We start from the raw sequence: 61,668 nt of genomic DNA, 5'->3' as shown, positions 1-61,668 counted from the left end.
AGGGTGTGGCAGAAGAAGCCACAAGTATGGTAAGTGGTTCATATCTTAGTAGGAAACATCAGAACCCCTCAAAAATGCCTTTTAGGTTGGTGAACTTGCCATAGCTTTATGATGACTGTTTTTATTCCTTGAGTCAAGATACTCCAATTTAAACGCACACAGAGATTCTGTATCTCAGGAACGGGCTCATGGCGGAACTCAAAGGAAACGGATAGATACAACAAAAGAAATCAAATCATTGCCTCCATTCTTTTCTGATTAAAATCTTGTTAGGAAGATATATCTTAGCCTTAAAGCCACTTACTGAACATAGACTAAAGAAGTGGAGAGGGTATGAGGCTCATTGCTAATGACTCTAGTATGCAGCGTTCTTCTTCATGGTCATTCTGAAGCCAGAGCCAGACCATTAGTGCTCTCCTGTCAGTCTGTCCCTCCCTGCCTGCCCCCCCACTTGCTTCCTGGTCTACTCATTTATTAGAGTTTGCATGTGTGTGTGTGACGGTCTTGATATTTGCACATATTCAGTGTATTTTTCCTGTATGGACCGTGTGTTTTCAGAAACTCTTGAATTACATGATGCATAGCATTCGGTCAGCTCCGATGCTTTCATTTTTTTCCTTGCAAGTTCCTCTTGACCTTTATTTTTGGTTGTGTATTTTTTTTCCCAATTTTGATTAATATTTTTTTGATTTATTATTTTTCTTATTTAACTCAAGGCATTCTGTTTTGTGTTGGGCTTTTTCTTCTGAAACGAGTTTTCTTTTTCATCAACTTCATGAATTTTATTAATTTTCCAAACTTTTCTAACTCTATCGTTCCTTCATGTCCTCTTCATTTTTCTTAAACATGTTTAACGATGAAATAAGTTACAGTGTTTTTCAGCATATTTTTCTGCTCCTTATTCCTCGTGATTTTTGTTGTTGTTTTTGAAGGAAGGTCTCACAATGTAGCCCAGTTTTACCTTGAACTTGTGGCAGTCCTCCTGTCTCAGCCTCTTGAGTGCTGGAATTATAGGCATGAGCCACCATGCCTGACTTTTGAATGGTATTATGTAATTGTTCATGCATCTTTTGTGTGAATGTTTTTGCTTACATGTATGTATATGCACTACATAACCCCAGAGGTCAGACGAGGACATCAGATCCCCTGCAACTGGAGTTACAGATAGCGTGGGTGCTGTGATGGAACCTGGATCTTTTCACAAGAGTAGCAAGTGCTAGTTGCCACTGAACCATTGCTAAACCTCTATACAGATCGCATTTGGGTTTTTTTTTCCTGTGGATGGCCTGCATTTAGCCATGATCAAAGACCGGGAAGTGTTGCATCTCTTCTAATACTAGCTGCCACCTATTCCTACAAATTCTTCTTGGTTACCTTGGATTTTTCCCTATTCCACAGGAACATCAGATGTAGCTCTATTGCTGTCTTTTTTTTTATCATTATTATTTTATAGTCTCTAATGCCAAGAAAATCCCAATTTTTATTGTTTGCCCTTAACTTGTTTAGTGCAAGGTTTTTAGGATAGATTTTACATATTGTTACTGTTTTCCATGTTTTTCTGCTCACTGTCTATTTGGTCTGTCTCTTTGCTATGTTAGCTTTCAAAGAAATTGAAAAGCGTATTGCTATTGCTTCTGTCTTCTTCTGAAAAGTTTTGGCAATTCAATGATACTTTATAAATTAGCAAGTAAAATTCTTTTTGCATTATTAAAGTGGAAATTAGAAAAAAATAGGGTAGGTATTCAAGGCAAATGAGAAAGTCAAAAGAACTAAAAGTTGCCAATTCCCATTGCTTAACTAAATATTTTTCCCCTTCCGTTGAATAAGAAATCGACTGCGATGGAGGAGATTGTCTTGATGAAGCAGCAGCTTCAAGAAAAGGAAGAAGTCGTTAGTACTTTGCAGACTGAGCTCAGGCAGAAACAGGAAGAGCAAGCTGCACAGGTAGGATGATGGCGCCTCCATTAGGATAGAATCCATGGGGTCCAGAATGGTGCAGGTGGCAAGTCAATCCCGGCAGTCACTTGAAAAGCTTGGTAGATGAAAGTATAGTAGCTAGGATATTAAAGCCAAGCCTAGGAGGGTGTGGCAGAAGAAGCCACAAGTATGGTAAGTGGTTCATATCTTAGTAGGAAACATCAGAACCCCTCAAAAATGCCTTTTAGGTTGGTGAACTTGCCATAGCTTTATGATGACTGTTTTTATTCCTTGAGTCAAGATACTCCAATTTAAACGCACACAGAGATTCTGTATCTCAGGAACGGGCTCATGGCGGAACTCAAAGGAAACGGATAGATACAACAAAAGAAATCAAATCATTGCCTCCATTCTTTTCTGATTAAAATCTTGTTAGGAAGATATATCTTAGCCTTAAAGCCACTTACTGAACATAGACTAAAGAAGTGGAGAGGGTATGAGGCTCATTGCTAATGACTCTAGTATGCAGCGTTCTTCTTCATGGTCATTCTGAAGCCAGAGCCAGACCATTAGTGCTCTCCTGTCAGTCTGTCCCTCCCTGCCTGCCCCCCCACTTGCTTCCTGGTCTACTCATTTATTAGAGTTTGCATGTGTGTGTGTGACGGTCTTGATATTTGCACATATTCAGTGTATTTTTCCTGTATGGACCGTGTGTTTTCAGAAACTCTTGAATTACATGATGCATAGCATTCGGTCAGCTCCGATGCTTTCATTTTTTTCCTTGCAAGTTTCTCTTGACCTTTATTTTTGGTTGTGTATTTTTTTTCCCAATTTTGATTAATATTTTTTTGATTTATTATTTTTCTTATTTAACTCAAGGCATTCTGTTTTGTGTTGGGCTTTTTCTTCTGAAACGAGTTTTCTTTTTCATCAACTTCATGAATTTTATTAATTTTCCAAACTTTTCTAACTCTATCGTTCCTTCATGTCCTCTTCATTTTTCTTAAACATGTTTAACGATGAAATAAGTTACAGTGTTTTTCAGCATATTTTTCTGCTCCTTATTCCTCGTGATTTTTGTTGTTGTTTTTGAAGGAAGGTCTCACAATGTAGCCCAGTTTTACCTTGAACTTGTGGCAGTCCTCCTGTCTCAGCCTCTTGAGTGCTGGAATTATAGGCATGAGCCACCATGCCTGACTTTTGAATGGTATTATGTAATTGTTCATGCATCTTTTGTGTGAATGTTTTTGCTTACATGTATGTATATGCACTACATAACCCCAGAGGTCAGACGAGGACATCAGATCCCCTGCAACTGGAGTTACAGATAGCGTGGGTGCTGTGATGGAACCTGGATCTTTTCACAAGAGTAGCAAGTGCTAGTTGCCACTGAACCATTGCTAAACCTCTATACAGATCGCATTTGGGTTTTTTTTTCCTGTGGATGGCCTGCATTTAGCCATGATCAAAGACCGGGAAGTGTTGCATCTCTTCTAATACTAGCTGCCACCTATTCCTACAAATTCTTCTTGGTTACCTTGGATTTTTCCCTATTCCACAGGAACATCAGATGTAGCTCTATTGCTGTCTTTTTTTTTATCATTATTATTTTATAGTCTCTAATGCCAAGAAAATCCCAATTTTTATTGTTTGCCCTTAACTTGTTTAGTGCAAGGTTTTTAGGATAGATTTTACATATTGTTACTGTTTTCCATGTTTTTCTGCTCACTGTCTATTTGGTCTGTCTCTTTGCTATGTTAGCTTTCAAAGAAATTGAAAAGCGTATTGCTATTGCTTCTGTCTTCTTCTGAAAAGTTTTGGCAATTCAATGATACTTTATAAATTAGCAAGTAAAATTCTTTTTGCATTATTAAAGTGGAAATTAGAAAAAAATAGGGTAGGTATTCAAGGCAAATGAGAAAGTCAAAAGAACTAAAAGTTGCCAATCCCATTGCTTAACTAAATATTTTTCCCCTTCCGTTGAATAAGAAATCGACTGCGATGGAGGAGATTGTCTTGATGAAGCAGCAGCTTCAAGAAAAGGAAGAAGTCGTTAGTACTTTGCAGACTGAGCTCAGGCAGAAACAGGAAGAGCAAGCTGCACAGGTAGGATGATGGCGCCTCCATTAGGATAGAATCCATGGGGTCCAGAATGGTGCAGGTGGCAAGTCAATCCCGGCAGTCACTTGAAAAGCTTGGTAGATGAAAGTATAGTAGCTAGGATATTAAAGCCAAGCCTAGGAGGGTGTGGCAGAAGAAGCCACAAGTATGGTAAGTGGTTCATATCTTAGTAGGAAACATCAGAACCCCTCAAAAATGCCTTTTAGGTTGGTGAACTTGCCATAGCTTTATGATGACTGTTTTTATTCCTTGAGTCAAGATACTCCAATTTAAACGCACACAGAGATTCTGTATCTCAGGAACGGGCTCATGGCGGAACTCAAAGGAAACGGATAGATACAACAAAAGAAATCAAATCATTGCCTCCATTCTTTTCTGATTAAAATCTTGTTAGGAAGATATATCTTAGCCTTAAAGCCACTTACTGAACATAGACTAAAGAAGTGGAGAGGGTATGAGGCTCATTGCTAATGACTCTAGTATGCAGCGTTCTTCTTCATGGTCATTCTGAAGCCAGAGCCAGACCATTAGTGCTCTCCTGTCAGTCTGTCCCTCCCTGCCTGCCCCCCCACTTGCTTCCTGGTCTACTCATTTATTAGAGTTTGCATGTGTGTGTGTGACGGTCTTGATATTTGCACATATTCAGTGTATTTTTCCTGTATGGACCGTGTGTTTTCAGAAACTCTTGAATTACATGATGCATAGCATTCGGTCAGCTCCGATGCTTTCATTTTTTTCCTTGCAAGTTCCTCTTGACCTTTATTTTTGGTTGTGTATTTTTTTTCCCAATTTTGATTAATATTTTTTTGATTTATTATTTTTCTTATTTAACTCAAGGCATTCTGTTTTGTGTTGGGCTTTTTCTTCTGAAACGAGTTTTCTTTTTCATCAACTTCATGAATTTTATTAATTTTCCAAACTTTTCTAACTCTATCGTTCCTTCATGTCCTCTTCATTTTTCTTAAACATGTTTAACGATGAAATAAGTTACAGTGTTTTTCAGCATATTTTTCTGCTCCTTATTCCTCGTGATTTTTGTTGTTGTTTTTGAAGGAAGGTCTCACAATGTAGCCCAGTTTTACCTTGAACTTGTGGCAGTCCTCCTGTCTCAGCCTCTTGAGTGCTGGAATTATAGGCATGAGCCACCATGCCTGACTTTTGAATGGTATTATGTAATTGTTCATGCATCTTTTGTGTGAATGTTTTTGCTTACATGTATGTATATGCACTACATAACCCCAGAGGTCAGACGAGGACATCAGATCCCCTGCAACTGGAGTTACAGATAGCGTGGGTGCTGTGATGGAACCTGGATCTTTTCACAAGAGTAGCAAGTGCTAGTTGCCACTGAACCATTGCTAAACCTCTATACAGATCGCATTTGGGTTTTTTTTTCCTGTGGATGGCCTGCATTTAGCCATGATCAAAGACCGGGAAGTGTTGCATCTCTTCTAATACTAGCTGCCACCTATTCCTACAAATTCTTCTTGGTTACCTTGGATTTTTCCCTATTCCACAGGAACATCAGATGTAGCTCTATTGCTGTCTTTTTTTTTATCATTATTATTTTATAGTCTCTAATGCCAAGAAAATCCCAATTTTTATTGTTTGCCCTTAACTTGTTTAGTGCAAGGTTTTTAGGATAGATTTTACATATTGTTACTGTTTTCCATGTTTTTCTGCTCACTGTCTATTTGGTCTGTCTCTTTGCTATGTTAGCTTTCAAAGAAATTGAAAAGCGTATTGCTATTGCTTCTGTCTTCTTCTGAAAAGTTTTGGCAATTCAATGATACTTTATAAATTAGCAAGTAAAATTCTTTTTGCATTATTAAAGTGGAAATTAGAAAAAAATAGGGTAGGTATTCAAGGCAAATGAGAAAGTCAAAAGAACTAAAAGTTGCCAATCCCATTGCTTAACTAAATATTTTTCCCCTTCCGTTGAATAAGAAATCGACTGCGATGGAGGAGATTGTCTTGATGAAGCAGCAGCTTCAAGAAAAGGAAGAAGTCGTTAGTACTTTGCAGACTGAGCTCAGGCAGAAACAGGAAGAGCAAGCTGCACAGGTAGGATGATGGCGCCTCCATTAGGATAGAATCCATGGGGTCCAGAATGGTGCAGGTGGCAAGTCAATCCCGGCAGTCACTTGAAAAGCTTGGTAGATGAAAGTATAGTAGCTAGGATATTAAAGCCAAGCCTAGGAGGGTGTGGCAGAAGAAGCCACAAGTATGGTAAGTGGTTCATATCTTAGTAGGAAACATCAGAACCCCTCAAAAATGCCTTTTAGGTTGGTGAACTTGCCATAGCTTTATGATGACTGTTTTTATTCCTTGAGTCAAGATACTCCAATTTAAACGCACACAGAGATTCTGTATCTCAGGAACGGGCTCATGGCGGAACTCAAAGGAAACGGATAGATACAACAAAAGAAATCAAATCATTGCCTCCATTCTTTTCTGATTAAAATCTTGTTAGGAAGATATATCTTAGCCTTAAAGCCACTTACTGAACATAGACTAAAGAAGTGGAGAGGGTATGAGGCTCATTGCTAATGACTCTAGTATGCAGCGTTCTTCTTCATGGTCATTCTGAAGCCAGAGCCAGACCATTAGTGCTCTCCTGTCAGTCTGTCCCTCCCTGCCTGCCCCCCCCCCCACTTGCTTCCTGGTCTACTCATTTATTAGAGTTTGCATGTGTGTGTGTGACGGTCTTGATATTTGCACATATTCAGTGTATTTTTCCTGTATGGACCGTGTGTTTTCAGAAACTCTTGAATTACATGATGCATAGCATTCGGTCAGCTCCGATGCTTTCATTTTTTTCCTTGCAAGTTTCTCTTGACCTTTATTTTTGGTTGTGTATTTTTTTTCCCAATTTTGATTAATATTTTTTTGATTTATTATTTTTCTTATTTAACTCAAGGCATTCTGTTTTGTGTTGGGCTTTTTCTTCTGAAACGAGTTTTCTTTTTCATCAACTTCATGAATTTTATTAATTTTCCAAACTTTTCTAACTCTATCGTTCCTTCATGTCCTCTTCATTTTTCTTAAACATGTTTAACGATGAAATAAGTTACAGTGTTTTTCAGCATATTTTTCTGCTCCTTATTCCTCGTGATTTTTGTTGTTGTTTTTGAAGGAAGGTCTCACAATGTAGCCCAGTTTTACCTTGAACTTGTGGCAGTCCTCCTGTCTCAGCCTCTTGAGTGCTGGAATTATAGGCATGAGCCACCATGCCTGACTTTTGAATGGTATTATGTAATTGTTCATGCATCTTTTGTGTGAATGTTTTTGCTTACATGTATGTATATGCACTACATAACCCCAGAGGTCAGACGAGGACATCAGATCCCCTGCAACTGGAGTTACAGATAGCGTGGGTGCTGTGATGGAACCTGGATCTTTTCACAAGAGTAGCAAGTGCTAGTTGCCACTGAACCATTGCTAAACCTCTATACAGATCGCATTTGGGTTTTTTTTTCCTGTGGATGGCCTGCATTTAGCCATGATCAAAGACCGGGAAGTGTTGCATCTCTTCTAATACTAGCTGCCACCTATTCCTACAAATTCTTCTTGGTTACCTTGGATTTTTCCCTATTCCACAGGAACATCAGATGTAGCTCTATTGCTGTCTTTTTTTTTATCATTATTATTTTATAGTCTCTAATGCCAAGAAAATCCCAATTTTTATTGTTTGCCCTTAACTTGTTTAGTGCAAGGTTTTTAGGATAGATTTTACATATTGTTACTGTTTTCCATGTTTTTCTGCTCACTGTCTATTTGGTCTGTCTCTTTGCTATGTTAGCTTTCAAAGAAATTGAAAAGCGTATTGCTATTGCTTCTGTCTTCTTCTGAAAAGTTTTGGCAATTCAATGATACTTTATAAATTAGCAAGTAAAATTCTTTTTGCATTATTAAAGTGGAAATTAGAAAAAAATAGGGTAGGTATTCAAGGCAAATGAGAAAGTCAAAAGAACTAAAAGTTGCCAATCCCATTGCTTAACTAAATATTTTTCCCCTTCCGTTGAATAAGAAATCGACTGCGATGGAGGAGATTGTCTTGATGAAGCAGCAGCTTCAAGAAAAGGAAGAAGTCGTTAGTACTTTGCAGACTGAGCTCAGGCAGAAACAGGAAGAGCAAGCTGCACAGGTAGGATGATGGCGCCTCCATTAGGATAGAATCCATGGGGTCCAGAATGGTGCAGGTGGCAAGTCAATCCCGGCAGTCACTTGAAAAGCTTGGTAGATGAAAGTATAGTAGCTAGGATATTAAAGCCAAGCCTAGGAGGGTGTGGCAGAAGAAGCCACAAGTATGGTAAGTGGTTCATATCTTAGTAGGAAACATCAGAACCCCTCAAAAATGCCTTTTAGGTTGGTGAACTTGCCATAGCTTTATGATGACTGTTTTTATTCCTTGAGTCAAGATACTCCAATTTAAACGCACACAGAGATTCTGTATCTCAGGAACGGGCTCATGGCGGAACTCAAAGGAAACGGATAGATACAACAAAAGAAATCAAATCATTGCCTCCATTCTTTTCTGATTAAAATCTTGTTAGGAAGATATATCTTAGCCTTAAAGCCACTTACTGAACATAGACTAAAGAAGTGGAGAGGGTATGAGGCTCATTGCTAATGACTCTAGTATGCAGCGTTCTTCTTCATGGTCATTCTGAAGCCAGAGCCAGACCATTAGTGCTCTCCTGTCAGTCTGTCCCTCCCTGCCTGCCCCCCCCCCCACTTGCTTCCTGGTCTACTCATTTATTAGAGTTTGCATGTGTGTGTGTGACGGTCTTGATATTTGCACATATTCAGTGTATTTTTCCTGTATGGACCGTGTGTTTTCAGAAACTCTTGAATTACATGATGCATAGCATTCGGTCAGCTCCGATGCTTTCATTTTTTTCCTTGCAAGTTCCTCTTGACCTTTATTTTTGGTTGTGTATTTTTTTTCCCAATTTTGATTAATATTTTTTTGATTTATTATTTTTCTTATTTAACTCAAGGCATTCTGTTTTGTGTTGGGCTTTTTCTTCTGAAACGAGTTTTCTTTTTCATCAACTTCATGAATTTTATTAATTTTCCAAACTTTTCTAACTCTATCGTTCCTTCATGTCCTCTTCATTTTTCTTAAACATGTTTAACGATGAAATAAGTTACAGTGTTTTTCAGCATATTTTTCTGCTCCTTATTCCTCGTGATTTTTGTTGTTGTTTTTGAAGGAAGGTCTCACAATGTAGCCCAGTTTTACCTTGAACTTGTGGCAGTCCTCCTGTCTCAGCCTCTTGAGTGCTGGAATTATAGGCATGAGCCACCATGCCTGACTTTTGAATGGTATTATGTAATTGTTCATGCATCTTTTGTGTGAATGTTTTTGCTTACATGTATGTATATGCACTACATAACCGCAGAGGTCAGACGAGGACATCAGATCCCCTGCAACTGGAGTTACAGATAGCGTGGGTGCTGTGATGGAACCTGGATCTTTTCACAAGAGTAGCAAGTGCTAGTTGCCACTGAACCATTGCTAAACCTCTATACAGATCGCATTTGGGTTTTTTTTTCCTGTGGATGGCCTGCATTTAGCCATGATCAAAGACCGGGAAGTGTTGCATCTCTTCTAATACTAGCTGCCACCTATTCCTACAAATTCTTCTTGGTTACCTTGGATTTTTCCCTATTCCACAGGAACATCAGATGTAGCTCTATTGCTGTCTTTTTTTTTATCATTATTATTTTATAGTCTCTAATGCCAAGAAAATCCCAATTTTTATTGTTTGCCCTTAACTTGTTTAGTGCAAGGTTTTTAGGATAGATTTTACATATTGTTACTGTTTTCCATGTTTTTCTGCTCACTGTCTATTTGGTCTGTCTCTTCGCTATGTTAGCTTTCAAAGAAATTGAAAAGCGTATTGCTGTTGCTTCTGTCTTCTTCTGAAAAGTTTTGGCAATTCAATGATACTTTATAAATTAGCAAGTAAAATTCTTTTTGCATTATTAAAGTGGAAATTAGAAAAAAATAGGGTAGGTATTCAAGGCAAATGAGAAAGTCAAAAGAACTAAAAGTTGCCAATCCCATTGCTTAACTAAATATTTTTCCCCTTCCGTTGAATAAGAAATCGACTGCGATGGAGGAGATTGTCTTGATGAAGCAGCAGCTTCAAGAAAAGGAAGAAGTCGTTAGTACTTTGCAGACTGAGCTCAGGCAGAAACAGGAAGAGCAAGCTGCACAGGTAGGATGATGGCGCCTCCATTAGGATAGAATCCATGGGGTCCAGAATGGTGCAGGTGGCAAGTCAATCCCGGCAGTCACTTGAAAAGCTTGGTAGATGAAAGTATAGTAGCTAGGATATTAAAGCCAAGCCTAGGAGGGTGTGGCAGAAGAAGCCACAAGTATGGTAAGTGGTTCATATCTTAGTAGGAAACATCAGAACCCCTCAAAAATGCCTTTTAGGTTGGTGAACTTGCCATAGCTTTATGATGACTGTTTTTATTCCTTGAGTCAAGATACTCCAATTTAAACGCACACAGAGATTCTGTATCTCAGGAACGGGCTCATGGCGGAACTCAAAGGAAACGGATAGATACAACAAAAGAAATCAAATCATTGCCTCCATTCTTTTCTGATTAAAATCTTGTTAGGAAGATATATCTTAGCCTTAAAGCCACTTACTGAACATAGACTAAAGAAGTGGAGAGGGTATGAGGCTCATTGCTAATGACTCTAGTATGCAGCGTTCTTCTTCATGGTCATTCTGAAGCCAGAGCCAGACCATTAGTGCTCTCCTGTCAGTCTGTCCCTCCCTGCCTGCCCCCCCCCCACTTGCTTCCTGGTCTACTCATTTATTAGAGTTTGCATGTGTGTGTGTGACGGTCTTGATATTTGCACATATTCAGTGTATTTTTCCTGTATGGACCGTGTGTTTTCAGAAACTCTTGAATTACATGATGCATAGCATTCGGTCAGCTCCGATGCTTTCATTTTTTTCCTTGCAAGTTCCTCTTGACCTTTATTTTTGGTTGTGTATTTTTTTTCCCAATTTTGATTAATATTTTTTTGATTTATTATTTTTCTTATTTAACTCAAGGCATTCTGTTTTGTGTTGGGCTTTTTCTTCTGAAACGAGTTTTCTTTTTCATCAACTTCATGAATTTTATTAATTTTCCAAACTTTTCTAACTCTATCGTTCCTTCATGTCCTCTTCATTTTTCTTAAACATGTTTAACGATGAAATAAGTTACAGTGTTTTTCAGCATATTTTTCTGCTCCTTATTCCTCGTGATTTTTGTTGTTGTTTTTGAAGGAAGGTCTCACAATGTAGCCCAGTTTTACCTTGAACTTGTGGCAGTCCTCCTGTCTCAGCCTCTTGAGTGCTGGAATTATAGGCATGAGCCACCATGCCTGACTTTTGAATGGTATTATGTAATTGTTCATGCATCTTTTGTGTGAATGTTTTTGCTTACATGTATGTATATGCACTACATAACCCCAGAGGTCAGACGAGGACATCAGATCCCCTGCAACTGGAGTTACAGATAGCGTGGGTGCTGTGATGGAACCTGGATCTTTTCACAAGAGTAGCAAGTGCTAGTTGCCACTGAACCATTGCTAAACCTCTATACAGATCGCATTTGGGTTTTTTTTTCCTGTGGATGGCCTGCATTTAGCCATGATCAAAGACCGGGAAGTGTTGCATCTCTTCTAATACTAGCTGCCACCTATTCCTACAAATTCTTCTTGGTTACCTTGGATTTTTCCCTATTCCACAGGAACATCAGATGTAGCTCTATTGCTGTCTTTTTTTTTATCATTATTATTTTATAGTCTCTAATGCCAAGAAAATCCCAATTTTTATTGTTTGCCCTTAACTTGTTTAGTGCAAGGTTTTTAGGATAGATTTTACATATTGTTACTGTTTTCCATGTTTTTCTGCTCACTGTCTATTTGGTCTGTCTCTTCGCTATGTTAGCTTTCAAAGAAATTGAAAAGCGTATTGCTATTGCTTCTGTCTTCTTCTGAAAAGTTTTGGCAATTCAATGATACTTTATAAATTAGCAAGTAAAATTCTTTTTGCATTATTAAAGTGGAAATTAGAAAAAAATAGGGTAGGTATTCAAGGCAAATGAGAAAGTCAAAAGAACTAAAAGTTGCCAATCCCATTGCTTAACTAAATATTTTTCCCCTTCCGTTGAATAAGAAATCGACTGCGATGGAGGAGATTGTCTTGATGAAGCAGCAGCTTCAAGAAAAGGAAGAAGTCGTTAGTACTTTGCAGACTGAGCTCAGGCAGAAACAGGAAGAGCAAGCTGCACAGGTAGGATGATGGCGCCTCCATTAGGATAGAATCCATGGGGTCCAGAATGGTGCAGGTGGCAAGTCAATCCCGGCAGTCACTTGAAAAGCTTGGTAGATGAAAGTATAGTAGCTAGGATATTAAAGCCAAGCCTAGGAGGGTGTGGCAGAAGAAGCCACAAGTATGGTAAGTGGTTCATATCTTAGTAGGAAACATCAGAACCCCTCAAAAATGCCTTTTAGGTTGGTGAACTTGCCATAGCTTTATGATGACTGTTTTTATTCCTTGAGTCAAGATACTCCAATTTAAACGCACACAGAGATTCTGTATCTCAGGAACGGGCTCATGGCGGAACTCAAAGGAAACGGATAGATACAACAAAAGAAATCAAATCATTGCCTCCATTCTTTTCTGATTAAAATCTTGTTAGGAAGATATATCTTAGCCTTAAAGCCACTTACTGAACATAGACTAAAGAAGTGGAGAGGGTATGAGGCTCATTGCTAATGACTCTAGTATGCAGCGTTCTTCTTCATGGTCATTCTGAAGCCAGAGCCAGACCATTAGTGCTCTCCTGTCAGTCTGTCCCTCCCTGCCTGCCCCCCCCCCACTTGCTTCCTGGTCTACTCATTTATTAGAGTTTGCATGTGTGTGTGTGACGGTCTTGATATTTGCACATATTCAGTGTATTTTTCCTGTATGGACCGTGTGTTTTCAGAAACTCTTGAATTACATGATGCATAGCATTCGGTCAGCTCCGATGCTTTCATTTTTTTCCTTGCAAGTTCCTCTTGACCTTTATTTTTGGTTGTGTATTTTTTTTCCCAATTTTGATTAATATTTTTTTGATTTATTATTTTTCTTATTTAACTCAAGGCATTCTGTTTTGTGTTGGGCTTTTTCTTCTGAAACGAGTTTTCTTTTTCATCAACTTCATGAATTTTATTAATTTTCCAAACTTTTCTAACTCTATCGTTCCTTCATGTCCTCTTCATTTTTCTTAAACATGTTTAACGATGAAATAAGTTACAGTGTTTTTCAGCATATTTTTCTGCTCCTTATTCCTCGTGATTTTTGTTGTTGTTTTTGAAGGAAGGTCTCACAATGTAGCCCAGTTTTACCTTGAACTTGTGGCAGTCCTCCTGTCTCAGCCTCTTGAGTGCTGGAATTATAGGCATGAGCCACCATGCCTGACTTTTGAATGGTATTATGTAATTGTTCATGCATCTTTTGTGTGAATGTTTTTGCTTACATGTATGTATATGCACTACATAACCCCAGAGGTCAGACGAGGACATCAGATCCCCTGCAACTGGAGTTACAGATAGCGTGGGTGCTGTGATGGAACCTGGATCTTTTCACAAGAGTAGCAAGTGCTAGTTGCCACTGAACCATTGCTAAACCTCTATACAGATCGCATTTGGGTTTTTTTTTCCTGTGGATGGCCTGCATTTAGCCATGATCAAAGACCGGGAAGTGTTGCATCTCTTCTAATACTAGCTGCCACCTATTCCTACAAATTCTTCTTGGTTACCTTGGATTTTTCCCTATTCCACAGGAACATCAGATGTAGCTCTATTGCTGTCTTTTTTTTTATCATTATTATTTTATAGTCTCTAATGCCAAGAAAATCCCAATTTTTATTGTTTGCCCTTAACTTGTTTAGTGCAAGGTTTTTAGGATAGATTTTACATATTGTTACTGTTTTCCATGTTTTTCTGCTCACTGTCTATTTGGTCTGTCTCTTCGCTATGTTAGCTTTCAAAGAAATTGAAAAGCGTATTGCTGTTGCTTCTGTCTTCTTCTGAAAAGTTTTGGCAATTCAATGATACTTTATAAATTAGCAAGTAAAATTCTTTTTGCATTATTAAAGTGGAAATTAGAAAAAAATAGGGTAGGTATTCAAGGCAAATGAGAAAGTCAAAAGAACTAAAAGTTGCCAATCCCATTGCTTAACTAAATATTTTCCCCTTCCGTTGAATAAGAAATCGACTGCGATGGAGGAGATTGTCTTGATGAAGCAGCAGCTTCAAGAAAAGGAAGAAGTCGTTAGTACTTTGCAGACTGAGCTCAGGCAGAAACAGGAAGAGCAAGCTGCACAGGTAGGATGATGGCGCCTCCATTAGGATAGAATCCATGGGGTCCAGAATGGTGCAGGTGGCAAGTCAATCCCGGCAGTCACTTGAAAAGCTTGGTAGATGAAAGTATAGTAGCTAGGATATTAAAGCCAAGCCTAGGAGGGTGTGGCAGAAGAAGCCACAAGTATGGTAAGTGGTTCATATCTTAGTAGGAAACATCAGAACCCCTCAAAAATGCCTTTTAGGTTGGTGAACTTGCCATAGCTTTATGATGACTGTTTTTATTCCTTGAGTCAAGATACTCCAATTTAAACGCACACAGAGATTCTGTATCTCAGGAACGGGCTCATGGCGGAACTCAAAGGAAACGGATAGATACAACAAAAGAAATCAAATCATTGCCTCCATTCTTTTCTGATTAAAATCTTGTTAGGAAGATATATCTTAGCCTTAAAGCCACTTACTGAACATAGACTAAAGAAGTGGAGAGGGTATGAGGCTCATTGCTAATGACTCTAGTATGCAGCGTTCTTCTTCATGGTCATTCTGAAGCCAGAGCCAGACCATTAGTGCTCTCCTGTCAGTCTGTCCCTCCCTGCCTGCCCCCCCCCCACTTGCTTCCTGGTCTACTCATTTATTAGAGTTTGCATGTGTGTGTGTGACGGTCTTGATATTTGCACATATTCAGTGTATTTTTCCTGTATGGACCGTGTGTTTTCAGAAACTCTTGAATTACATGATGCATAGCATTCGGTCAGCTCCGATGCTTTCATTTTTTTCCTTGCAAGTTCCTCTTGACCTTTATTTTTGGTTGTGTATTTTTTTTCCCAATTTTGATTAATATTTTTTTGATTTATTATTTTTCTTATTTAACTCAAGGCATTCTGTTTTGTGTTGGGCTTTTTCTTCTGAAACGAGTTTTCTTTTTCATCAACTTCATGAATTTTATTAATTTTCCAAACTTTTCTAACTCTATCGTTCCTTCATGTCCTCTTCATTTTTCTTAAACATGTTTAACGATGAAATAAGTTACAGTGTTTTTCAGCATATTTTTCTGCTCCTTATTCCTCGTGATTTTTGTTGTTGTTTTTGAAGGAAGGTCTCACAATGTAGCCCAGTTTTACCTTGAACTTGTGGCAGTCCTCCTGTCTCAGCCTCTTGAGTGCTGGAATTATAGGCATGAGCCACCATGCCTGACTTTTGAATGGTATTATGTAATTGTTCATGCATCTTTTGTGTGAATGTTTTTGCTTACATGTATGTATATGCACTACATAACCGCAGAGGTCAGACGAGGACATCAGATCCCCTGCAACTGGAGTTACAGATAGCGTGGGTGCTGTGATGGAACCTGGATCTTTTCACAAGAGTAGCAAGTGCTAGTTGCCACTGAACCATTGCTAAACCTCTATACAGATCGCATTTGGGTTTTTTTTTCCTGTGGATGGCCTGCATTTAGCCATGATCAAAGACCGGGAAGTGTTGCATCTCTTCTAATACTAGCTGCCACCTATTCCTACAAATTCTTCTTGGTTACCTTGGATTTTTCCCTATTCCACAGGAACATCAGATGTAGCTCTATTGCTGTCTTTTTTTTTATCATTATTATTTTATAGTCTCTAATGCCAAGAAAATCCCAATTTTTATTGTTTGCCCTTAACTTGTTTAGTGCAAGGTTTTTAGGATAGATTTTACATATTGTTACTGTTTTCCATGTTTTTCTGCTCACTGTCTATTTGGTCTGTCTCTTCGCTATGTTAGCTTTCAAAGAAATTGAAAAGCGTATTGCTGTTGCTTCTGTCTTCTTCTGAAAAGTTTTGGCAATTCAATGATACTTTATAAATTAGCAAGTAAAATTCTTTTTGCATTATTAAAGTGGAAATTAGAAAAAAATAGGGTAGGTATTCAAGGCAAATGAGAAAGTCAAAAGAACTAAAAGTTGCCAATCCCATTGCTTAACTAAATATTTTCCCCTTCCGTTGAATAAGAAATCGACTGCGATGGAGGAGATTGTCTTGATGAAGCAGCAGCTTCAAGAAAAGGAAGAAGTCGTTAGTACTTTGCAGACTGAGCTCAGGCAGAAACAGGAAGAGCAAGCTGCACAGGTAGGATGATGGCGCCTCCATTAGGATAGAATCCATGGGGTCCAGAATGGTGCAGGTGGCAAGTCAATCCCGGCAGTCACTTGAAAAGCTTGGTAGATGAAAGTATAGTAGCTAGGATATTAAAGCCAAGCCTAGGAGGGTGTGGCAGAAGAAGCCACAAGTATGGTAAGTGGTTCATATCTTAGTAGGAAACATCAGAACCCCTCAAAAATGCCTTTCAGGTTGGTGAACTTGCCATAGCTTTATGATGACTGTTTTTATTCCTTGAGTCAAGATACTCCAATTTAAACGCACACAGAGATTCTGTATCTCAGGAACGGGCTCATGGCGGAACTCAAAGGAAACGGATAGATACAACAAAAGAAATCAAATCATTGCCTCCATTCTTTTCTGATTAAAATCTTGTTAGGAAGATATATCTTAGCCTTAAAGCCACTTACTGAACATAGACTAAAGAAGTGGAGAGGGTATGAGGCTCATTGCTAATGACTCTAGTATGCAGCGTTCTTCTTCATGGTCATTCTGAAGCCAGAGCCAGACCATTAGTGCTCTCCTGTCAGTCTGTCCCTCCCTGCCTGCCCCCCCCCCCACTTGCTTCCTGGTCTACTCATTTATTAGAGTTTGCATGTGTGTGTGTGACGGTCTTGATATTTGCACATATTCAGTGTATTTTTCCTGTATGGACCGTGTGTTTTCAGAAACTCTTGAATTACATGATGCATAGCATTCGGTCAGCTCCGATGCTTTCATTTTTTTCCTTGCAAGTTCCTCTTGACCTTTATTTTTGGTTGTGTATTTTTTTTCCCAATTTTGATTAATATTTTTTTGATTTATTATTTTTCTTATTTAACTCAAGGCATTCTGTTTTGTGTTGGGCTTTTTCTTCTGAAACGAGTTTTCTTTTTCATCAACTTCATGAATTTTATTAATTTTCCAAACTTTTCTAACTCTATCGTTCCTTCATGTCCTCTTCATTTTTCTTAAACATGTTTAACGATGAAATAAGTTACAGTGTTTTTCAGCATATTTTTCTGCTCCTTATTCCTCGTGATTTTTGTTGTTGTTTTTGAAGGAAGGTCTCACAATGTAGCCCAGTTTTACCTTGAACTTGTGGCAGTCCTCCTGTCTCAGCCTCTTGAGTGCTGGAATTATAGGCATGAGCCACCATGCCTGACTTTTGAATGGTATTATGTAATTGTTCATGCATCTTTTGTGTGAATGTTTTTGCTTACATGTATGTATATGCACTACATAACCGCAGAGGTCAGACGAGGACATCAGATCCCCTGCAACTGGAGTTACAGATAGCGTGGGTGCTGTGATGGAACCTGGATCTTTTCACAAGAGTAGCAAGTGCTAGTTGCCACTGAACCATTGCTAAACCTCTATACAGATCGCATTTGGGTTTTTTTTTCCTGTGGATGGCCTGCATTTAGCCATGATCAAAGACCGGGAAGTGTTGCATCTCTTCTAATACTAGCTGCCACCTATTCCTACAAATTCTTCTTGGTTACCTTGGATTTTTCCCTATTCCACAGGAACATCAGATGTAGCTCTATTGCTGTCTTTTTTTTTATCATTATTATTTTATAGTCTCTAATGCCAAGAAAATCCCAATTTTTATTGTTTGCCCTTAACTTGTTTAGTGCAAGGTTTTTAGGATAGATTTTACATATTGTTACTGTTTTCCATGTTTTTCTGCTCACTGTCTATTTGGTCTGTCTCTTCGCTATGTTAGCTTTCAAAGAAATTGAAAAGCGTATTGCTGTTGCTTCTGTCTTCTTCTGAAAAGTTTTGGCAATTCAATGATACTTTATAAATTAGCAAGTAAAATTCTTTTTGCATTATTAAAGTGGAAATTAGAAAAAAATAGGGTAGGTATTCAAGGCAAATGAGAAAGTCAAAAGAACTAAAAGTTGCCAATCCCATTGCTTAACTAAATATTTTTCCCCTTCCGTTGAATAAGAAATCGACTGCGATGGAGGAGATTGTCTTGATGAAGCAGCAGCTTCAAGAAAAGGAAGAAGTCGTTAGTACTTTGCAGACTGAGCTCAGGCAGAAACAGGAAGAGCAAGCTGCACAGGTAGGATGATGGCGCCTCCATTAGGATAGAATCCATGGGGTCCAGAATGGTGCAGGTGGCAAGTCAATCCCGGCAGTCACTTGAAAAGCTTGGTAGATGAAAGTATAGTAGCTAGGATATTAAAGCCAAGCCTAGGAGGGTGTGGCAGAAGAAGCCACAAGTATGGTAAGTGGTTCATATCTTAGTAGGAAACATCAGAACCCCTCAAAAATGCCTTTTAGGTTGGTGAACTTGCCATAGCTTTATGATGACTGTTTTTATTCCTTGAGTCAAGATACTCCAATTTAAACGCACACAGAGATTCTGTATCTCAGGAACGGGCTCATGGCGGAACTCAAAGGAAACGGATAGATACAACAAAAGAAATCAAATCATTGCCTCCATTCTTTTCTGATTAAAATCTTGTTAGGAAGATATATCTTAGCCTTAAAGCCACTTACTGAACATAGACTAAAGAAGTGGAGAGGGTATGAGGCTCATTGCTAATGACTCTAGTATGCAGCGTTCTTCTTCATGGTCATTCTGAAGCCAGAGCCAGACCATTAGTGCTCTCCTGTCAGTCTGTCCCTCCCTGCCTGCCCCCCCCCCACTTGCTTCCTGGTCTACTCATTTATTAGAGTTTGCATGTGTGTGTGTGACGGTCTTGATATTTGCACATATTCAGTGTATTTTTCCTGTATGGACCGTGTGTTTTCAGAAACTCTTGAATTACATGATGCATAGCATTCGGTCAGCTCCGATGCTTTCATTTTTTTCCTTGCAAGTTCCTCTTGACCTTTATTTTTGGTTGTGTATTTTTTTTCCCAATTTTGATTAATATTTTTTTGATTTATTATTTTTCTTATTTAACTCAAGGCATTCTGTTTTGTGTTGGGCTTTTTCTTCTGAAACGAGTTTTCTTTTTCATCAACTTCATGAATTTTATTAATTTTCCAAACTTTTCTAACTCTATCGTTCCTTCATGTCCTCTTCATTTTTCTTAAACATGTTTAACGATGAAATAAGTTACAGTGTTTTTCAGCATATTTTTCTGCTCCTTATTCCTCGTGATTTTTGTTGTTGTTTTTGAAGGAAGGTCTCACAATGTAGCCCAGTTTTACCTTGAACTTGTGGCAGTCCTCCTGTCTCAGCCTCTTGAGTGCTGGAATTATAGGCATGAGCCACCATGCCTGACTTTTGAATGGTATTATGTAATTGTTCATGCATCTTTTGTGTGAATGTTTTTGCTTACATGTATGTATATGCACTACATAACCCCAGAGGTCAGACGAGGACATCAGATCCCCTGCAACTGGAGTTACAGATAGCGTGGGTGCTGTGATGGAACCTGGATCTTTTCACAAGAGTAGCAAGTGCTAGTTGCCACTGAACCATTGCTAAACCTCTATACAGATCGCATTTGGGTTTTTTTTTCCTGTGGATGGCCTGCATTTAGCCATGATCAAAGACCGGGAAGTGTTGCATCTCTTCTAATACTAGCTGCCACCTATTCCTACAAATTCTTCTTGGTTACCTTGGATTTTTCCCTATTCCACAGGAACATCAGATGTAGCTCTATTGCTGTCTTTTTTTTTATCATTATTATTTTATAGTCTCTAATGCCAAGAAAATCCCAATTTTTATTGTTTGCCCTTAACTTGTTTAGTGCAAGGTTTTTAGGATAGATTTTACATATTGTTACTGTTTTCCATGTTTTTCTGCTCACTGTCTATTTGGTCTGTCTCTTCGCTATGTTAGCTTTCAAAGAAATTGAAAAGCGTATTGCTGTTGCTTCTGTCTTCTTCTGAAAAGTTTTGGCAATTCAATGATACTTTATAAATTAGCAAGTAAAATTCTTTTTGCATTATTAAAGTGGAAATTAGAAAAAAATAGGGTAGGTATTCAAGGCAAATGAGAAAGTCAAAAGAACTAAAAGTTGCCAATCCCATTGCTTAACTAAATATTTTCCCCTTCCGTTGAATAAGAAATCGACTGCGATGGAGGAGATTGTCTTGATGAAGCAGCAGCTTCAAGAAAAGGAAGAAGTCGTTAGTACTTTGCAGACTGAGCTCAGGCAGAAACAGGAAGAGCAAGCTGCACAGGTAGGATGATGGCGCCTCCATTAGGATAGAATCCATGGGGTCCAGAATGGTGCAGGTGGCAAGTCAATCCCGGCAGTCACTTGAAAAGCTTGGTAGATGAAAGTATAGTAGCTAGGATATTAAAGCCAAGCCTAGGAGGGTGTGGCAGAAGAAGCCACAAGTATGGTAAGTGGTTCATATCTTAGTAGGAAACATCAGAACCCCTCAAAAATGCCTTTTAGGTTGGTGAACTTGCCATAGCTTTATGATGACTGTTTTTATTCCTTGAGTCAAGATACTCCAATTTAAACGCACACAGAGATTCTGTATCTCAGGAACGGGCTCATGGCGGAACTCAAAGGAAACGGATAGATACAACAAAAGAAATCAAATCATTGCCTCCATTCTTTTCTGATTAAAATCTTGTTAGGAAGATATATCTTAGCCTTAAAGCCACTTACTGAACATAGACTAAAGAAGTGGAGAGGGTATGAGGCTCATTGCTAATGACTCTAGTATGCAGCGTTCTTCTTCATGGTCATTCTGAAGCCAGAGCCAGACCATTAGTGCTCTCCTGTCAGTCTGTCCCTCCCTGCCTGCCCCCCCCCCACTTGCTTCCTGGTCTACTCATTTATTAGAGTTTGCATGTGTGTGTGTGACGGTCTTGATATTTGCACATATTCAGTGTATTTTTCCTGTATGGACCGTGTGTTTTCAGAAACTCTTGAATTACATGATGCATAGCATTCGGTCAGCTCCGATGCTTTCATTTTTTTCCTTGCAAGTTCCTCTTGACCTTTATTTTTGGTTGTGTATTTTTTTTCCCAATTTTGATTAATATTTTTTTGATTTATTATTTTTCTTATTTAACTCAAGGCATTCTGTTTTGTGTTGGGCTTTTTCTTCTGAAACGAGTTTTCTTTTTCATCAACTTCATGAATTTTATTAATTTTCCAAACTTTTCTAACTCTATCGTTCCTTCATGTCCTCTTCATTTTTCTTAAACATGTTTAACGATGAAATAAGTTACAGTGTTTTTCAGCATATTTTTCTGCTCCTTATTCCTCGTGATTTTTGTTGTTGTTTTTGAAGGAAGGTCTCACAATGTAGCCCAGTTTTACCTTGAACTTGTGGCAGTCCTCCTGTCTCAGCCTCTTGAGTGCTGGAATTATAGGCATGAGCCACCATGCCTGACTTTTGAATGGTATTATGTAATTGTTCATGCATCTTTTGTGTGAATGTTTTTGCTTACATGTATGTATATGCACTACATAACCGCAGAGGTCAGACGAGGACATCAGATCCCCTGCAACTGGAGTTACAGATAGCGTGGGTGCTGTGATGGAACCTGGATCTTTTCACAAGAGTAGCAAGTGCTAGTTGCCACTGAACCATTGCTAAACCTCTATACAGATCGCATTTGGGTTTTTTTTTCCTGTGGATGGCCTGCATTTAGCCATGATCAAAGACCGGGAAGTGTTGCATCTCTTCTAATACTAGCTGCCACCTATTCCTACAAATTCTTCTTGGTTACCTTGGATTTTTCCCTATTCCACAGGAACATCAGATGTAGCTCTATTGCTGTCTTTTTTTTTATCATTATTATTTTATAGTCTCTAATGCCAAGAAAATCCCAATTTTTATTGTTTGCCCTTAACTTGTTTAGTGCAAGGTTTTTAGGATAGATTTTACATATTGTTACTGTTTTCCATGTTTTTCTGCTCACTGTCTATTTGGTCTGTCTCTTCGCTATGTTAGCTTTCAAAGAAATTGAAAAGCGTATTGCTGTTGCTTCTGTCTTCTTCTGAAAAGTTTTGGCAATTCAATGATACTTTATAAATTAGCAAGTAAAATTCTTTTTGCATTATTAAAGTGGAAATTAGAAAAAAATAGGGTAGGTATTCAAGGCAAATGAGAAAGTCAAAAGAACTAAAAGTTGCCAATCCCATTGCTTAACTAAATATTTTCCCCTTCCGTTGAATAAGAAATCGACTGCGATGGAGGAGATTGTCTTGATGAAGCAGCAGCTTCAAGAAAAGGAAGAAGTCGTTAGTACTTTGCAGACTGAGCTCAGGCAGAAACAGGAAGAGCAAGCTGCACAGGTAGGATGATGGCGCCTCCATTAGGATAGAATCCATGGGGTCCAGAATGGTGCAGGTGGCAAGTCAATCCCGGCAGTCACTTGAAAAGCTTGGTAGATGAAAGTATAGTAGCTAGGATATTAAAGCCAAGCCTAGGAGGGTGTGGCAGAAGAAGCCACAAGTATGGTAAGTGGTTCATATCTTAGTAGGAAACATCAGAACCCCTCAAAAATGCCTTTCAGGTTGGTGAACTTGCCATAGCTTTATGATGACTGTTTTTATTCCTTGAGTCAAGATACTCCAATTTAAACGCACACAGAGATTCTGTATCTCAGGAACGGGCTCATGGCGGAACTCAAAGGAAACGGATAGATACAACAAAAGAAATCAAATCATTGCCTCCATTCTTTTCTGATTAAAATCTTGTTAGGAAGATATATCTTAGCCTTAAAGCCACTTACTGAACATAGACTAAAGAAGTGGAGAGGGTATGAGGCTCATTGCTAATGACTCTAGTATGCAGCGTTCTTCTTCATGGTCATTCTGAAGCCAGAGCCAGACCATTAGTGCTCTCCTGTCAGTCTGTCCCTCCCTGCCTGCCCCCCCCCCACTTGCTTCCTGGTCTACTCATTTATTAGAGTTTGCATGTGTGTGTGTGACGGTCTTGATATTTGCACATATTCAGTGTATTTTTCCTGTATGGACCGTGTGTTTTCAGAAACTCTTGAATTACATGATGCATAGCATTCGGTCAGCTCCGATGCTTTCATTTTTTTCCTTGCAAGTTCCTCTTGACCTTTATTTTTGGTTGTGTATTTTTTTTCCCAATTTTGATTAATATTTTTTTGATTTATTATTTTTCTTATTTAACTCAAGGCATTCTGTTTTGTGTTGGGCTTTTTCTTCTGAAACGAGTTTTCTTTTTCATCAACTTCATGAATTTTATTAATTTTCCAAACTTTTCTAACTCTATCGTTCCTTCATGTCCTCTTCATTTTTCTTAAACATGTTTAACGATGAAATAAGTTACAGTGTTTTTCAGCATATTTTTCTGCTCCTTATTCCTCGTGATTTTTGTTGTTGTTTTTGAAGGAAGGTCTCACAATGTAGCCCAGTTTTACCTTGAACTTGTGGCAGTCCTCCTGTCTCAGCCTCTTGAGTGCTGGAATTATAGGCATGAGCCACCATGCCTGACTTTTGAATGGTATTATGTAATTGTTCATGCATCTTTTGTGTGAATGTTTTTGCTTACATGTATGTATATGCACTACATAACCCCAGAGGTCAGACGAGGACATCAGATCCCCTGCAACTGGAGTTACAGATAGCGTGGGTGCTGTGATGGAACCTGGATCTTTTCACAAGAGTAGCAAGTGCTAGTTGCCACTGAACCATTGCTAAACCTCTATACAGATCGCATTTGGGTTTTTTTTTCCTGTGGATGGCATGCATTTAGCCATGATCAAAGACCGGGAAGTGTTGCATCTCTTCTAATACTAGCTGCCACCTATTCCTACAAATTCTTCTTGGTTACCTTGGATTTTTCCCTATTCCACAGGAACATCAGATGTAGCTCTATTGCTGTCTTTTTTTTTATCATTATTATTTTATAGTCTCTAATGCCAAGAAAATCCCAATTTTTATTGTTTGCCCTTAACTTGTTTAGTGCAAGGTTTTTAGGATAGATTTTACATATTGTTACTGTTTTCCATGTTTTTCTGCTCACTGTCTATTTGGTCTGTCTCTTCGCTATGTTAGCTTTCAAAGAAATTGAAAAGCGTATTGCTGTTGCTTCTGTCTTCTTCTGAAAAGTTTTGGCAATTCAATGATACTTTATAAATTAGCAAGTAAAATTCTTTTTGCATTATTAAAGTGGAAATTAGAAAAAAATAGGGTAGGTATTCAAGGCAAATGAGAAAGTCAAAAGAACTAAAAGTTGCCAATCCCATTGCTTAACTAAATATTTTCCCCTTCCGTTGAATAAGAAATCGACTGCGATGGAGGAGATTGTCTTGATGAAGCAGCAGCTTCAAGAAAAGGAAGAAGTCGTTAGTACTTTGCAGACTGAGCTCAGGCAGAAACAGGAAGAGCAAGCTGCACAGGTAGGATGATGGCGCCTCCATTAGGATAGAATCCATGGGGTCCAGAATGGTGCAGGTGGCAAGTCAATCCCGGCAGTCACTTGAAAAGCTTGGTAGATGAAAGTATAGTAGCTAGGATATTAAAGCCAAGCCTAGGAGGGTGTGGCAGAAGAAGCCACAAGTATGGTAAGTGGTTCATATCTTAGTAGGAAACATCAGAACCCCTCAAAAATGCCTTTTAGGTTGGTGAACTTGCCATAGCTTTATGATGACTGTTTTTATTCCTTGAGTCAAGATACTCCAATTTAAACGCACACAGAGATTCTGTATCTCAGGAACGGGCTCATGGCGGAACTCAAAGGAAACGGATAGATACAACAAAAGAAATCAAATCATTGCCTCCATTCTTTTCTGATTAAAATCTTGTTAGGAAGATATATCTTAGCCTTAAAGCCACTTACTGAACATAGACTAAAGAAGTGGAGAGGGTATGAGGCTCATTGCTAATGACTCTAGTATGCAGCGTTCTTCTTCATGGTCATTCTGAAGCCAGAGCCAGACCATTAGTGCTCTCCTGTCAGTCTGTCCCTCCCTGCCTGCCCCCCCCCCACTTGCTTCCTGGTCTACTCATTTATTAGAGTTTGCATGTGTGTGTGTGACGGTCTTGATATTTGCACATATTCAGTGTATTTTTCCTGTATGGACCGTGTGTTTTCAGAAACTCTTGAATTACATGATGCATAGCATTCGGTCAGCTCCGATGCTTTCATTTTTTTCCTTGCAAGTTCCTCTTGACCTTTATTTTTGGTTGTGTATTTTTTTTCCCAATTTTGATTAATATTTTTTTGATTTATTATTTTTCTTATTTAACTCAAGGCATTCTGTTTTGTGTTGGGCTTTTTCTTCTGAAACGAGTTTTCTTTTTCATCAACTTCATGAATTTTATTAATTTTCCAAACTTTTCTAACTCTATCGTTCCTTCATGTCCTCTTCATTTTTCTTAAACATGTTTAACGATGAAATAAGTTACAGTGTTTTTCAGCATATTTTTCTGCTCCTTATTCCTCGTGATTTTTGTTGTTGTTTTTGAAGGAAGGTCTCACAATGTAGCCCAGTTTTACCTTGAACTTGTGGCAGTCCTCCTGTCTCAGCCTCTTGAGTGCTGGAATTATAGGCATGAGCCACCATGCCTGACTTTTGAATGGTATTATGTAATTGTTCATGCATCTTTTGTGTGAATGTTTTTGCTTACATGTATGTATATGCACTACATAACCCCAGAGGTCAGACGAGGACATCAGATCCCCTGCAACTGGAGTTACAGATAGCGTGGGTGCTGTGATGGAACCTGGATCTTTTCACAAGAGTAGCAAGTGCTAGTTGCCACTGAACCATTGCTAAACCTCTATACAGATCGCATTTGGGTTTTTTTTTCCTGTGGATGGCATGCATTTAGCCATGATCAAAGACCGGGAAGTGTTGCATCTCTTCTAATACTAGCTGCCACCTATTCCTACAAATTCTTCTTGGTTACCTTGGATTTTTCCCTATTCCACAGGAACATCAGATGTAGCTCTATTGCTGTCTTTTTTTTTATCATTATTATTTTATAGTCTCTAATGCCAAGAAAATCCCAATTTTTATTGTTTGCCCTTAACTTGTTTAGTGCAAGGTTTTTAGGATAGATTTTACATATTGTTACTGTTTTCCATGTTTTTCTGCTCACTGTCTATTTGGTCTGTCTCTTCGCTATGTTAGCTTTCAAAGAAATTGAAAAGCGTATTGCTGTTGCTTCTGTCTTCTTCTGAAAAGTTTTGGCAATTCAATGATACTTTATAAATTAGCAAGTAAAATTCTTTTTGCATTATTAAAGTGGAAATTAGAAAAAAATAGGGTAGGTATTCAAGGCAAATGAGAAAGTCAAAAGAACTAAAAGTTGCCAATCCCATTGCTTAACTAAATATTTTCCCCTTCCGTTGAATAAGAAATCGACTGCGATGGAGGAGATTGTCTTGATGAAGCAGCAGCTTCAAGAAAAGGAAGAAGTCGTTAGTACTTTGCAGACTGAGCTCAGGCAGAAACAGGAAGAGCAAGCTGCACAGGTAGGATGATGGCGCCTCCATTAGGATAGAATCCATGGGGTCCAGAATGGTGCAGGTGGCAAGTCAATCCCGGCAGTCACTTGAAAAGCTTGGTAGATGAAAGTATAGTAGCTAGGATATTAAAGCCAAGCCTAGGAGGGTGTGGCAGAAGAAGCCACAAGTATGGTAAGTGGTTCATATCTTAGTAGGAAACATCAGAACCCCTCAAAAATGCCTTTCAGGTTGGTGAACTTGCCATAGCTTTATGATGACTGTTTTTATTCCTTGAGTCAAGATACTCCAATTTAAACGCACACAGAGATTCTGTATCTCAGGAACGGGCTCATGGCGGAACTCAAAGGAAACGGATAGATACAACAAAAGAAATCAAATCATTGCCTCCATTCTTTTCTGATTAAAATCTTGTTAGGAAGATATATCTTAGCCTTAAAGCCACTTACTGAACATAGACTAAAGAAGTGGAGAGGGTATGAGGCTCATTGCTAATGACTCTAGTATGCAGCGTTCTTCTTCATGGTCATTCTGAAGCCAGAGCCAGACCATTAGTGCTCTCCTGTCAGTCTGTCCCTCCCTGCCTGCCCCCCCCCCACTTGCTTCCTGGTCTACTCATTTATTAGAGTTTGCATGTGTGTGTGTGACGGTCTTGATATTTGCACATATTCAGTGTATTTTTCCTGTATGGACCGTGTGTTTTCAGAAACTCTTGAATTACATGATGCATAGCATTCGGTCAGCTCCGATGCTTTCATTTTTTTCCTTGCAAGTTCCTCTTGACCTTTATTTTTGGTTGTGTATTTTTTTTCCCAATTTTGATTAATATTTTTTTGATTTATTATTTTTCTTATTTAACTCAAGGCATTCTGTTTTGTGTTGGGCTTTTTCTTCTGAAACGAGTTTTCTTTTTCATCAACTTCATGAATTTTATTAATTTTCCAAACTTTTCTAACTCTATCGTTCCTTCATGTCCTCTTCATTTTTCTTAAACATGTTTAACGATGAAATAAGTTACAGTGTTTTTCAGCATATTTTTCTGCTCCTTATTCCTCGTGATTTTTGTTGTTGTTTTTGAAGGAAGGTCTCACAATGTAGCCCAGTTTTACCTTGAACTTGTGGCAGTCCTCCTGTCTCAGCCTCTTGAGTGCTGGAATTATAGGCATGAGCCACCATGCCTGACTTTTGAATGGTATTATGTAATTGTTCATGCATCTTTTGTGTGAATGTTTTTGCTTACATGTATGTATATGCACTACATAACCCCAGAGGTCAGACGAGGACATCAGATCCCCTGCAACTGGAGTTACAGATAGCGTGGGTGCTGTGATGGAACCTGGATCTTTTCACAAGAGTAGCAAGTGCTAGTTGCCACTGAACCATTGCTAAACCTCTATACAGATCGCATTTGGGTTTTTTTTTCCTGTGGATGGCATGCATTTAGCCATGATCAAAGACCGGGAAGTGTTGCATCTCTTCTAATACTAGCTGCCACCTATTCCTACAAATTCTTCTTGGTTACCTTGGATTTTTCCCTATTCCACAGGAACATCAGATGTAGCTCTATTGCTGTCTTTTTTTTTATCATTATTATTTTATAGTCTCTAATGCCAAGAAAATCCCAATTTTTATTGTTTGCCCTTAACTTGTTTAGTGCAAGGTTTTTAGGATAGATTTTACATATTGTTACTGTTTTCCATGTTTTTCTGCTCACTGTCTATTTGGTCTGTCTCTTCGCTATGTTAGCTTTCAAAGAAATTGAAAAGCGTATTGCTGTTGCTTCTGTCTTCTTCTGAAAAGTTTTGGCAATTCAATGATACTTTATAAATTAGCAAGTAAAATTCTTTTTGCATTATTAAAGTGGAAATTAGAAAAAAATAGGGTAGGTATTCAAGGCAAATGAGAAAGTCAAAAGAACTAAAAGTTGCCAATCCCATTGCTTAACTAAATATTTTCCCCTTCCGTTGAATAAGAAATCGACTGCGATGGAGGAGATTGTCTTGATGAAGCAGCAGCTTCAAGAAAAGGAAGAAGTCGTTAGTACTTTGCAGACTGAGCTCAGGCAGAAACAGGAAGAGCAAGCTGCACAGGTAGGATGATGGCGCCTCCATTAGGATAGAATCCATGGGGTCCAGAATGGTGCAGGTGGCAAGTCAATCCCGGCAGTCACTTGAAAAGCTTGGTAGATGAAAGTATAGTAGCTAGGATATTAAAGCCAAGCCTAGGAGGGTGTGGCAGAAGAAGCCACAAGTATGGTAAGTGGTTCATATCTTAGTAGGAAACATCAGAACCCCTCAAAAATGCCTTTTAGGTTGGTGAACTTGCCATAGCTTTATGATGACTGTTTTTATTCCTTGAGTCAAGATACTCCAATTTAAACGCACACAGAGATTCTGTATCTCAGGAACGGGCTCATGGCGGAACTCAAAGGAAACGGATAGATACAACAAAAGAAATCAAATCATTGCCTCCATTCTTTTCTGATTAAAATCTTGTTAGGAAGATATATCTTAGCCTTAAAGCCACTTACTGAACATAGACTAAAGAAGTGGAGAGGGTATGAGGCTCATTGCTAATGACTCTAGTATGCAGCGTTCTTCTTCATGGTCATTCTGAAGCCAGAGCCAGACCATTAGTGCTCTCCTGTCAGTCTGTCCCTCCCTGCCTGCCCCCCCCCCACTTGCTTCCTGGTCTACTCATTTATTAGAGTTTGCATGTGTGTGTGTGACGGTCTTGATATTTGCACATATTCAGTGTATTTTTCCTGTATGGACCGTGTGTTTTCAGAAACTCTTGAATTACATGATGCATAGCATTCGGTCAGCTCCGATGCTTTCATTTTTTTCCTTGCAAGTTCCTCTTGACCTTTATTTTTGGTTGTGTATTTTTTTTCCCAATTTTGATTAATATTTTTTTGATTTATTATTTTTCTTATTTAACTCAAGGCATTCTGTTTTGTGTTGGGCTTTTTCTTCTGAAACGAGTTTTCTTTTTCATCAACTTCATGAATTTTATTAATTTTCCAAACTTTTCTAACTCTATCGTTCCTTCATGTCCTCTTCATTTTTCTTAAACATGTTTAACGATGAAATAAGTTACAGTGTTTTTCAGCATATTTTTCTGCTCCTTATTCCTCGTGATTTTTGTTGTTGTTTTTGAAGGAAGGTCTCACAATGTAGCCCAGTTTTACCTTGAACTTGTGGCAGTCCTCCTGTCTCAGCCTCTTGAGTGCTGGAATTATAGGCATGAGCCACCATGCCTGACTTTTGAATGGTATTATGTAATTGTTCATGCATCTTTTGTGTGAATGTTTTTGCTTACATGTATGTATATGCACTACATAACCCCAGAGGTCAGACGAGGACATCAGATCCCCTGCAACTGGAGTTACAGATAGCGTGGGTGCTGTGATGGAACCTGGATCTTTTCACAAGAGTAGCAAGTGCTAGTTGCCACTGAACCATTGCTAAACCTCTATACAGATCGCATTTGGGTTTTTTTTTCCTGTGGATGGCATGCATTTAGCCATGATCAAAGACCGGGAAGTGTTGCATCTCTTCTAATACTAGCTGCCACCTATTCCTACAAATTCTTCTTGGTTACCTTGGATTTTTCCCTATTCCACAGGAACATCAGATGTAGCTCTATTGCTGTCTTTTTTTTTATCATTATTATTTTATAGTCTCTAATGCCAAGAAAATCCCAATTTTTATTGTTTGCCCTTAACTTGTTTAGTGCAAGGTTTTTAGGATAGATTTTACATATTGTTACTGTTTTCCATGTTTTTCTGCTCACTGTCTATTTGGTCTGTCTCTTCGCTATGTTAGCTTTCAAAGAAATTGAAAAGCGTATTGCTGTTGCTTCTGTCTTCTTCTGAAAAGTTTTGGCAATTCAATGATACTTTATAAATTAGCAAGTAAAATTCTTTTTGCATTATTAAAGTGGAAATTAGAAAAAAATAGGGTAGGTATTCAAGGCAAATGAGAAAGTCAAAAGAACTAAAAGTTGCCAATCCCATTGCTTAACTAAATATTTTCCCCTTCCGTTGAATAAGAAATCGACTGCGATGGAGGAGATTGTCTTGATGAAGCAGCAGCTTCAAGAAAAGGAAGAAGTCGTTAGTACTTTGCAGACTGAGCTCAGGCAGAAACAGGAAGAGCAAGCTGCACAGGTAGGATGATGGCGCCTCCATTAGGATAGAATCCATGGGGTCCAGAATGGTGCAGGTGGCAAGTCAATCCCGGCAGTCACTTGAAAAGCTTGGTAGATGAAAGTATAGTAGCTAGGATATTAAAGCCAAGCCTAGGAGGGTGTGGCAGAAGAAGCCACAAGTATGGTAAGTGGTTCATATCTTAGTAGGAAACATCAGAACCCCTCAAAAATGCCTTTTAGGTTGGTGAACTTGCCATAGCTTTATGATGACTGTTTTTATTCCTTGAGTCAAGATACTCCAATTTAAACGCACACAGAGATTCTGTATCTCAGGAACGGGCTCATGGCGGAACTCAAAGGAAACGGATAGATACAACAAAAGAAATCAAATCATTGCCTCCATTCTTTTCTGATTAAAATCTTGTTAGGAAGATATATCTTAGCCTTAAAGCCACTTACTGAACATAGACTAAAGAAGTGGAGAGGGTATGAGGCTCATTGCTAATGACTCTAGTATGCAGCGTTCTTCTTCATGGTCATTCTGAAGCCAGAGCCAGACCATTAGTGCTCTCCTGTCAGTCTGTCCCTCCCTGCCTGCCCCCCCCCCACTTGCTTCCTGGTCTACTCATTTATTAGAGTTTGCATGTGTGTGTGTGACGGTCTTGATATTTGCACATATTCAGTGTATTTTTCCTGTATGGACCGTGTGTTTTCAGAAACTCTTGAATTACATGATGCATAGCATTCGGTCAGCTCCGATGCTTTCATTTTTTTCCTTGCAAGTTCCTCTTGACCTTTATTTTTGGTTGTGTATTTTTTTTCCCAATTTTGATTAATATTTTTTTGATTTATTATTTTTCTTATTTAACTCAAGGCATTCTGTTTTGTGTTGGGCTTTTTCTTCTGAAACGAGTTTTCTTTTTCATCAACTTCATGAATTTTATTAATTTTCCAAACTTTTCTAACTCTATCGTTCCTTCATGTCCTCTTCATTTTTCTTAAACATGTTTAACGATGAAATAAGTTACAGTGTTTTTCAGCATATTTTTCTGCTCCTTATTCCTCGTGATTTTTGTTGTTGTTTTTGAAGGAAGGTCTCACAATGTAGCCCAGTTTTACCTTGAACTTGTGGCAGTCCTCCTGTCTCAGCCTCTTGAGTGCTGGAATTATAGGCATGAGCCACCATGCCTGACTTTTGAATGGTATTATGTAATTGTTCATGCATCTTTTGTGTGAATGTTTTTGCTTACATGTATGTATATGCACTACATAACCCCAGAGGTCAGACGAGGACATCAGATCCCCTGCAACTGGAGTTACAGATAGCGTGGGTGCTGTGATGGAACCTGGATCTTTTCACAAGAGTAGCAAGTGCTAGTTGCCACTGAACCATTGCTAAACCTCTATACAGATCGCATTTGGGTTTTTTTTTCCTGTGGATGGCCTGCATTTAGCCATGATCAAAGACCGGGAAGTGTTGCATCTCTTCTAATACTAGCTGCCACCTATTCCTACAAATTCTTCTTGGTTACCTTGGATTTTTCCCTATTCCACAGGAACATCAGATGTAGCTCTATTGCTGTCTTTTTTTTTATCATTATTATTTTATAGTCTCTAATGCCAAGAAAATCCCAATTTTTATTGTTTGCCCTTAACTTGTTTAGTGCAAGGTTTTTAGGATAGATTTTACATATTGTTACTGTTTTCCATGTTTTTCTGCTCACTGTCTATTTGGTCTGTCTCTTCGCTATGTTAGCTTTCAAAGAAATTGAAAAGCGTATTGCTGTTGCTTCTGTCTTCTTCTGAAAAGTTTTGGCAATTCAATGATACTTTATAAATTAGCAAGTAAAATTCTTTTTGCATTATTAAAGTGGAAATTAGAAAAAAATAGGGTAGGTATTCAAGGCAAATGAGAAAGTCAAAAGAACTAAAAGTTGCCAATCCCATTGCTTAACTAAATATTTTCCCCTTCCGTTGAATAAGAAATCGACTGCGATGGAGGAGATTGTCTTGATGAAGCAGCAGCTTCAAGAAAAGGAAGAAGTCGTTAGTACTTTGCAGACTGAGCTCAGGCAGAAACAGGAAGAGCAAGCTGCACAGGTAGGATGATGGCGCCTCCATTAGGATAGAATCCATGGGGTCCAGAATGGTGCAGGTGGCAAGTCAATCCCGGCAGTCACTTGAAAAGCTTGGTAGATGAAAGTATAGTAGCTAGGATATTAAAGCCAAGCCTAGGAGGGTGTGGCAGAAGAAGCCACAAGTATGGTAAGTGGTTCATATCTTAGTAGGAAACATCAGAACCCCTCAAAAATGCCTTTTAGGTTGGTGAACTTGCCATAGCTTTATGATGACTGTTTTTATTCCTTGAGTCAAGATACTCCAATTTAAACGCACACAGAGATTCTGTATCTCAGGAACGGGCTCATGGCGGAACTCAAAGGAAACGGATAGATACAACAAAAGAAATCAAATCATTGCCTCCATTCTTTTCTGATTAAAATCTTGTTAGGAAGATATATCTTAGCCTTAAAGCCACTTACTGAACATAGACTAAAGAAGTGGAGAGGGTATGAGGCTCATTGCTAATGACTCTAGTATGCAGCGTTCTTCTTCATGGTCATTCTGAAGCCAGAGCCAGACCATTAGTGCTCTCCTGTCAGTCTGTCCCTCCCTGCCTGCCCCCCCCCCACTTGCTTCCTGGTCTACTCATTTATTAGAGTTTGCATGTGTGTGTGTGACGGTCTTGATATTTGCACATATTCAGTGTATTTTTCCTGTATGGACCGTGTGTTTTCAGAAACTCTTGAATTACATGATGCATAGCATTCGGTCAGCTCCGATGCTTTCATTTTTTTCCTTGCAAGTTTCTCTTGACCTTTATTTTTGGTTGTGTATTTTTTTTCCCAATTTTGATTAATATTTTTTTGATTTATTATTTTTCTTATTTAACTCAAGGCATTCTGTTTTGTGTTGGGCTTTTTCTTCTGAAACGAGTTTTCTTTTTCATCAACTTCATGAATTTTATTAATTTTCCAAACTTTTCTAACTCTATCGTTCCTTCATGTCCTCTTCATTTTTCTTAAACATGTTTAACGATGAAATAAGTTACAGTGTTTTTCAGCATATTTTTCTGCTCCTTATTCCTCGTGATTTTTGTTGTTGTTTTTGAAGGAAGGTCTCACAATGTAGCCCAGTTTTACCTTGAACTTGTGGCAGTCCTCCTGTCTCAGCCTCTTGAGTGCTGGAATTATAGGCATGAGCCACCATGCCTGACTTTTGAATGGTATTATGTAATTGTTCATGCATCTTTTGTGTGAATGTTTTTGCTTACATGTATGTATATGCACTACATAACCCCAGAGGTCAGACGAGGACATCAGATCCCCTGCAACTGGAGTTACAGATAGCGTGGGTGCTGTGATGGAACCTGGATCTTTTCACAAGAGTAGCAAGTGCTAGTTGCCACTGAACCATTGCTAAACCTCTATACAGATCGCATTTGGGTTTTTTTTTCCTGTGGATGGCCTGCATTTAGCCATGATCAAAGACCGGGAAGTGTTGCATCTCTTCTAATACTAGCTGCCACCTATTCCTACAAATTCTTCTTGGTTACCTTGGATTTTTCCCTATTCCACAGGAACATCAGATGTAGCTCTATTGCTGTCTTTTTTTTTATCATTATTATTTTATAGTCTCTAATGCCAAGAAAATCCCAATTTTTATTGTTTGCCCTTAACTTGTTTAGTGCAAGGTTTTTAGGATAGATTTTACATATTGTTACTGTTTTCCATGTTTTTCTGCTCACTGTCTATTTGGTCTGTCTCTTCGCTATGTTAGCTTTCAAAGAAATTGAAAAGCGTATTGCTGTTGCTTCTGTCTTCTTCTGAAAAGTTTTGGCAATTCAATGATACTTTATAAATTAGCAAGTAAAATTCTTTTTGCATTATTAAAGTGGAAATTAGAAAAAAATAGGGTAGGTATTCAAGGCAAATGAGAAAGTCAAAAGAACTAAAAGTTGCCAATCCCATTGCTTAACTAAATATTTTCCCCTTCCGTTGAATAAGAAATCGACTGCGATGGAGGAGATTGTCTTGATGAAGCAGCAGCTTCAAGAAAAGGAAGAAGTCGTTAGTACTTTGCAGACTGAGCTCAGGCAGAAACAGGAAGAGCAAGCTGCACAGGTAGGATGATGGCGCCTCCATTAGGATAGAATCCATGGGGTCCAGAATGGTGCAGGTGGCAAGTCAATCCCGGCAGTCACTTGAAAAGCTTGGTAGATGAAAGTATAGTAGCTAGGATATTAAAGCCAAGCCTAGGAGGGTGTGGCAGAAGAAGCCACAAGTATGGTAAGTGGTTCATATCTTAGTAGGAAACATCAGAACCCCTCAAAAATGCCTTTTAGGTTGGTGAACTTGCCATAGCTTTATGATGACTGTTTTTATTCCTTGAGTCAAGATACTCCAATTTAAACGCACACAGAGATTCTGTATCTCAGGAACGGGCTCATGGCGGAACTCAAAGGAAACGGATAGATACAACAAAAGAAATCAAATCATTGCCTCCATTCTTTTCTGATTAAAATCTTGTTAGGAAGATATATCTTAGCCTTAAAGCCACTTACTGAACATAGACTAAAGAAGTGGAGAGGGTATGAGGCTCATTGCTAATGACTCTAGTATGCAGCGTTCTTCTTCATGGTCATTCTGAAGCCAGAGCCAGACCATTAGTGCTCTCCTGTCAGTCTGTCCCTCCCTGCCTGCCCCCCCCCCACTTGCTTCCTGGTCTACTCATTTATTAGAGTTTGCATGTGTGTGTGTGACGGTCTTGATATTTGCACATATTCAGTGTATTTTTCCTGTATGGACCGTGTGTTTTCAGAAACTCTTGAATTACATGATGCATAGCATTCGGTCAGCTCCGATGCTTTCATTTTTTTCCTTGCAAGTTCCTCTTGACCTTTATTTTTGGTTGTGTATTTTTTTTCCCAATTTTGATTAATATTTTTTTGATTTATTATTTTTCTTATTTAACTCAAGGCATTCTGTTTTGTGTTGGGCTTTTTCTTCTGAAACGAGTTTTCTTTTTCATCAACTTCATGAATTTTATTAATTTTCCAAACTTTTCTAACTCTATCGTTCCTTCATGTCCTCTTCATTTTTCTTAAACATGTTTAACGATGAAATAAGTTACAGTGTTTTTCAGCATATTTTTCTGCTCCTTATTCCTCGTGATTTTTGTTGTTGTTTTTGAAGGAAGGTCTCACAATGTAGCCCAGTTTTACCTTGAACTTGTGGCAGTCCTCCTGTCTCAGCCTCTTGAGTGCTGGAATTATAGGCATGAGCCACCATGCCTGACTTTTGAATGGTATTATGTAATTGTTCATGCATCTTTTGTGTGAATGTTTTTGCTTACATGTATGTATATGCACTACATAACCCCAGAGGTCAGACGAGGACATCAGATCCCCTGCAACTGGAGTTACAGATAGCGTGGGTGCTGTGATGGAACCTGGATCTTTTCACAAGAGTAGCAAGTGCTAGTTGCCACTGAACCATTGCTAAACCTCTATACAGATCGCATTTGGGTTTTTTTTTCCTGTGGATGGCCTGCATTTAGCCATGATCAAAGACCGGGAAGTGTTGCATCTCTTCTAATACTAGCTGCCACCTATTCCTACAAATTCTTCTTGGTTACCTTGGATTTTTCCCTATTCCACAGGAACATCAGATGTAGCTCTATTGCTGTCTTTTTTTTTATCATTATTATTTTATAGTCTCTAATGCCAAGAAAATCCCAATTTTTATTGTTTGCCCTTAACTTGTTTAGTGCAAGGTTTTTAGGATAGATTTTACATATTGTTACTGTTTTCCATGTTTTTCTGCTCACTGTCTATTTGGTCTGTCTCTTCGCTATGTTAGCTTTCAAAGAAATTGAAAAGCGTATTGCTGTTGCTTCTGTCTTCTTCTCAAAAGTTTTGGCAATTCAATGATACTTTATAAATTAGCAAGTAAAATTCTTTTTGCATTATTAAAGTGGAAATTAGAAAAAAATAGGGTAGGTATTCAAGGCAAATGAGAAAGTCAAAAGAACTAAAAGTTGCCAATCCCATTGCTTAACTAAATATTTTCCCCTTCCGTTGAATAAGAAATCGACTGCGATGGAGGAGATTGTCTTGATGAAGCAGCAGCTTCAAGAAAAGGAAGAAGTCGTTAGTACTTTGCAGACTGAGCTCAGGCAGAAACAGGAAGAGCAAGCTGCACAGGTAGGATGATGGCGCCTCCATTAGGATAGAATCCATGGGGTCCAGAATGGTGCAGGTGGCAAGTCAATCCCGGCAGTCACTTGAAAAGCTTGGTAGATGAAAGTATAGTAGCTAGGATATTAAAGCCAAGCCTAGGAGGGTGTGGCAGAAGAAGCCACAAGTATGGTAAGTGGTTCATATCTTAGTAGGAAACATCAGAACCCCTCAAAAATGCCTTTCAGGTTGGTGAACTTGCCATAGCTTTATGATGACTGTTTTTATTCCTTGAGTCAAGATACTCCAATTTAAACGCACACAGAGATTCTGTATCTCAGGAACGGGCTCATGGCGGAACTCAAAGGAAACGGATAGATACAACAAAAGAAATCAAATCATTGCCTCCATTCTTTTCTGATTAAAATCTTGTTAGGAAGATATATCTTAGCCTTAAAGCCACTTACTGAACATAGACTAAAGAAGTGGAGAGGGTATGAGGCTCATTGCTAATGACTCTAGTATGCAGCGTTCTTCTTCATGGTCATTCTGAAGCCAGAGCCAGACCATTAGTGCTCTCCTGTCAGTCTGTCCCTCCCTGCCTGCCCCCCCACTTGCTTCCTGGTCTACTCATTTATTAGAGTTTGCATGTGTGTGTGTGACGGTCTTGATATTTGCACATATTCAGTGTATTTTTCCTGTATGGACCGTGTGTTTTCAGAAACTCTTGAATTACATGATGCATAGCATTCGGTCAGCTCCGATGCTTTCATTTTTTTCCTTGCAAGTTTCTCTTGACCTTTATTTTTGGTTGTGTATTTTTTTTCCCAATTTTGATTAATATTTTTTTGATTTATTATTTTTCTTATTTAACTCAAGGCATTCTGTTTTGTGTTGGGCTTTTTCTTCTGAAACGAGTTTTCTTTTTCATCAACTTCATGAATTTTATTAATTTTCCAAACTTTTCTAACTCTATCGTTCCTTCATGTCCTCTTCATTTTTCTTAAACATGTTTAACGATGAAATAAGTTACAGTGTTTTTCAGCATATTTTTCTGCTCCTTATTCCTCGTGATTTTTGTTGTTGTTTTTGAAGGAAGGTCTCACAATGTAGCCCAGTTTTACCTTGAACTTGTGGCAGTCCTCCTGTCTCAGCCTCTTGAGTGCTGGAATTATAGGCATGAGCCACCATGCCTGACTTTTGAATGGTATTATGTAATTGTTCATGCATCTTTTGTGTGAATGTTTTTGCTTACATGTATGTATATGCACTACATAACCCCAGAGGTCAGACGAGGACATCAGATCCCCTGCAACTGGAGTTACAGATAGCGTGGGTGCTGTGATGGAACCTGGATCTTTTCACAAGAGTAGCAAGTGCTAGTTGCCACTGAACCATTGCTAAACCTCTATACAGATCGCATTTGGGTTTTTTTTTCCTGTGGATGGCCTGCATTTAGCCATGATCAAAGACCGGGAAGTGTTGCATCTCTTCTAATACTAGCTGCCACCTATTCCTACAAATTCTTCTTGGTTACCTTGGATTTTTCCCTATTCCACAGGAACATCAGATGTAGCTCTATTGCTGTCTTTTTTTTATCATTATTATTTTATAGTCTCTAATGCCAAGAAAATCCCAATTTTTATTGTTTGCCCTTAACTTGTTTAGTGCAAGGTTTTTAGGATAGATTTTACATATTGTTACTGTTTTCCATGTTTTTCTGCTCACTGTCTATTTGGTCTGTCTCTTCGCTATGTTAGCTTTCAAAGAAATTGAAAAGCGTATTGCTGTTGCTTCTGTCTTCTTCTCAAAAGTTTTGGCAATTCAATGATACTTTATAAATTAGCAAGTAAAATTCTTTTTGCATTATTAAAGTGGAAATTAGAAAAAAATAGGGTAGGTATTCAAGGCAAATGAGAAAGTCAAAAGAACTAAAAGTTGCCAATCCCATTGCTTAACTAAATATTTTCCCCTTCCGTTGAATAAGAAATCGACTGCGATGGAGGAGATTGTCTTGATGAAGCAGCAGCTTCAAGAAAAGGAAGAAGTCGTTAGTACTTTGCAGACTGAGCTCAGGCAGAAACAGGAAGAGCAAGCTGCACAGGTAGGATGATGGCGCCTCCATTAGGATAGAATCCATGGGGTCCAGAATGGTGCAGGTGGCAAGTCAATCCCGGCAGTCACTTGAAAAGCTTGGTAGATGAAAGTATAGTAGCTAGGATATTAAAGCCAAGCCTAGGAGGGTGTGGCAGAAGAAGGTACTTTCCTAACATAGACTAAAGAAGTGGAGGGTATGAAGCTCATTGCTAATGACTCTAGTATGCAGCGTTCTTCTTTTTGGTCATTCTCAATCCAGTGCCACCCTGTTTGCGTGGGCTCCCTCAACTCTGTTTTTCTCAGTTTCTCGTTGTTCTCCTTTGAGGATGCTTTTGTGCCATGCCGCATTTTCATCCCTGGAGACCTTTGCACACAACATGCAGCTGATCTTAGCCATCAGACATATTGGTAACAGAGGTGTCTTCCATGTATTGATGGCTGACAGTTGAACACAGAGAGTTTTATACCCAGAAATTGATAATCTTATCCTATTAACTTCTATTGAAGCTTTCATGCTTCATATATAGTGTAGACTAGGGAAATTTTACACATTTTTTATTCTTTTACGTACTTAAAACAAAGGCAGCGAAGACATATGAATATGGTAACAGTTCCGTTGTGGAGCAAGTCACTCCAAACAAAATACCAAAGGCTAAATGTGTTAACAAAAGTCATTGCCCTAGCATGCAGGAGACTGATGTGTACAGATTATGGGTTTGACACCAGTGTTGGCTGCATGACAAGTTCCAAGCTAGCCCAGGCTATACAGGAAGACCTATCTCAAAAAGTAAAATTGATAAAAGTAGCCTCAGCTTTAAAGTATTTTGTGAACATGGTAATTATAGAAACATAGAGGAAAAAAAGATGGGATTTAAACAGAACCCTGAGAGCTTGGTAACACTCCAGATAAGCCATGTTCTTGTGGGGAAGACAGAGAGGAATCCTGGGAGCTAGGCAACACTCTAGACAAGCTGCGTTCTTGTGGGGAAGAGTTGGGAAAGACAGAAAGAACGCATTAAAGAGAACAGCCTGCAGGAGTGACAGCTGGTCATGGCTCTCTGGGGAGGTGGTGTGCCCTTGAAAACACAAACAGATAAGCACACAAGATAGACTAGCCTTGTATTTCTATTTGTAGAACATTTCGAATAATGTCCATGGCTTGAACTGCTAATTTATAGGAGTGAGGGTCCAGGACCATTTTTGAGCATGAGTCTGGTACTGAAGGAGCTAACAGAAATTTAACTTCACTTGTATGTTTAATTTTCTAATCATTTCAGAATTAAAAAATATCTTCTCCCATATTTATAACATTTTTAGTATCGATGAAGATTTTTTTAATTAAAGTTATATATGAATTGATTGGAGTTTGATAGTAGGCTTTCGTTCTTGTCTGGAAGTTACTGCTGGGCCTCTTGTTCTTCTGACATTCTCACCCTTGCCCCTCAGAGCTGAGGTTTAGAGAAGCACTGTCCGTCGGTGCTGTGTGCCCATCTTTGGAGGTTAGGCTGAAAGAATTGTCTCTGAGCTACTCTGGAGCGTACCTTGTCTAGTTTCTCTGGCATGTGTCTTCAGTTGAGTTCCATGCAGCAGATGGTCCATGAAAAAGACGCCCGCTTTGAAACCCAGGTCTGCCTCCATGAAGATGAGCTGCTTCCGTTAGTAACCCAGGTCCGCCTCCATGAAGATGAGCGGCTTCCGTTAGTAACCCAGGTCCGCCTCCATGAAGATGAGCGGCTTCCGTTAGTAACCCAGGTCCGCCTCCGTGAAGATGAGCGGCTTCCGTTAGTAACCCAGGCAGATGTGGAGACAGAGATGCAGCAGGTGTGTTGCTCACACTCCATGGAATGACTCTTGTTTTGTTAACATTTAATCCAGACCTCTCAGCCACTTTCCATGCCCTGCCCTTCCCTGCTGCGCTCCACACATCCTCCATGTATTCCTTGGCTTCTTATTGGTGTCCTCTCTTTCGTTGCACATCATTTTCTGTCTTGTCCATACTTTCCCTTTTTCCTTATCTCATCAGGTCGGAACTTCTTGAGGACTTGTGGGAGTCAGCAATGGGCTGGTTTCTTTCTCATTTGCAGATTTACTGCGACCATTCATGTCCTAACCCTGATCTAAAACTTCAAATAGATGAAGTCAGTTTTGTATTTAAAAAAAATAAAAGAGGTAAAAAGAGATTTCAAAGGCACATTCTTTTATTAAATCTGTATTTTTAAGGTGTATTGAAAATTGACTTTCTTGTATTTGAGCTTACCCTGTACTAACTCACATTGTGTGTACTTAGAATGTGTATGATGGCCAGAGGACAACTTTGAATGTCATTCCTTCTTTTGGAGGAATTCCAAAAGAATTCCAGCCTGAAGGAAGAACTAGAAAGGGTAAAGTTAGAGAATAAAACCCTTTCTAAGGAGTTTGAGGCTTTAATGGCAAAGAAAAACCTTCTGAGAGAAGATCTGGAGCTTCAAGGAGAAGATAGTGTACTAAAACAAGCTAGCCTAGAGGCCACTGAGAAATTCCCTCAACAAACGGATGGCATCACTGAACAAGAAACACAAGCTCTGGCAGGCAAATCGCAAGAGCAAGATACTCAGAGTGTGAGCGTTAAACTTGAAGATTCCTCACATAGTTTTAGTTCGCCATCCTTTGCCGAGATTTGACTCAGGAGGGCATTTTTCTCGTTTTCTAGTGTCTGGCTGAGCCCCCTGTCACTCTGTTTCTCCATCTCTAACTCAGCAATTCTTCCCTTGAGTTGCTCAGGCTGCTGGAGGTGGTCACTGATGTCATTGTGGGAGCCCAAAGTCTCACTAGTGTCAGGCTTGGCGCTGTTTGCTGAAAGAAGACACAATTGGGGGGAAAGCTATATGGCACCAGAGGAATAGACCCAAAGTTGTCCCCTGGCACCCAGGCTGACTCAGGCCCTTATACACACATGTGCCTGCACCCACATGAACATGCATATGCCTATACATGTTTATGCCTAAAAGCAGTAGCTTATGTCATGCTGGGATTCACTCTGTTCTGAGTCAGAATCCTTGTCCTGGGTTGTTCCAGCCGATTCCAAGTTAGCTCTGCTTCATCCAGGGACCATGCACTCTGAGTTTATGCATTGGAAACCCTGGCACTGCTTTGTTCTCTCGGCACTATTGCACACTTTCTGTCCACTGAATATTGATGAGACAAGTCTTTTAAGAAGCCCTTCCTCTGCTTCTGTAACGTGCTGTGATAGTGTTTCTTAAAGCTGTCACTCTGGTTTTTATCACCTAATGAGCAAGGTATTTTATTCTGTTCTGAATGCGCTCAAATGTCCATCCTTTCACCTTCTTCTCACACCCACGAGAAGCTTCTTTCCCTTCAGCAGTTCTGACACCAGTGCTCCCATCGCATAACCTCTCCAGCAGAGAATAAATGTGCTTGTGTACAAGTCATTCCCAAACTCTCCCGTTCGTATAACTGCCTGCTTAGGAACCTTTAAAAGGCACACGATTGTCTGGGAGAAGCTTAGGATCCCTCCCTTGATCTGCCATGCAAGGCCTGATTATTTGTCCTCATCTTTTCAGCCCTTTACTTGATCTTAAGCCTGCAGGCCATCAGACCCAGCTCTTCAGCAAACAGTGATGGCCTTGAGGACCTTCTACCCACATCACCATCTTATTGGTGGGAATGTATTCCTCGTTGCTTCCTTTTGGGGGCCACTCCAGATCTCAGATTCTCCTGCCACACTTCCCAGTTGCTTGCTTCTGTTTTGCCTTCTTACTTCCAAAGTGCTTGTCATCCCGTTTGACTCGCGCTGCCTGCACACAAGTGCCTATGCTCTCGGCCCTATCTTTTGACCCCATTTGATAATTTTGTTTTTGTCACCTTGTTGTTGGTGTTCTTTGTTCTTGGTGTTGTTAACGATGTATAGTTAGCTATTTGGTCTGTAACACATGCATACCTGGTGGTCTTGGATGTCCTCAGACTGTGGTAACAGTTATTACCATCATGTGGGTGCTAGAATTGACCCCAGCCGAATTCCTCTGGAAGAGCAGACAGTACTCTTAACCACTGAGCCATCTTTCCAGCCCTGCTTCTTAATTTGAAAGAAATTTCTCTTTTCTCGTTGTTTTATGTATTTTTTTTTCTTGTTTCACGGGTAAATTTTCTAACTTACCTTTCCAAGAATGGTGGTATTTTGCTTTGTTGTTAATTCTACTGTGAGTGTATGACATGTGCAGGTGCCTGTGGAGGCCAGGAGAGGGCGCTGGAATTACAGGCAATTTTGAATTGCCCAACATGGGGATTGAACTGGGGTCCTCTGGAAGAGCAGTGAGGGCTCTTAACTGCTGAACTACTTCTCCACCTCCCATTTTGCTATTGAGACAAGGTCTTATTATATAACTGAAGCTTGCCTAGAGCGTTCAGTGTGGGCCAGGCTGCCCCCAAATTCACATCCTCATGCACCAGTCTCGCAAAGGCCAGGGTTACAGGTATGTGCCTCCACACCTGACTGGTTGCTTCTTTTGGTGAGTTTCTCTTGGTAACTCTTTATTGATGCTATAATGATCTGATTGCCTGCATTCTCACCTGTCTCAGCGCCTGTGGTTTCCCCGGCTAATGTGTCATCTGCTTCTGGGCCTCAAGTGTGTGTTGCTGCTGTCCTTTGTTGTCTTCCCGCTCTTGTGTTTGCTGCTTTTTAAAGAGCTACTGGTACGGTAGCATTAATATTTGTGATTGGGTGAAAGGTGTGTGTTGAAGGCTGTTGTCTACCCAGGTGTCCTGACGTCATTTCTGCATCAAGCTCTTAGTGGGTATTGGGAAAGAGTTTTAAACGGATCGCAGTTTTCTAAAGGTGAGTCCATCCTAACATCCATTAACCTTGTGTGTGAGACGCATTGTTTTCTTATTTAATTCTCATGTTTGTATGAGGAAAAGTGCTGATTATCTTCATTTAATAGGTGAGGGAAACAAAGACTTAGATCAACTCTCATCCAAGAAACAGGGTATCCAATTCTAGAGCCCAAGTGTCCTTAACGGTAGGGTGTGCACCTTCTTTATAATAGTGGACATCAGCTCAGCTTGAGTTAAGGCTGGAGTCCAGCTGAGATTGGCTTAGTGATAGAGCCCTTGCCTATGTGCCTGAGTTCTGCCCGAGAATTGAGAAACAAAGACAAGATAAACAAGTCAACAACAACAACAGCACCAACAAGGAAAATGGCTGGTGTTCATGTATAAATACAGAAGTTTATGGCGGGCACATGTGTAAGTGGGAAGCCACTCTTTACATCCCCCTTCACAATAACCTGTAGGTCCCTTAAGTCTGTCTCAGGTCAAAGTCGGAGCTCTGGACCTCAGAGGTGGGGCTATGGGGTAGAATGGAAGGGATGGTTAGGCCCTGGAGCCTTGATGGCAGCTCCTTGGCTGTCTGTGGACTGTGGGAAGGTGCTCACAGTCTGTGGTGCCTGTGTGACAAGAGCGACTGGTCAGTAAGGAATGGGAAGTCACCCTTTGTTCCCTCTGGTTAAAGCTGGAGGAACTGAAGACCCTGCAGCAGCAGTACTTACTGAGGAATCAGGAGGTCATTGAGCTACTGCCACTGAAGGCTCAGCTCCAGGAGTATCAAGAGCAGGCAGAAACCATGCAGATGATGCAGGAGGAACTTAGGCGGGAAAGCCTGGCCTGGCAGCAAGAGCTACATCAGCTCAGGTAGGATGATTCCTGCATCTGCATTTTGACCCTTTACTATTATTATTTTAACACTTTATTTTGAAATAGTTGCTGCTTTATAGAATACTGAGGAAACAGTGAGAGAGCATGTATGTACACTTCACTTAGCTTCCTTCAGTGAAAGCATCCTATATGACATGTACCCGTCACACCCAGCATCCTATGTGACATGTTACATGCCACACCTAGCATCCTATGTGACATGTACCCGTCACACCCAGCATCCTATGTGATGTGTACCTGTCACACCCAGCTTCCTATGTGACATGTACCCGTCACACCCAGCATCCTATGTGATGTGTACCTGTCACACCCAGCTTCCTATGTGACATGTACCCGTCACACCCAGCATCCTATGTGATGTGTACCTGTCACACCCAGCATCCTATGTGACATGTACCCGTCACACCCAGCATCCTATGTGACATGAATATGTCACACCCAGCATCCTATGTGATGTGTACCTGTCACACCCAGCTTCCTATGTGACATGTACCCGTCACACCCAGCATCCTATGTGATGTGTACCTGTCACACCCAGCATCCTATGTGACATGTACCCGTCACACCCAGCATCCTATGTGACATGAATATGTCACACCCAGCATCCTATGTGATGTGTACCTGTCACACCAAGCTTCCTATGTGACATGTACCTGTCACACCCAGCATCCTATGTGACATGAATATGTCACACCCAGCATCCTATGTGACATGTACCCGTCACACCCAGCATCCTATGTGACATGTACCCGTCACACCCAGCATGTGACATGTACCCGTCACACCCAGCTTCCTATGTGACGTGTACCCGTCACACCCAGCATCCTATGTGATATGTACCTTTCACACTCAGCATCCTATGTAACATGTACCTGTCACACCCAGCATCCTATGTGATGTGATACATGTCACACGCAGCTTCTTTTATGCATACCAAAAAAATAGCTGGTGTTCATTAGAAACTCCACTCTTTACCAAATTCAAGAAAATAAGTAAATAAAATAACAACTAATGCCTATTATTTGATATTTTACATGTGCCAGGCTTCGTGTTTGATGAGTGATGTGTGGTGTCTCATTTAATCTTTCAATAGTCCTAAGAAATAACTAGCTTATTCCTAGTTTATTGAAGGAACTTGGCAAGACTAGCATTTGCTCAGTTCTCATACCTAATATATGCAAGAACCAAAGTTCTAAGTCCTTGAGAGTCAACCCTGGTGTTGATTCTGCAATGGGGCATGATGCCGATGAAGGACTGTGGTGGTTTCCAGTGCCCTACCTAGTCCTGCCATCAACATTCCGTATGTGTTGCTGTACACACTGACTCCCTGGTCTCGCCATCCACATTCAGTACTCACTGTTGTACACACTGACTCCCTGGTCTCACCATCCACATTCAGTACATACTGTTGTACACACTGACTCCCTGGTCTCACCATCCACATTCAGTACTCACTGTTGTACACACTGACTCCCTGGTCTCACCATCCACATTCAGTACTCACTGTTGTACACACTGACTCCCTGGTCTCACCATCCACATTCAGTACTCACTGTTGTACACACTGACTCCCTGGTCTCACCATCCACATTCAGTACTCACTGTTGTACACACTGACTCCCTGGTCTCACCATCCACATTCAGTACTCACTGTTGTACACACTGACTCCCTGGTCTCGCCATCCACATTCAGTACTCACTGTTGTACACACTGACTCCCTGGTCTCGCCATCCACATTCAGTACTCACTGTTGTACACACTGACTCCCTGGTCTCACCATCCACATTCAGTACTCACTGTTGTACACACTGACTCCCTGGTCTCGCCATCCACATCCTTACTCACTGTTGTACACACTGACTCCCTGGTCTCACCATCCACATTCAGTACTCACTGTTGTACACACTGACTCCCTGGTCTCACCATCCACATTCAGTACTCACTGTTGTACACACTGACTCCCTGGTCTCGCATCCACATTCAGTACTCACTGTTGTACACACTGACTCCCTGGTCTCACCATCCACATCCGTACTCACTGTTGTACACACTGACTCCCTGGTCTCACCATCCACATCCGTACTCACTGTTGTACACACTGACTCCCTGGTCTCGCCATCCACATTCAGTACTCACTGTTGTACACACTGACTCCCTGGTCTCACCATCCACATCCGTACTCACTGTTGTACACACTGACTCCCTGTTCTCGCCATCCACATTCAGTACTCACTGTTGTACACACTGACTCCCTGGTCTCGCATCCACATTCAGTACTCACTGTTGTACACACTGACTCCCTGGTCTCGCCATCCACATTCAGTACTCACTGTTGTACACACTGACTCCCTGGTCTCGCCATCCACATCCGTACTCACTGTTGTACACACTGACTCCCTGGTCTCACCATCCACATTCAGTACTCACTGTTGTACACACTGACTCCCTGGTCTCGCATCCACATTCAGTACTCACTGTTGTACACACTGACTCCCTGGTCTCGCATCCACATTCAGTACTCACTGTTGTACACACTGACTCCCTGGTCTCACCATCCACATCCGTACTCACTGTTGTACACACTGACTCCCTGGTCTCGCCATCCACATTCAGTACTCACTGTTGTACACACTGACTCCCTGGTCTCCCCATCCACATCCGTACATACTGTTGTACACACTGACTCCCTGGTCTCGCCATCCACATCCGTACTCACTGTTGTACACACTGACTCCCTGGTCTCGCCATCCACATCCGTACTCACTGTTGTACACACTGACTCCCTGGTCTCGCCATCCACATCCGTACTCACTGTTGTACACACTGACTCCCTGGTCTCGCCATCCACATCCGTACTCACTGTTGTACACACTGACTCCTGCAGTTCTGGACATCACTCTGCATTCATTCTGCTGAGTTTTCTTGCCAATTTTGAATTGTGTTTCCCGTTTGGAAACCTAGCTCTTTCCTATGAAGGTCCTCCAGTCCTGCCAATAGGAGCTCCTCCTCCAGTCCTGTCACAGCCCGCTCTCACCCCTTACTGGGTGCTTCCACTTGCAAAATAAATTTTACTCTGATATGTATTAGTTTTGCTACATTGCTAACATTGCCTAAGAATGTTTGGAATATAGAATTTTTCTTCTTTGCACCATGAGTATATTTGAGCCATTTTTTTCATGGTGTAGAATGGAAAAAAGTACCTGGGAACTTCATGAGAAGTGGATGAAGGAGCAGTACATTATGGCAATCGCAGATAAAGATGAGAAGCTCGGTCATCTGCAGAGTCTCCTGCGGTCTTCCTCACAAATCCCTATTCTCTCTGCACAGTACCAGAGACAGGTGAGGAGATCATGTAGTTTGCGCAGGGTGCCACGATCCAGAAAAACATCCTCCTCCTATAAGTAACTGCCCATCTCTCAACTTCTACAGTGGGCATGATTTCTTCTAGGGGGAGGAGTTAAGTATGAACTGTCTGAGGAGACAATGCCACGGACGTTTGTTTCCTGGCAAGCATCCCCAGAAACATCAGTCTCCGTCGATGGCTCACAAAACCTTGAGACAGAACTTCTCAGGGCTCAGCTTAATAACAGCTTAGACGAAATTCACCAGAAAGAATCAAGAACTGAGCAGCTGAACAGCAAGGTACGTGTTTTGTGCTAGACTGAAATTCAGTTTCTTTTTTTCTCTTCCTGGTGGTAAGATTCAGCACAGGCACCAGCTCCAGCAGAACTTAGGAACAAAAGTTATAAGAGCGAGTGTTTATTCCAGAGCAGAGGACACAGGCCACATTCCCCTCGCCCTTGGCCGGTCTTTGAGAGTGACTTGGGGAAACCGATGCAGAAACTTCACCCCATCTTATCACGTGTTAGTAATGTGTCAGCATCTCCTCATGCATCTCCATCAGTCACTGTCTTCCTGCTGCTTTGACTGGTCCAAGTGTTCTCAATGGCTCCTCCCAGTCCTGCCCTCTTCAGAGAAACATAGATAGGTAGGGTCTGCCAAAATTAGACGTCATGCATGAAGCTAGTGGTTAGTGAGTCCAGGGGTCTGTGAGAAAAGTTGTGAATGCCCGCAAATGTCTGCACAGTGTGGGGTGGGTGCGTGCATCTTCTCACAGGAAGTCACAACACGGGTGAAAGTGCTCACCTCACAATCCTGATGACTTCCGTTTCATCTCTGGATCCCACAGTGGAAAGATAGCATCAGCTCCTGAGCGCCGCTCTTCTGTGTTCTCTACATGTGTGCTGTAGAATGAACATTCCTACACTCATGCATGTGTATTTCACACATGCACACAAACACACGCAAATACTAATTACATTGTGATTCAAAAATCATAAAAATCAGGAGATGATTTTCCCTGATAAGGAGAAAAGCCCACTTGCTCAAGGCTGCAGTCATTCTGAAGTCAGTGGTCATGTGTGTGACTAGTGTGTTTACCACACATACAAGGGACTTGTTAGAGGGATAAATTCAACCATCACTAGAATGTCAGACTCCATAGGCTTTGGATTCAAATGAACTGATAAACTAAATGGCTTAGTTTTGTTTGGTGGGGAGGGGTCTCCTCTCACCTACCTATTACAGAGGTTCTGACCTTTGTAGCTCTGTGGCTGTGAAGACCCAGTGACTCCTTCCGGTCACACCTCAGCTCTTGTCCCTCTCTAAATGCTAGTCTGTAGCTCTGTCGGGGCTTTTCCTCCTATGACAGCATTTTAAACAGAAACAGGTGTTTATAGATGATGAAATAAATTATTTTGGTAGATGATAACAGCTGAAATTTTTTAATGATTTATCAAAGTAAAATGTAATTGGTTGTCTTCTACTCTTTTTATGCTAGCTCTTTTGGGAGCCCACCATCCAGCTCCCAAATAAATACACACACAGAGGCTTATTATTACTTATAAAATCCCAACCTTATCTTGTCTCTATCCAGCTTTTCTTTTTTTTTATTGAAAGAAAAGAAAAGAAATTTCCGCCTCCTCCCAGCCTCCCATTTCCCTCCCCCTCCTCCCACTCCTCTCCTCCTCCCCCACTCCTCTCCCCCTCCCTCTCCAGTCCGAAGAGCAGTCAGGATTCCCTGCTCTGTGGAAAGTCCAAGGTCCTTCCCCCTCCATGCAGGTCTAGGAAGGTGAACATCCATACTGGCTAAGCTCCCACAAAGCCAGAACCCAGTAGGATCAAAACCCAGTGCCATTGTCTTTGGCTTCTCTTCAGCCCTCATTGTCTGCCATGTTCAAAGAGTCCGGTTTTATCCCATGCTTTTTCGGTCACTGTCCAGCTGGCCTTGGTGAGCTCCCAATAGATCAGCCCCACTGTCTCAGTGAGTGGGTGCACCTCTCGTGGTCCTGACTTCCTTGCTCATGTTCTCCCTCCTTCTGCTCTTCATTGGGACCTTGGGAGCTCAGTCCGATGCTCCGGTGTGGGTCTCTGTCTCTATCTCCATCCATCGCCAGATGAAGGTTCTATGGTGATATGCAAGATATTCACCAGTATGGCTATAGGATAGGGTCATTTCAGGTTCCCTATCCTCAGCTGCCCAAGGAGCTAACTGGGGACATCGCCCTGGGCACCTGGGAGCCCCTCTATGTTCAAGTCTCCTGCCAACCCTAAGATGGCTCCCTTAATTAAGTTATGTGATTCCCTGCTCCTCTATCCAACCTTCCTTTCTCCCAATCATCCCCAAGTCCCCCCCCATTATCCCCTTCTTACTTTTCTCTCCCCATCTCCCCTTAGTCCCCTCCCAACCCACCCCCAAGTTCCCAATTTTTTGCCCAGCAATCTTGTCTACTTCCCATACGCAGGATAACAACTATATGTTTTTCTTTGGGTTCACCTTCTTACTTAGCTTCTTTAGGATCACAGATTATAGACTCAATGACCATTATTTGTGGCTAGAAACCAATTAAGAGTCAGTACATCCCTTGTTCCTCTTTTTGGGTCTGGGATACCTCACTCAGGATAGTGTTTTCTATTTCCATCCATTTGCATGCAAAATTCGAGAAGTCATTGTTTTTTACTGCTGAGTAGTACTCTAATGTGTATATATTCCACACTTTCTTCATCTATTCTTCTATTGAAGGATATCTAGGTTTTTTTCCAGGTTTTGGCTATAACAAATAATGCTGCTATGAGCATAGTTGAACAAATGCTATTGTCATATGATAGGGTATCTCTTGGGTATATTCCCAAGAGTGGTATTGTTGGGTCCAGGGGTAGGTTGATCCCGAATTTCCTGAGAAACCGCCACACTGCTTTCCAAAGTGGTTGCACAAGTTTACATTCCCACCAGCAATGGATGAGGGTACCCCTTCCTCCACAGCCTCTCCAGCAAAGGCTATCATTGGTGTTTTTGATTTTAGCCATTCTGACAGGTGTAAGATGATATCTCAAAGTTGTTTGGATTTGCATTTCCCTGATTGCTAAGGAGGTAGAGCATGATCTTAAGTGTCTTTTGGCCATTTGAACTTCTTCTGTTGAGAATTCTCTGTTCAGTTCCGTGCCCCATTTTTTAATTGGGTTAATTAGCATTTTAAAGTCTAGCTTCTTGAGTTCTTTATATATTTTGGAGATCAGACCTTTGTCTGTTGCAGGGTTGGTGACAATCTTCTCCGAGTCAGTAGGTTGCCTTTTTGTCTTAGTGACAGTGTCCTTTGCTTTACAGAAGCTTCTCAGTTTCAGGAGGTCCCATTTATTCAATGTTGCCCTTAATGTCTGTGCTGCTGGTGTTATACATAGGAAGCGATCTCCTGTCCCCATCTGTTGTAGTGTACTTCCCACTTTCTCTTCTATCAAGTTCAGTGTGTTCAGGTTGATATTGAGGTCTCTGATCCATTTGGACTTGAGTTTTGTGCATGGTGATAGATATGGGTCTATTTTCATTCTTTTACAGGTTGACATCCAGTTGTGCTAGCACCATTTATTGAAGATGCTTTCTTCCATTGTATGCGTTTAGCTCCTTTATCAAAAATGAGGTGTTCATAGGTTTGTGGGTTAAAATCCAGGTCTTCTATATGATTCCATTGGTCGACTTTTCTCTTTTTATGCCAATACCACACTGTTTTCATTACTGTAGCTCTGTAATATAGTTTGAAGTCAGGGATAGTAATGCCTCCAGATGATCATTTATTGTATAAGATTGTTTTGGCTATCCTGGGTTTTTTGTTTTTCCATATAAAGTTGATTATTGTCCTCTCAAGATCTGTGAAGAATTTTGATGGGACCTTGATGGGGATTGCATTGAATCTATAAATTGCCTTTGGTAGAATTGCCATTTTTACTATGTTGATCCTCCCAATCCAAGAGCAAGGGATGTCCATCCATTTTTTGTTATCCTCTTCAATTTCTTTCTTCAATGCCTTAAAGTTCTTGTCAAATAGATCTTTCACTTCCTTGGTTAGATTTACCCCAAGATATTTTATGCTGTTTGTGGCTATCATGAATGGAGAAGGTTCTCTGATTTCCCTCTCTGCTTCCCTATCCCTTGTGTATAGGAGGGCGACTGATTTTTATGAAGTTGATCTTGTATCCTGCCACATTACTAAAGGTGTTTATCAGATGTAGGAGTTCTTTGGTGGAGTTTTTGGGGTCGCTTATGTATACTATCATATCATCTGCAAATAACAAAAGTTTAACTTCTTCCTTTCCAATTCGTATCCCCTTGATCCCCTTATGTTGTCTTATTGCTGTTGCTAGAACCTCAAGCACTATATTGAAGAGGTATGGAGAGTGTGGACAGCCCTGTCCTGTTCCTGATTTTAGTGGGATGGCTTTGAGTTTCTCTCCATTTAACTTGATGTTAGCTGTCGGCCTGCTGTAAATAGCTTTTATACATTTAGGTATGACCCTTGTAGCCCTGATCTCTCCAAGACTTTTATCATAAAGGGATGTTGAATTTTGTCAACAGCTTTTGCAGCATCTAATGAAATGATCATATGGTTTTTTCTTTCAGTTTATTTATATGATAAATTACATTGATAGATTTTCCTATGTTGAACCAGCCCTGCATCTCTGGGATGAAGCCTACTTGATCATAATGGATAATTTTTCTAATGTGTTCTTGGATTCAGTTTGCCAGTATTTTGTTGAGGATTTTTTGCATCGGTGTTCATGAGCGAGATTAGCCTGTAATTCTCTTTCTTGGTTGAGTCTTTTGTGGTTTTGGTATCAGAGTAACTGTAGCTTCATAAAAGGAATTTGGCAATGCCTCTTTTGTTTCTATATTGTGAAATACATTAAGGAGTATAGGTATTATTAGGTCTTCTTGGAAGTTCTGGTAGAATTCCGCATTGAAACCATCTGGTACTGGGCTTTTTTTGGTAGGGAGGTTTTTGATAACAGTTTCTAATTCTTCGCGACTAACAGGTCTATTTAGATTGTTCCCCTGCTCCTGGTTTAACTTTGGTATATGGTATTTATCTAAAAGAGTGTCCATTTCTTTTACATTTTCCAGTTTTGTGGCATACAGGCTTTTGTAGTAAGATCTAATGATTCTCTGAATTTCCTCTGTGTCTGTGGTTTTGTCCCCCTTTTCATTTCTGATCTTATTAATTTGCATATTCTCTCTCTGCCGTTTGATTAGTTTGGATAGGGGTTTGTCAATCTTGTTGATTTTTTCCAGAAACCAGCTTTTTGTTTCATTGATTCTTTGGATTGTTTTCTGTGTTTCTATTTTACTGATTTCAGTCCTCAGTTTTATTATTTCCAGTCTTCTACTCCTCCTAGGTGAGTCTGCTTCTTTTTTTTTTTTTCTAAAGCTTTCAGGTGGGCTGTTAAGTCTCCAATATGTGCTTTCTCCGTCTTCTTTAAGTGGGCACTTAGTGCTATGAGCTTTCCTCTTAGGACTGCTTTCATAGTGTCCCATAGGTTTGAGTATGTTGTTTCTTTATTTTCACTGAATTCCAAGAAGACTTTAATTTCTTTCTTTATTTCTTCTTTGATCCAGATGTGGTTCAGTAGTTGACTGTTCAGTTTCCATGAGTTTGTAGGCTTTCTGGGGGTAGCATTGTTGTTGAATTCTTAGTTTAATCCATGGTGATCTGATAAGACACAGGTGGTTACTAATATTTTTTTGTAACTGTGAAGGTTTGCTTTGTTACCGAGTATGTGGTCAATTTTTGAGAAGGTTCCATGAGCTGCAGAGAAGAAGGTATATTCTTCCCTATTTGGGTGTATCCAGCTTTTCTTTAACTTATATTATTCTGACTAACTTTGCCTCTGGGCTTTTTACTTTTCTCACTTCCGTGTACCGTACTTTCCCTCTTACTCTGCATCTTGCTAAGTAGGGGTGGGGGGTGGCCTCTGCCATCCTCCTCTCCTTATTCTCTCTTGATCATCCCTCAGATTTCTCCTTCTATGTATTCTCTCGGCCTGCCTGCCAGCCCCGCCTGTCCTTTCGTCTGCCTTGCTACTGGCCATTCATCTCTTGATTAGACCATCAGTTGTTTTAGACAGGCCAAGAATCACAGCTTCACGGAGTTAAACAAATGCAACATATACTAAAGTCACACACATTAAAGTAATATTCTACAACAGTTAACACACAAAAGTAACAGATCATTGGCATAGAAGGCTACGTGTTCACAAAGAGATGTGTTACAAGCAGTCAAGATAAAGAACCAGGATGTCTCACACCCCGGCAAGTCCGTCATTCCTCTTCTAATCACAGGCTTAGAACTAAGTGGAGCCGTTTGCAGTATGAACATACTGCTATAGTCCATCATCACTCTGGATAAGAAATAGTTCTCTTTGGAATCTGGCTACAAGGAAGGCACCTCCCTAGCCTCACTCATCCACTAGTTAACAAGTAACTGTCATTTGCCGGCTGAGAGTCTGGTCATGTGGTAGGCACTGAGGACACACATAAAACCTTAAGTCATGTGAGCTTAGTCTCACTCCCTGTGGGTCCCAGCTTCTCACTTGAGATGAAGTTGAGGGGCCGCCACACGTGTTTCTCTCTAACCCTGTCTGCCCTCGCTCCTTTGCTAAATGCTAAGGTGTTCTACACAGTTCTACCTGCTTAGCTCAATGTCTCTGTGCAGTGTAGAAATGTGATAGAAACCTTAAAACGTGACTAATGGTATAATGTTAGTCTAGCCTTAGTGGACTGAATTCAGTTAGCCTGTGAGTAAAGTAGCGGCAGAAACTGAGGAGCCTAAGTGGTCTGTGCACTGCACATCTCTGTAGTGGCAGCCCCACAGCAGCCGTTCCTATGAGCAGTGGTTGCTCCAGTGAGACTCCATGTACACTGGGAGGGCCGTGCCCCTGGATCCTATGCCTGCTCCTAACCCCAGAAACCTAGACAGAATGCAGACAGCCAAGACGGGTTACGAGTGGCTGATTAGTGATCGACTATTTGTCTTTGTAGTTCATAAGCCTTTGCTTCCAACAAGTTTATGGGTCTGACTTCTGTTTCTAGATTTACTAGAGACAAAATGAGAAACAATTTTATTTACTTTTTTTTAATTTTTTTTATTGATAAAAGGAGAATAAAGAAAAGAAAAAAAAAGAAAAACAAATTTCCACCTCCTCCCAGCCTCCCATTTCCCTCCCCCTCCTCCCACTCATCTTCCCCTCCTCCCACTCTTCTCCCCCTCCTCCCACCCCTCTCCCCTTCCCCCTACTCCTCTCCCCCTCCCTTTCCACTCCAAAGAGCTGTCAGGGTTCCCTGCCCTGTGGTAAGTCCTAGGTCCTCCCCCCTCCATCCATATCTAGGAAGGTGAACATCCAGACTGGCTAGGCTCCCACCAAGCCAGCACATTGCGTAGGATCAAAACCGCGTGCCATTGTCCTTGGCGTCTCATCAGCCCTCATTGTTCGCCATGTTCCGAGAGTCCAGTTTTATCCCATGCTTTTTGTGGTAACAGTCCAGCTGGCCTTGGTGAGCTCCCAGTAGATCATCTCCACTGTTTCAGTGGGTGGGTGCACTCCTCGTGGTCCCGACATCTTTGCTCATGTTCTCACTCCTTCTGCTCCTCATTGGGACCTTGGGAGAAACAATTTTAAAATGGGGAGATTTGTTTTGCTTGCGTTTACTTGTGTTTGGTGTACCTGGGGGCTGTTCATTCCAGCTAGGATTGCTTCTCCTGTGGTGGGAGAGCATGGGGTTAGTCCTCACCCTGGAGTTCTATTGTACTCAGCCCACCACCCTCAAATAACTTTAGCTCCCCCAAAATTCGCACCCTTTTCTTCAGTAACAGCCTTTCTTCCCACACCCATGCCTTTCCAGTGCCCTTACTGTAGTTTAGATTGGGGAGCATCATAAAGTAGGTGGGACTCAAGACTGAGATCCACACCTGTAAGCCTTGCTCTGGGAGCTGCTGCTGCCATGGCCTTGAGTAGTGTAAACTTACTTCCTTTTTCCATCTGTAAAAAAGGAGGGAGGTGCTTTCTCTGCTTCTTTCAATGAAGATGGAATTTGTCCAAATGTTTTATAAACTGAAACTTGATCTTTAGAGTAACAACCACACACAGTCATCTGGAGCCACGTTCAGTTACAGAGCACGTTGTGATCATGTGTGCTATCTGTGTGCATCCAATGCGTTTTCCCAGATGTCTCTAGAAAACTGTTTTCTCTGAAACATTGATGAACTTTCTTAACAAACACGTAGAAGAGAATCAAGAGAACACAAGACTCATAGCCAGATCCATCCATTTCCTGTGACCCAAGCCTTCCCGTGTCTCCGTGGTGGGTACTCAGGAGGACGTCTCCATGGCTACCAATGTATCTGGGTGTTAATCGTGACTGAAGTTTAAAATGACAGTCCACAAGTGAAGAAGCCCAATTCTGGTTCAAGAGGAGTCCATCCCAGTCAGCTAAATGTTTTCACTCATAGTAAAAATGTTTTCTGGTTTAGAAACCAGCAGTTAGATTGCTTTGCCAGGTAGTGGGTACCCTGACTGAACTTGTGCAGGGACATATCTGACTGTGGCTTATCCCTCGGGACCTAGAGAAAAGGTTGGCATACTGTTTCTACTTGGTGAGCATCTGGGCTCTCACTTCCGCTTCACAAGTACACATAGAGACATATAACTTCTGTCTGCTCCCTTGGAAACATGCACACCCAGTAATACTATGACACACATTTTTAAGTGTGAGCTTGCTCTCTGTCTATACTGAGTTCTAGGGCTTGTTATTTATTAGTAATTTTAGCATGGAACCAACCTTCTGCGCTTTGCATACATTCCTGGAATAGCCTGTTCTACTGGAATTTTTGTTAGGGGGTTGGTTCTCTTTAATCGTTATTCAGTTCATAGTCCTTGGAACCAGTAAAAATAAACCAGTTTCCTGCTCTTCTTCCAGAATTAGTTTCCTTTCATGGCTGAAACACTTAGGTATTTTTCCCTTTATAGAAGCAGACCGTGGTAGGACTCTAAGGTAGATTCTGCACTGCAAATCAGGTAGGTCCTGCAAGTTCAGGCCAGTTGCCTAAGCACTGCTTCCAGTGATGTGGTCTGGGCTGGCACTTATCCTCACCCCTGCTGCGATTCTCTCAGCTGCTAGAGGAGGAGAATACCCTCTCCATCCACCTCAGCAATGCCAGCCAGAGTCTCCTCAAGAGACAGCACCCCTGTAATGACCTCTTCAAGTACTGTGCTGTCCTGGAGAAGCAGGTGCAGGAGCTGCAGGTGGTAAGGCAGCGGCGGGAAGTGCTCAGAGTGATAGCTAGGGACTGTCGCTTCCCTACACGGTGGAAGGCTCTCAGTTTGCACACACATGGTGTCTGAAGAGCTTCCCTCACAACTGTTGTTGTTTCTAGGGGCCACCAAATGGACTCAATCCAGGCGTGCCCCAGGAAAGCAATGAAAAGAGGGATCCGGAGGCCACAGGGGAGACACAGCCAAGGTACAGGAGCGTGATTCGCCCTCCATCATACACTGTGTGCAAAGAAATTGGGTGGTAGACAAGAGAGGGTGATGGGTGAATATGATAAAACTATATTATCTACGTGTATGAAAACATCGTAATGAAACCTATTGTTGTGTATGGCCAGTGTATGTTATTTTAATGAAATTGGGTTGTAATCTTGGTGGAGTAGAGTTCGCCATATGCTCTTAGTGTGGCAGGGGGCAAGGTCAGAGGACAATGTTGGGTGTCTTTGTGTAACCCTTTCTAACATTGTCCCCTGAGACAGAGTTTCTCATTGAACCTGGCACTTGCCATTTTTCAGTGACCAGGGGTCATTAGCCATCCTCCTGCCTCTGTCTTCTCCCTAGCCCTGGGGACTGCAGGTGCACACAATCAGGCAGCTCTCACATGGCTGCCGGGGGTGGGGATGCAGATCCTCATGCTTGCAAAGCCAGCGCTCTTCCCAACTGAGCCATCTCCAGGACCCCAGCGTCAGAGCTTTTAAAGGGCCAAATGAACGCATTCTCATCACCTGTCTGACTCCCAGATTTTGTTTGTTTGTTTTTGAGACAAGTTCTTTCTGAGTAGCTCTGGCTGGCCTGAAACTTGATTTGTAGACCAGGCTGGCCTTGAAGTCACAGCAATGCCCTGCCTCTGCCTCCCAAGTGCTGTGATTAAAACTATATGTCACCGCACCTAGCTAGCCAATTGAAATTTTAAAGATTGTAACCTAGGGGAAATAGAAGAGCACTTAAGAAGGAGTGTGGCTTGATTTATTGGCAAATGCACTACCTAACCCTGAACTTCCCTTTGCCAGTCACCGGCTTTTGGCCATCTAGGAGGGCATGAATGTGTGTGATATTGTGGGTACTCTACCACAAATGTGACTGGAAAGACACAGCTGTGTCCTGCTCATTACTTATTCCACATCAAGGAAACTGGAGATCACTGTGTGTGAGAAGGTGGTGTGGCTGCAAGCGTTCTGTTGCTGAGATCCCCTTTACGTGGAAAGAAACAGCAGACACCTCCATTATGTGTGTAAGGGCGAGTCACTGTGTCTGCCGTCTCTTCCCTCAGAATGAACGGCACTAGGGGTGTTTGTGCCTTCTTGCAATGCCTTCCCCAGGGAGCAGGTCTTAGCTGAGATTTCCTTCTTTCCCATCCAGCTTCCATACAGCTTTTGTTCTCAACGCCGTCTAGGTAGCCTTGAGGGTAGGCTCTACGGGAACACAGTGCAGCTTGTGTAGTGGCCTTGCAGAGACTTTCAGACACATTTGTTCATGGCCGTTTCTCTGCCACTTATGAGAAACCTGGTCCGTGGGGAGGCTCAGGACCACTTGAGACAGCTTAGTCAGGATGAGTCTGGAGCCTGTGTCTGGACCACGTTAACCTAAGGTTAGCCCCTCCCCCCTTTCCTTCGGACTGAGAGCAGAATGAAGGCCAGGTGTTGGTGATGCACACCTTTAATCCCAGCACTTGGGAGGCAGAGGCAGGTGGATCTCTGTGAGTTTGAAGCCAGCCTGGTCTACTGAGCAAGTTCCAGGGCAGACTCCCTAGGTGCATAGAGAAACCCTGTCTCAGAAAACAAAACAATGATAACAACAAACCCAGAATGGAGAGCAGGGCCACTAAATATGGCCCACCTGAACCAGGTTCAGATTAAGGTATTTCCTCTCTGCTGAAGAAGACAGCAACCCATAGAGAAGTGTCCAGTTGATGGAGATTCCCTGTGTGGGGAAGAAACATGAAGAGGAAGGGGCTTCGCATGCCCCCCACTCCAGTTAAAATGTCTGCCCTGAGTGACGAGACAGGCCTTGCCCTGTTGTTCACAGAGGCCACTGAGTAATGGCAGCTTCTCCTTAAATGGAGAATTTCCAGAATGAAGTAATAAGTACATCAGCAGAAATCAGAGCAGAAGCTGCAGGCGCTGCAGTGGCTGCAGCTCAGCCTCATGCTAAGAGTCCTACAAAATTTCTTGAGTTCTTTGCCTATTATAAATTGAAAAAAAAAATGTTGAGCGTGATGGAGCATGCCTGTAATCCCAGCCCTGGGGAGCAGAGCCAGGACAATCGTAAGTTCAAAGCCAGTTTGGGCTGCATAGTAAGCCCCTTGCTCAAAAACAAAGAAAAAACCAGGGTGGGGTGGAGACGGAAGGGGAGAGAGAAATGAGTGAGTTTCTGAATGAAATGTAGTGGGGGGGGGGGAACATGAGGCATAAAGACAAACGGGCATTGGGTTCTAGTTCCCTTGTTAGTCGTGCTTCCATGGGTCAGACACTAACCAGCTTCCCAGCCGGAAGCACCCAAGCCAGCATCCTCAATAAGCAGTTCCTTTACTACTGTGTGGGCCTGGCCTATGGGAGAAATTTCTGCTGCCAGTCCCCAAGCCACCTTCCCAGGATGGCTGGGAAGATGCTCATGCAGGGGATGTGTGCTGTATCTTTCTCTCCACACAGGCTGGGGCACAGTGAAGTCAATCCACCCCGGACTTCTACGATTGGTACCGGTGGCTCTCCCGAAACATCCATTCTGATAGATGTCTCAGACAGCAGCTGCGGAAGGGTAAGAGGGAAGGACGCAGGGAGAACTCGGCTGTGGGAACAGGCTGAGGTATGGAGATGGGCAATGTTATTGGTGTTCAGCCCCTGAGGAAACATTCTCCTGGAGTGCCCCTCTGCTGTGAGGATGGGATCAGCTGGCTAAGATGCAGAATTACTGGTGAAGAGAAAGAGCCTCAGGTGGAGCTGACTTCCTCATGTTGTTGTTTTGTTTTGTTTGTTTCAGACCCCCAGTACTGCTCTTTGGAAGAGGATTCTTCCGCGTTCACTGTAACATCTATTCCTGATGGCTCATGTGCTCCTCATCCTGTTTTTCACAAGTTATAAATAAACTTTTCACTTTATATATATAAACAGCTCTCAGAACTTGTAATTCCTTCATCTCTAATGTCAGAATTTTAGTTTTTAGAACAGCCTTCCCACTTCCAACCCTTCCGTATCTTAGAAAGTTCCCATAACAACAGAGGACAGGTTGGGACTCAAGGCCTGGTGCATCCTGTTTTCTGGATGTCCCTCCACTGGGGCTGGGGCATGTGTGCGTGTCCTGAAGCCACTCAGGAGCCGGAGCATCACAACTTCTAGCTCAAGAACCCCTGAGCTACGGCTCATGGTTGTAAGTTATTCTGTCTTCAATGCCATTGTCACCCGGCTCTGTGAACAGGGCTGAGACAATGGGAAGAGAAGACGAAACTCCTGATCCAGACCTGAGAGCAGTGGTCTCGAGTGACACCACTGTGCCTGTGCCCCCCCCCTTGCTAGCCGCCGGCTTTCTCATTGCCGACATCACATCTTCCCTTCTGTGCTCATCACCTGAAGAGGGAGACTGATGGGCTCACCGATCAGCTCTATGTTCTATGGTGATTCCATTTTAGTCACAACCTCCCAAGGACTTTCCTGAACTATTGTAAAATAATAAAGCGTTATTTTCGGAATGAAGATTTGTGTGAGGTTGTCTGTCAGCACAGTTGTTACGTACCTGTGTCTGCTCTCTGGAGAGTGGAGGAGGGATGGTTCCCAGAGTACTAAAGTTCTGAAAAGCCTCCCTTCTCACTGACCAGCCTCAGAGGGCTGTGAGCATCCTTCTAGCCTCAGCTGCTGAAGCCAAAGCAGAGGAGGTGGGGGGAAGAAATCCACCCCGAGACTGAGTTAAAGAAGCAGAG

General features: G+C 41.1%; 1 protein-coding gene across 3 annotated transcripts; it reads left to right on the top strand.

The window, feature by feature from the left end:
- The first annotated feature begins 39,287 nt into the window (after positions 1-39,287).
- On the top strand, positions 39,288-60,862 carry LOC142843960 (uncharacterized). Of its 3 annotated transcripts, none has more exons than XM_075962124.1 (7): positions 39,288-39,401; positions 41,021-41,215; positions 44,901-45,079; positions 48,290-48,443; positions 57,863-57,948; positions 60,407-60,512; positions 60,735-60,862. In XM_075962124.1, exons 1-7 carry the CDS (start codon positions 39,297-39,299, stop codon positions 60,780-60,782), a joined length of 873 nt encoding a protein of 290 aa, XP_075818239.1. In that variant the 5' UTR covers positions 39,288-39,296; the 3' UTR covers positions 60,783-60,862. The 3 variants fall into 3 exon arrangements, with proteins under 3 accessions (XP_075818239.1, XP_075818238.1, XP_075818240.1); XM_075962123.1 differs by having other exon boundaries at positions 40,967-41,215; XM_075962125.1 differs by lacking the exons at positions 60,407-60,512; positions 60,735-60,862 and adding an exon at positions 48,553-48,746 and having other exon boundaries at positions 40,967-41,215; positions 57,863-57,949.
- The last annotated feature ends 806 nt before the right edge of the window (positions 60,863-61,668 follow it).

The sequence above is a fragment of the Microtus pennsylvanicus genome, chromosome 2, assembly GCF_037038515.1.
Source record: "Microtus pennsylvanicus isolate mMicPen1 chromosome 2, mMicPen1.hap1, whole genome shotgun sequence".
In the NCBI taxonomy this organism is placed as follows: Eukaryota; Metazoa; Chordata; class Mammalia; order Rodentia; family Cricetidae; genus Microtus; species Microtus pennsylvanicus.
Note: the sequence above shows the minus strand (reverse complement) of the source record. Positions and strands in the feature narration are given on the sequence as shown.

What these genes read in the sequence shown, in the direction of transcription:
- LOC142843960 (XM_075962123.1), top strand. Translation starts at nt 39,297, where the DNA reads ATGGAGGAGATTGTCTTGATGAAGCAGCAGCTTCAAGAAAAGGAAGAA. An exon ending in TGGAGACAGAGATGCAGCAG is followed by an intron (nt 41,216 to 44,900) that starts GTGTGTTGCTCA and finishes CTCTGGTTAAAG; the next exon opens with CTGGAGGAACTGAAGACCCT. An exon ending in CAGACAGCAGCTGCGGAAGG is followed by an intron (nt 60,513 to 60,734) that starts GTAAGAGGGAAG and finishes TGTTTGTTTCAG; the next exon opens with ACCCCCAGTACTGCTCTTTG.